Source organism: Manacus vitellinus, unplaced genomic scaffold, assembly GCF_001715985.3.
Source record: "Manacus vitellinus isolate BGI_N305 unplaced genomic scaffold, ASM171598v3 scaffold_38_pilon, whole genome shotgun sequence".
Lineage (NCBI taxonomy): Eukaryota > Metazoa > Chordata > Aves > Passeriformes > Pipridae > Manacus > Manacus vitellinus.
In genome coordinates, this window is record NW_021940526.1 from 270,988 (window position 1) to 343,076 (window position 72,089).

The following is a 72,089-nucleotide window of genomic DNA, read 5'->3' on the forward strand; positions in this document are numbered from 1 at the left end:
ATAGTCATGAATTAAAAGAAAACCCCAAAAGAGTTTAAAGCATCACACCAGAATATCAGTTTTAAGTTAATAGATATTTACTCCTGTTAAGGGTCATTTCCTTCAGGATCTCTGCATAGCTACCTTTTCAGTTTTGTCGTATTTGGCTGTCTCATTCCCAGGCCCTGCCTAAAAACCTTTTCCTTGCTAACAGTGATGTTCTCACACTCCTGGTAGGGAGACACTGGAGCTGGGATGCAGGCATAGGCTGAAAACTGGGGAACAAAGCTCAGAGGATGCTACAGTCAGTCTTCTGCAGATACTGGTTTGGGAAATGGGAGAGCCAGAGAGCCACCTCAACATGACAGGATTAAGATTAGGCTGCCACCACCCACTAGCTCAACCCTCTGTCACCAGCTGTGCCACAAAAAGATGTTTGGTGGAGGCCACACTTGGCACAGAAGAGACAGGTCAGCAATGGGAAAGGCATAGGGAGAAATGAAAACTTGAATTTTTCCCTTCATCTCACACATACCTCAGATAATGATTACTAAGACTGTTTGCACAAAGAAACCTCATTCTACTTTGAGGTTCAGAAGTGTTTGTGCTGTAAAGGGCAACAATAAACAACTTTTTGTAAAGAAAAATGGAGGATTATCTAAAAGGCAGGCCGTACAAAGCCTGCTGAAATTCAGTGGGAGATGGATGACAAAGCCTGTCTTGTCCTTTGTAATTCTCCCCTGGCAGAAATAATTTTGTCTGGATTTTTGGCATGAAAACAAACACATCTATTCCCTCCACCTTCTTTTCTCTAAGTGCTGTCCTTTTCCAAATTATTAAGAAGCGTGTATATATGCATATTGTCACACTAAGCAGTATCATGGGCTTCCTAAAAAAATCACCAAAAAGTAACTATACATTCATAATTGCAAAAGTCAATTCTGACAATATAAGAAAAAAGGAAAAAAATATGAGCAAATAAATAATTAGGAAAAACATATCACTTGTCCCCTAAACTCCTCTCATATTCTCTTCATAAAGAAATGCATTACCTGTTGCTACTTCTGCTGAGAGATAACTATAATGAACATCACAAAAACATGTGCAGGCTGTGCTCAAGAGCTCATTTCTCAACTACTGCAAAAACCTGATGTTTGACTACATCTTTATGTCACTTGTAGAAAACAAAGAAGCCGCTAGGAGCAGATGAGAATTCAGGTTTTCAATAAATATCTTGGTATGGCAAAACTGAAGTCTAGTTTATTTTGGGGGTTAGTTTGGGTCTCATTTTGGTTTTGTTTTGACTTTGGTACACAATTAGATTTTAAGGAGTAAAAACTTATTTTCCATCAGAATTACCATGCTGGCTTCAAGGTGGGGGGCCTTTCAAGAGACTTCCCCCTATATTTTTAGTTCTTTGCATCCCTTACATCCTGATAGAAGCAGAGTTGCATCAGTATCCAAAGGGAGGACTTGGGATTCAGCAAATTTTCCATTTAAATTTCAGTTCAGAGAAGAAAGTACAATAATACCACAAAAGGAGGAGAGGGTGACACTTCATTTGCAACAGTGTCAAATTTAAGACAAAGGAATTTAGATGGGAAAGGAAAAAATCTTTACATGTATCTTTTCTATTATATATGACACTGGTTTTGGCAGAGCCATGGGCCCCTATTTTAAAAAATCAAAGAGAAAAGGCAAATCAATCCCCAACTGTGCATTGCTGTTTTGCCCAAAGATTTGTTTTGGCAGGTTCTTTTAGTCACATCCTGTTGAGGTTATCTCAGGAGCCATCCCTTTGAAAGGTGTTGATACCTTGCATGAAGAAATTAAGCAGCAGCAGGATCACCAACATCATGAAGGGCATCACAAGACAAAAATAATCTCAGTGGGAAATACATCTATTCTGTCTTCTTATGGAAGTATGTAATATAGAACAGTCCAAATAATTTTAACTATTAAAGGGTCACAGTAATGCATTGTAGATACTGAGTAACTGTTTGTATGACCAGAAAATACAAAAATAAAAAGAAATATGAAAAAAAAAAAAAAACCACAAAAAAATGAACACTGGAAAAGGAAAAGAAAAGCCAGCAATGTTCTATTTGCTTTGCAACAATCATGGATCTTATCAAATCACATCATTGTATCTTCGTATAGACTCCTCTGTGTGATTACTGCTGAAATGTGGGACAAAGTACATTCCTATATTCATCTGATATAGACTGTACAACACTGAATAAATGATTTTTTTTTTAAATATGGAACAGATGGTCACCTTATTTAAGCAGCTGTTGGGGGGGGAAAATGATTCATGATCGAGCACAAAAGGATAAAAATGCACTCCTTCAGATGCACTCCCTCCTGCTAAGTAGTCGTATCAGAATTCAGCCACTAACTGATAGAAGACAGGAGAAGAGAAGTGAGGCGAGAGGGCTCCTCCTGATCAGCCCTTCCCACTACTCTCAGTGGGGTATGAGCCATACCTGTAAATCCAAGTTGGTGCTGAGCAAAATCTCTTAACTATGCCTCAAGGACATTTTTTATGTCTAAGTTTAATGCTAACAAGTGGAATTGCCAAAGAGTAAATAAATAAAGAACTTAAAGCCTATGAAACTAAAACTTATGTATTTCAGGAGATTATATTTTATCACTAGGTGGCATTGCTCTAAATCTTTCAGTGCCTCTCTTCTGAGCTCTTTACTGTATGGATAATGCTGTAACAGCTGGTGAAACACAGGTTTCACTGAGGTGCCACCAGCCACATTGCTCAAAATGTGCACAACATGTCAGCAAATCTATACAGTACAAGATTTTGTTCTACTTTTGCCTCAGATCTTCTGTTTACTACTATAGAAATAAATGCAGTCCATAACCAGATGCTCAGTTACTCCAACTGAAAGCCTTGGCCTACTCAGAAGCATTTATAAAACAACACCAGCCCCCTCTGACATCCCTCTCCCTTCCGCGAATCACTCCCACAAATGTTTCCATCAGGGGCAGCACAGTTGGTTATAGCTCATGTTCATGTGTCACATGACAGCTGTAAAGCCAGGGCTTTTTACCAATTCACTGCACCACTGGGCTGACTCACTGGCCTGTGGAATTTGAAAAACATGTTGAAAAGTTATTTTCAATTCTTTTTCTTTACTTGAACTGTCTGTGAAAGCTGATGATAAAAAGTCTAACAGCATGAGTAAAAGAGCATGAACATTTGTATTATCTCTAAACCTGAGTAAAGTTTTCAAAAGCACAGAAATGATACAAGTCCTCAAACCTCCATTTTGAAGCAACCTTAGCAAAATATGTCCCCAATTCAATTTGAAAACTTCCATAATCTCATTCTGACTCCAGTAACCAAATCTTAAGTACTGTGTTTGAGGCTTGTGACCTGATGTGCAGCAGTACCATATGCTAGAGAAGATTTAAACCTTCAAGGAGGTAAAGTTTGACCAAGTCCAGAAATGAAATCCTAAAATCCCCTCCCTGTAATCACCTAAAGCATAGACTGGGCAAAGAGACTGATTATGTACTTCACATTCAGGAGTCACTAGTTAAGAAATACAGCAAGGTCTTGGAAAAGAGACTAGAACCTAAAACTCCTCACTCTCAGCTGAGGACCTCAAGCACCAGATAAATCATGATCTTTACACATTTACAGTTTCAAGACAACTAGTGAGAACATTCAGTCCCTTGAATAAGAACGAGAAATCCCTCCACATTTGCTATCTTAACAGCTACATTCTCAGTTCCATTGCTAGACTTTGTCTGCCTTTCCAAGACAAACCCTTTAATAAAACGTACTCAGAGGCTTGGATGGTAGTGTCTGCTTTACTGATATGGCAAGTTGATTTGTATTTGTCTGTTTCCACAAATGAACATCGTTATGTCAGGAGCAAAGACCTTCACATTTTCCTGAGTTCAGATCAACATCAAGAGGTCAGAACAGCTCTATGACCAGCAATGCTTCCGTTCAACAGATTTTATCCTAGGAATGAGACGATTGTAGCACTCAGCAACACTGAGTTTGGGGAGAGATACATTCTAATTCCTTTTAAACAGTTTCAGGGCAAAGATAGAGTGCTGTTCAGTAGAGGAAAACAAGTCAGTCAACGGAAAGAGTAGTTATTCTCACTTTCAATACTCCCCAGAATTAATTTCTAAAAGTGCAAGAACTGATATTAAACTGCCTTTATTTCCTTTACACTCTCCCTTATATACTCTCTCAATCCAGTATACATGCACACAATCATCTTCCAGCTCTGAGGAGCAAGACAGGGCCTCACAGAAGTGGGTCAAGGAAACTTTCCCCACTCTCTGAGCTCATACAACCTGAGATTCATTCACCAGATTCTCCAACAGTTGCCTCAAGACTTTGTAACTGAGCACATGAAACTGTTCAATCAGATTAATAACACTCACCCTTGCAAAACACTTGAGCTCTAGGGAAGAAAGCAGCTTAGCACTAATGGTAGCTATTGTCTTTAATCTACAAAAGGCCTTGAATACATGCTGGGGAATAAAGAAATAAAAGTTTCAATGGTTTAACTGAATCAGTTTAGATAAAAATCAGTGAACCTCCCTTATGCTGGCTCTCATGAAAGTATCTATAAATCACCTTCTAAACCCCTTAGAGGGAGCAGAAAGAGCTGTATGCTGTTCTCTCAGCCCAAGGTACATGGCAGTGTGGGTGTGCTGCTCACCTAAGAAACACCGCTGATGTCCTGGTACAACAGTCCTACTTCTCTCCCTTCTTTACTGAAAAAGATTCCCTGATGGGTACAGCTAGAAAACAGCCCCTCCTTCATGATAGGTACAGGGATATTTTTATTTTGGTTTTTTAGGGGTTTTGTCTTCTCTTCCATCCAATCCAGAAAATGCCAGCCACTGCTTAACATCTCATTTCCACTCCTGCTGCCTTGCAAGTATCATTTCTTCCTGAAGTAGCCCACTGTAAATGGACCAGTATCACACATTGAATCACCTGTGGTTAACAGGAGACTATCACAGCTTGACACTGCTGTATGGACATGGGCTGAGTGTACCCATTATAGCCTGGAGGGATAATTAAGTAGTCTGTTAATAACCTTAAAACTGAACATTGGTTGCTATTAATATATTAGTCATCTTAAGAGAAGTACCCACATATCCATGATGAGGTTGACAATAAGATTTAAAAACGAAAACCCATGTGGTTTTGGGAACATTTGTATAAATTAGGGATATCTAATTTAATCAGGTACTCAGTATTGAAATGCTTGCATAAAAGATTATGAGGAAATACAAAGGCCCACATTTGCTCCCTCCAGAAGCAACTGACTGGAGTCTACAGGGATTCTGACTTTTTGGCAGAGAAATAAGCTTTTCCTTTTCAAGAGCAGAGCATTCTCATTTATCCCCTGGCCTCTCCAGCTGCCTGTTTAAGGTCTGGCATTTCTCTGCTCAGGAAGTAATTCCATTTGTTTCTGTAGCATCCCTCGTGAGAGTCTCAACGGGGCTGAGCACTGAAAAAAAAGGTCACCAGGAAATCAAAACAGGAGAGGGATGTGAGCTGGCACTCACAACAGCAGGAGAAGGATAGCTTTGCGGCTACAGACACATGGGCTTATTGCAGCTTTCTTGACCTCTGAGAATTTGGCATAGATGTTAGATCTGAATGTCTTTTATTGAGAGTACAAAGTAAAGTCAAGCAAATGCAAGGAGGGAGAATGACTTCTGGAAAGAAGGCATAAATATAACATCACAGGAATGACTCACACATATCTGAAGGAATAGTATCTTAAATTGCATCTTAAATTCAGTGTTTGTTGCAAGATTAAGGTGAAAGAGCATCTGAAATTGAAGTATTTATTAGTTATCTTTCTGCTGATAGTCCTTAGTAGTTACTAGTTACCTAACATTTCTGACAAAAAGAGTGTTTCTCTGTAGTCAAGAATTTGATGAGTTGCACTGGGAATATGTGGAATAACATAAGAAATGTTGTTCACTCAAATTCAAGAAAGATTGAGATTGCTGCAGATATAAAAGGAAAAAAAAACAACAATGAAGACAGTCATGGGAACCACGAGTCAGCCCAAAGTTTACAAAGTCCAGCTGTGTTTTTTCAACTAACCAATCAACCACAGAAGAAAAAGGATAGAGCTACTCTGGAAAAACACAATTACAGAATCACACGTCTAGGAGAAAGCACTGACAAAGAAGGGACATTTAAGACCAGTTGCATTATTGTTATAAGAACAAACAGATATTAATAATCCACATTCAGGCATGACTACACCGAAAGCTAAAAGATTAAGCATTAAAAGAAAAGCATTGAAGGAGTGACGTCTTACAGAAGGGAAATAGGTTTTAAGATGTAGGTTGCTAAAGCTTATGGGAAAAGCTGTGATATGGTGCATTCAGCAAGAAGGGGTTGGAATTGCTAACCTGGTAGAACACTCACAGTTCTTTGTACCCTGGCTTCTTTTAAAATAAAAGAAAATAAAAAGGCAGGGATCATAGACTTTTTTTTTCCACAAAGTAACATACACGTGAAATAATTTGCATAAGAGTTTTATTTTCCCTTGTGCATAGGTAAAAAATCTGGTAAACTTCGGGTTTCCCAATTACAATTGAAACATCTGCTGTGTGAAGAAAGGCAAAGACTGAGACGAAGCATTTTATCAAGGGGTGACAGATTTCTGAAAAGTCTATCAGCAGGGCTTGGCAGCTAATGGATAAATTACAAGCCCATGATAGATAATAACCAAGTTCTGTGGTTTGAGAAAATCCCAGACATGGCAGCTGATCTTTGTCAGACTACAGAAACTCCCCAAAGGCAGGAACAGTTTCCAACACAATGTACAAGCCCTTCATTCCTAAGGTATGTTCTGTAGTACATATGCCTCTGGCAGAATAACACCTGTACCTTTTGTACTAAGCTTTACCAGTTTTGACTACTTAGACCAAGGACGACTAAGGGCAAAAATCCCAAAATACTTGGTATGTCTTGACCTGACCTTCTCTACAAAACAGAACAGGAGACTTGAGTGCTCCTGGGTGAGGCCTTGATCCAAATTTGACAAGTCAGGTCCTAGTTATACCTTTAGGGCCCCATTGGGAAGGGATGGAGGTTTCAGTGCCTACCTGACAAAGAACTGAGCTGCAGCTCCTCTTCTGAACCAGCCTGCACAACACTGCCTGGATCAGTTACCGCAGGAGGAAACATGCTGGTTCTTCTCCTTTCTCAGAGCCAAGGGGCTGAAGGATAAAATTGTTTTAAGGTCTCAAGGAGCTTCAGCCCCTTTCACATTTAGGTGTGGCCAGAATGATTACACCCTACCAGTTGACCCTTGCATGCTGCCCAGGAAAATATAGACATAGAAGTAAAAAAAAGGGTGGCAAAAAAAGGGGCCTGAAGAAAGAGTGTATGAGACTGAGAGAAGGGAAAAGCAAGAAGGGAGGGCAATGGGAATGCAGAAGAAGGTGGAGGAGACAAAGAAGTGAAAGACTGATAAACCAAAGACAATTTAAAAAAGAAAAATGGTCTGAAAAAAGAAACACAGAGAACAGATTGGGCTAAAATATTTGCAGAGCCCACCACTGCAAGAAACTGCCATGGGAGATTAAAAAGCTGAGCAAATGTGTGAACGAGATGTATCCATCTGTCATTGCAAACACATGGCCTCCTTGTCTGCCTCCATCCAGGCAGCTTCCCTGTAACAGCTTCTCTCTCTGGTACAGCTACCCAGTAGCCTAAAAGCTCATCTCCAAATCTATTGATTCTAATATTTGACATAGCATCTTGCAAAGCACCAAACATCTGCTCTAAATAATATCTAGTGCAGTCTCTGTACATCTGGAGAGGCTGGAATGCAGCGCCATCACAGCATGCCCTTAAGCTTCTGCAAACAAAAATCCAACTCGTGAACAGTTGTTGATTTATCATGCAGTTCCATGGAGCCACAGTAAGGTTCAATCCACCTGCTGGATTCACCACACAAATTCCTGAGAAGTGACTTGAATTCCATTCAAACTTTGTTGCACTATGAAAATGTTGAGGTGGGGGATGCTCCCATCCCTTAAAATGAACTAAATCACCTAATTCCAGGAAAAGAAAAGGTGCTGCTTCAGCTTCATCAGACTTTACAAATTCTGCTGAGGTCAACAGAAATGTCACTGATGTAATGGAGGCAGAAGAGATTGCAATTCTGCACTGTTTTTATTTGGTAGTAAACACCTCTAAAGCAGACTATGCCCTGGAGTGTGCTTTCACACAGATCTGGTGTTCCCCAGCAGGACTGCTTATGTGAAAAGAATTTGGCACTAGCTGCCTTAGGTATAAAGCTGCAAATTTACTGCTCATAAGCCTGTGTTATTTCTTCAACCCTTATTTGCTCCTGGCTTCCAAAAGTTGCCGTAAAACAGAAAGAAACCACAGCTTTTTTTGTGAAGTGACAGAAAAATGGTAGTCCTCCCAGCTGCAGAGCTGTGAAAAGATGATGGCTGTTAGATACATCCTTTCTGACTGTATTTTTACAGGAGGAAATCAGTGCATGTACAATCCAAGTTTGCTTTCTCAAAGATGGTAGTTGAAAGCGGCTTTTTTTTTTTTTTTTTTTTGTGAAAAACACACAAAAGTCCTCAGGAGAACAGAGTTTCTTCTCGAAGAGAATCTCTGCCTATCTCACAAAAACTTTATAAGAGCCCATTCAGACCCAATTTTTCCTGGAGTATCTGCAAGTATCCATTTCGAAATACTTTGCCCCTCTTCTAACAGTCATCCCTCCCTCATGCTGTTCCATGGGAAAAGCCAAACACCAAAACTCAGGTGTTTCTTCCTAGGATACCTTTCATCCAGTGTAGCTGTAGACTGTAATCTGTTAATACTTTGTTAATTTGTTACTTAAGATTACAGGGATCCCCAAGCTCTACCTCTGCCCTGATACACTCCCTGCTTTTTGTAGTTGAAGAGCTTTTAGAACATGTTTCAGAAGCAGCTGTCTGAAACTAAGAAACAGGGCATTTAGGCATATCTGAAGATGCTAATGACACAGTATTCCTTGGCTCTTCCTGGGGCTGAGATAGCATCTGTGATGCTTTTATCCAAGGACATAATGAAAGGAGACTAAAGATGTTTGCAATTTGGCTTGGTATTTGCACAATGGAGCTAACACAGTTACAACTAAATTCTGCCATGTACCTTATAAAACCACAATAAAATTTCTAAAAGTTGTAAACATTAAATAAAGAGTTTCTGTCTCTCAGTTTGTTTTTCTCAATCATGAAAAAAGCTACAATTTCACATACTTTCTGGAATCAATGTCCCTAATGCATTGAGGTTCACAAGCAGCTTGTCTTTCCAGAGGACCAAAGATATCAGTGAAAGCAGAAATGCTGTCTACATTCTGAAATAGTTCGTGAGAATAATTTTAATTTAGAAACCAGAGCACATACTTCTGCAGAGATGGAACAGATGCAGTGGGCAGGTAAAGTCTTTTAACTTGAGACACACTATTTTCTCATTTCTAAGTGATCTTTCAGTCGTAGTTTCCTTATTTGTCTTTCCCACTCTGGTAGTTCAGAAAAAAAGAGTAGGCTTTAAAAACACCGTGTTGTGATGTTAATCAGCAAGAAAAGCATCTAGGGGAATGGGACAGGATGCTGACCCTCAGTGTTTAAACCTGGGTTTAGGATCTCAAAACAGACTAAATTTACCACTGATTTTGAAACCTTTCTCAGAAGAGGTCCCATGAATAAGGAAGGAAGCTGATTCCAGAGCTCAAGACACAGTCCAAGACGTTCCTGGGTGAGAGCTAGGACCACTGACGGCTCTGAGCAACGACCATGTCAGTCACCTCTTAGCCCCTACCACCATTAAGGCACCATGTGAGAATGGTTAATGACATGTGGAATGCTAGAAAAGAAAGTTCAAAGCATTGTGCGAAGGAAAAAAAGGTGAACAATTTCAGTAGCCTTTTAATGTTTGATGCCACACAATTTGAGTCCTTGCACACAGCAGATTTCTCCAGATCTCTTCAGAGATTTGCACTTGCAGGCATTGATTTAAACTAGAATTTATACCATGACTGCCATTTTTATGAAGGGCACAATAAGAGAGATTAGCAAGAAAGTGCCAGGCATGCCATCCTTAATCAGCTGCAAACTGTTTTCATCCTAAACCTGCAGGTATGTCAGTAAAGGTAAAATGCACATAACTAAGTAGGGTAGCAAGGAAAAGGGCATTCACCACAACAGAATAAAAGTAGCCACCAAGGAAGAGTACCATAAAAGAGCTTTTTTTTCTTTTATTTTTATTCTGGAACAGATTCACAATTCATGCTACCTCTTTTTAAATCTTATTATCTTATTTGGGTTAGAATTAAAGCTCCTTGTTAAGCATTAAGATCTCCCCACACCCCTTACACGACATGGGTTTCACTGAACATGTCAGAAGGCTGCTAGGCCAGCTTCTCATATCCAAGGCCCTTGCTGGATGCAGTCTTAATTAATGTGCATCCCTTTTTTAACACAGGAGTCTTCCTGTGGAAAAATAGATTTAAAACCACAATGTAGAAGGAAAAAACCCACCCAGATCTGTGAGAGACTTGAAGACTGAATATATTATTAAGAAGGATTTTCTTTTGCACAAATATAAGTAAAAGCCTTGCTCCTTTTGATTTTGAGTACAAGTTCAGCCCCTACTTTATTCTCAGTGCAATATGCCCATATACCTTTCAACATGACTTGTCCATCTAATCAATTCTGAAAATCCCATTTTTGCCTACTTGGCAGTTGTGAAAACATATGCTACGGTCAGCAGTATTTTAATTATAAAGGATAAAAAAATTGAAGGTAAAATATGGTACATTTTCTGCTTCTCTTATAGTTACCCAACCTCTAAATTAAAAGCAGGAAAATGAGTGCCTCTTTCACTGCTAAAGTCTGCTTGGAAATTGGCTTCCAGTGCAGCCTGCACCATGAGATTTAAATAATTTTATTCTAAAGGTTACGAAGCACCAGAGGTTCTTGCTTCTGAATGAAATGGATTAATATTTACAATAATTATATTTTTCTTGATAAGGTTTAGTCTGCATAGCCCTTTATCAATGGTGCTCTGATAGGATAGAGCTGTTTCTGTTAAAGTTAGTTTCCAGCGACAAGTAGAGCAGGTTTTGTTCACTTTTTGCCTGGATGAGCATAGGTAAAGCTCAGTGCTGGCACAATGAAGTACAATTGATCTCCTGGATGCTAGAAAATTTTGATATCTGTTCAACTGTACCTACAACTAATAAAAATTTCACAAGTGCCTAGTTAAGGAACAAATATTCTGAAGCAGCTCCCTATCATTCCTACTGTCTTTTGAGCTCACGTTATTGATTCAAAGATAAATGAAAGTACATCTGTTATGAAAGGAAAGCATATGGAGCCAATGGATCCAAGAAAGTGGGAGAGCTATCCGTGATGTGTAGGGATCATCACGGATTTAGATATATTGTCTCAACTGGGCCTGCTGTACTTTTTTAGTATTGGAATGGACCCCAAAGCCATTTCTGAGTTTATGTAAGCAGTCAGCTTTGGAACTAGATTTCCTCTCATCATGTGATGAAAGGTTGTAGAGGCCTGGCTGTGCTAGGATATTTCTGTCACAGGAATTGAAGAGCAAGAGAAAAGAGGAAGGGCTGGGAGAGAGACACAGAGCCTTAGAGGGCTGCTTCAGAGAGAATCAAGGAGATGAGGTACAGTCACATCTGTTTCCCACACCAAACAGCAATTTTCCATCTGGGAAGAGCAGCAACCAGCTTGACTTCTGTTATGGTTTAACCCCAGACAGCAACCAAGTACCACATAGCTGCTCACTCACTCCCACACCGGTGGGATGGGGGATTGAATCCAAAGGATAACAGCTAGAAAACTCATGGGTTGAGATAGAGTTTAATGGAGAAAACAAAAGCTGTTCATGCAAGCAAAGCAAAACAATGAATCAATTGACTGCTTCCAGGGTCAGGCAGGTGTTCAGCCATCTCCAGAAGAGCAGGGCCTCATCACACATAATGGTTACTTGGGAAGACAAACACCATCACTCCAAACCTCCCTTTCTCCTTCTTCCCCCAGCTTTATATGCTGAGCATGATGTCATATGGTATGCGATATCCCTTTGGTCAGTTGGATTCAGCTGTCCTGGCTATGTCTCCTCCCAGTTCCCCATGCACCTCCAATCCCCTCACCAGTGTCACAGTACAAGAAGCAGAAAAGGCCTTGGCAGTGTATAAGCTCTGTTCAGCAATAACAAAACCATCTCTATATTATCAACCCTGTGTTCAGCACAAATCCAAAACACAGCCTCACACCAGCCACTGCAAAGAAAAACCCCAGCCAAAATCAGGACAATTTCTCAGGCATCTGGCCTAAAAATAAGCAGGGGGAAGCCTTTGCTGTTTTTTCTCTTTTCTTCTTTGTTTGTTTGAGTTTTTTTTATCTGCAGCATACAGTTTCAGAAAATTGTTTTCCTCATCTACACCTGTCCAATGGGAAGCTCTCAAAGGAACAGTGTCAAAATACAGCACAACTCCAAGGCCCAGTGGGGCCAGTTTATGATGGCTGAGGATCTGACCTAGACTGCTTCTCTCATTTCTCTGCCACTTTATCTATATTCAAGATGTTTTGTTATCAGAGGTTTATCTCATGAAATAGTAATACTATCCTGGTTCAGCGCCAAGGCTGGGCTAAGGGATGGCAACGTATAAATGCTCCAGGGAATCAACTCAGCAACCAAACTGTCAGTCACAGCTCTCTGAAACTATCCTGGTAATAATAAATGTTCTCAGATGTGCTCGTTGCTGATGCTCATTGCTGGACTGCATTAAAAACAGCATCCAGCGAAAGTGAGACTGATCTCTCTGTGTACACAATGGGTCTAATAAAATTGCAGTGATCCAATCAGGCAGCCCAAAAATAATTTAAGTTCTTGTACAAACATCTATTTCTTATGCAGGGATACACATGCAGCTCAGGGAGAATTCAATAAATGTTTTTAACATTAAATAAAACATAACTCAACATAATTACCAAAGTAGACAATTAAGGCTGTTGTTGTGCCCAAAGAAAACAAAAAGCTTCTGGAAGGAGGGGGGGAACCATATTTTATATTTATTCTAGTAGGGCTGTACTTTTAATTAGACCACATTTTAAAATACTAGACTGGGCTTTGAAAATAGTATAATATAGCAAACCAGCCAGACCATATAACCCGTTATAGGTTTAATCTACAGAGAGCTCAAGGTTTCATTTTCTGCATGAAAAGATAGGTCAACTCCAATTCTTATATGAAAGTTGTATAAATCTAGCTTCGGAAGAAGATAATTCATGCATTAGCAAGCACTCCCTGCACCATATTTAATATTTCCTTGAGTTTTTCCTACAACCAAATAATTTCTACAGACTGAGACACAGTGAATTCCATAATGTTTGTTTATAGTAGAGATACAGTAGGCCTTGTGGTGGAGGGACGATATCTAAACAAAATATAAACCATATAAACAGAAGAAATTGTTCATAGATTTTTTTTTCCAGAAATCTAGATCGCATAAATAATATTTTGCAAATAATTAATAACACCTTGGTACACCTTCAACAACTGTCTTCCACTTGAAAGATAGTCTCCTTTTATAGGGTTACTTTCCTTCATTTTGCTTTACAAGTAAACAAACTCACCTGACACCTTATTCATCATCCACTAATGGGGGAGAATGTGCTTGCAATCCTTTTTGTCAGACAGTATTAAGAGTCTGAAGGCAGCAGTTTTTCAAGGGCCAAACAGTAGCAAAATTGTCAGCTTTCAGTTATTTACAGTAAGTTGGAAATCGTCCTTGTGTTACCCACTCACATAACAGCTGCCTGACACCTGTGATCAGCTACACCACATTTTAACTCTCTTGACAGCATCATCAAAACAAAACCCCCAAGTCAGGAAAGTAGAGAGTCTAATGGGGGAGGAAAGAAGTTGAACTCTAGTTTTGGTTACAGCTGGCCAGACGTAATTAAAAATTAAAAAAAAATTCATCACAAAATTGAAAGATCAAAGAAGTTTGGGGTTGGGGAGGGGGGAAATGTTTCACCTCTATATAACAACATGCATTATTTCTAAAGTAAATCATTCCCATTAAGCCCATGAAACAGAAAGGTAAACTGGACAGAATACTGAGGAACCACAGGAAACGCACAGAAGGATCCCAAAAAGAACTGCTCCTTGGGGCTCACGGACTCCCTGCTCTCTAATGGGCAGTTATCAGTACTGATACCAATGAACTCTCCACAACGAGAAAACAGTCAAACATTTTGATCCTTGAACTTGGCACAAATCTCTTCCAGAACTGGCAGTTCTTTCCCAAAAATCAGAGACGTTGAAAGAGCTACTTTATCTTGGAGCTGAACATCTAGAAGGCATCTTTTATCTCCATAGCACCACAGCTACTGAACCATCCCAAGAATGAGAATTCACAGATGTCAATACTGGGTTCAACCAAATCTTGTCAAACCCTAAATACAGGGTCATATCTCCCTTTACTTGGGAAAGAAATAACACCAATATTTTCCTTGGGCCCTGTTCCTGTCTTAGGGAGGATGCTGAGCAGTACCATTTCTACTGCTTCTTGCAGCATTCCCAATCTCATCTAAAGTGTCCTTAGGTTAGGGTAAGGCTACTTGACTTTCCCTTCTTATACACATTCCTCCCAGGAGTAGATGACTGCACTTGAGTGTTTATGTTTCAATTACCAGCCTCCAGTATCAACTCTGCAAGCTCTCTGCTGTTCAAAGAGAGTGTGCTTGTTTTCCTGTTGATGTGCACAACAACTTTTAGTTAATACGCCCCCAGACCAGGGAAGCCATCAATGAGATATTAATTTGTTGTGCTGCTTGAGTTACAGTTCCTGGCTGGGCAAACTGAAAGGTCCTCTGTCACAGGAACAAGTTTGTTACACTTTAATTGCGTGCCTTGCTCTGAGTCATCAAAACATTTGAGGTCTCTGAACAACTTCAAAATATCCAAATCTAGCAGGAAAGGCTAACAAGAAATAAAAAACTGAGTGCTGGCTCACACTGCCCCATATGATTAAAGAGAATTAGAGAATGAGCAGAAAAGCCACAGAGTCAGTGACACTGATATTGGACAGGAAGGAATATCTAGGGAGCTGCTGGAACTATTTGCGCTTGGGGAAGCTTGTGCATTTCTCTCTATGGGAGACAAAGCAAATAACCTATAGCCTGTGTGCCTTGGTCACCTCAAGAAAGGATGGAGGAGATATGCAGAAAGTTGGTTATACCTGAAATTTATGACATCTGGGGTATCTCAAGGGAACCAAATCCAGAAGAGCAGGTCTTAAGGCAAAACACAGGCTGGGAATCAGGACAACGGCATTTTACTTTCAGTCCATGGGGAGAAAAAGACATTTTAACTCCCTGTTTCCTTTCCCATACGTTTGTCTGCTGTATCAACTTAAACAAAAAAGCTTTGTATGCTTGCAAATTGGCACCCTGATCCCGAGCAAGACTAAAAAGTGCAGCATGCTATAAATAAGCCTTATGTTATCAAAATTATATTTGTGTGGGAGGCCACTTCACACATTGGGTCAGAGAAGACATTCCCACCATGCTTCACAATAAAAGCCATTCCACAGGAGCTCTCCCTTCTTACTGTGCTGGCCAGAGCAGACCTGACTAAGGGCAGGACAGGGGCAATAGGAGTCAAAGCCCACCGCACAATTTGGAGTCTTTTTTTATTTAAACAAAAGGCCCAATTGCCTATAAAATAGCTCTTTAAAGTACATTCAGTCTAAATGGAAGATCTATTCCAACACAAGCTATCCAATCCAAACATCAGATTTGGTCTATTCCAAACAAAAAGGGTCTCTTTTCAAACAATATTATGAGAAATTTCTCAAGAAGGGCTGGGTAGATCTTCAGGTAGGTTTTCCACTTACAAAGTTCTTCCCCAAATAAGGCCTACATAAGAACCAAAAAATCCTCCTGCAAACTAGGATTTTTCATTTCTTTTTCAATATAGGCAGAAATGGCTCAACAAGGTGAAGAAATGAAGAGAAGCAAAGGACTAGCTCCAAATGTTGTCTGTGGAAGCAGGTCCAATGCAGCCAGGCAGCAATTTGCAGTGATCACAAAACGGATTTAGAAACATTTCACCCCTCTACTGCAGTTCCCCAAGGGGAAATACAGCTCAGAAAGCCCTTTTATTTAATAAAACCCTTTATTCAGGAAATAGAAACAGTGACCAAGCCCACACATAATATTGTCTCCTACTACTGATAAACTAAGATGAAAACATGACTCAGTTTGACTTATGTAGCCATTGGGAATCTCTTAGAATTTGATAAATCATTAAGAAAGACCAGTAAAGATGTATATTAGGTTATTGCATGCATCTGTATTTATATCTACCTAAAAATATACGCCACTGTTACTTCTTAACAGTTTTTTGAGAATGTCAAGGCAAAGAGAAGGTGGAACATCTCTGTTTAATATGTTAATCATGGGAAGGTATCTGTGTTACACTTTTTAAACACACCTCTTTTAGATCTGGCTCATTTCTTGACATGCCACAAAAGAGTAAGTCAATACATTATAGATGAAATTTAGTACCCACACTATTGCAGTGAATTACTCTATTGAGAAAAATAAGACCTACTAAAAGACATGGGTTGAAAAATATACAAATGTATATTAAACAATTTACCCATTTGCAAGATTGTAAGTCAGTTTTCTATTAACAAATTCAAAATCCATTCTCTCTCTCAACTCTAAACCTGAGTATATCATGAGAGCAAGCTGTATTAAGTTTACAGTTAACCTGATCTAGGCTTTGCTGTCCCTCTCTAAGGACAAAGAATTCTATGACATTTGGAAATGGCAGCTAGTTACACAGCATGAATTTTTCAGCAAGCATCCATTTCAAAGTGGTATCATTACATGAATGAGCTGTACTCACTACTAGTGGAGAGCTTTGCCTGGTCTGTTTTGTTCTTACTTTTTCTTTACAAATGACTGTATAGCATAAAGCTCTGGCTAGCATACATTTATGAACCTGAGTGTCAGTGTGCTGCTTTTTTTCACAGGAAAACTGACAGTATAAAAAAATCCAGCACAGAGCCTCATGGCCCTTACCTTCAGAAGACAATTGGTTTCATGGAGCAAACACCAGCAGCTGCATTATCAAATAACCTGAGGACTGTGCTGGACATATAATAAAAAATGGATTTATGTGTGAGATGAAAGAGATGGAAATACATCAATCTTTGCAGCTCCTCTTCTGAACATCAAATAATATATCTGACCAATGAAAATCCTAACTGAAGATCTTATTATAGCTGCACACACAGACAGCATTTGTTTTGTGAGACCACCTAAATGCACTCAAAAGCATTAAAAGAAAAAGCTCAGTTTGTAGTTTCTGAAATCTGGTATTTACCCCAAAAGTCTTTTAAAAGAATACCTAAATTTCATACATTAGACATAAAGTTATCTGCAGAGAGAAAAGGAAAACAAATGACTATAAATATACTAAACCCCAATAAAAATGCAGCGTTACCAAATGTATATATATTTCATAAGCAACACAAACTTTTCAATACATGCTGTAGAAAAACAGGTTTCTGTTCCTTGCCTTTACCATGAGTGTTCAGCCTAAATTGCTGCCCTCTTTGAAAATTTTCAGCTCTGAAAAGCAGAAGAATATTTTAGAAGATGAATAACTGATTATCTTGAGATACCCTGAGATAATACTGTTAAGTGATCTTCCTTCTTTGTTCCACGTGAACTCATCTGTTCTGCCAATGATTCATTTTAGTTCATTGGCAACTTGTTATCCATCAATGCTGCTTAAGTATTTCTAGCTAAAAACAAACAAAATATTGTTTTGAAACTGAACAAATCCATCTAATAAAGTTTCCATGAAACCAAACTTATTTATCCCTTTGTTAACCAAGCCATCAGTGAAGCTTTCTCCATGTACCACATAAGACTTTAGTTATTATTCTAAGCAAATGAATTCAGGACAAAACCAGAAACAGTCATTAAAAGATAATGCTCCTGGATAATTCTTATTTCCAGTTCTGTCTACATATGTTAATGTAAATTCTTCATGATACTCCAAGGAGAATTAAAATACTTTTTCAGTATAATTTTGTGCTATATAAGTTTGTCCTGCTAAAAATTGAGAAGGGGGAAAAACAACCTTGTGACTCTGAACCAAAATAGAGATGATATTGCTTTTTGAGAGCCAGGTATACTGTTTGTACTCCCATATACCTAATTTTTCCAAATGAAAGAAAATGGTAATCAAAATTCAATACATATATCTAAAACCTGCAAAACATAACTTATAAAAATGATAAGGCATCAAGCTAGCCTTACAGAGGTCTCTACTACCCCAAACGCAGCAGCACTGCCCATAGTTCAAGGTGTTAAAGGGGCAGAAAGTGACCCTTCTGTACAATAGCTGCCTAATAGGACTGTTTTGACAAGAGCACCAAAGGAATTATTTATAATGATCACCTCCAGGAAGATGTTTCTTGTATATTTCTCACTTAACCTCAACCTGGTTACACAGGTTTGCAAAGCACTGCTCTGTACAAACAGCTTTTTCCTTTCTTAGTTAAGGGGGCCCAGTAGTTGCTCTGAGACTCTTTTTCATTCCTTTGTTGGCATAGTGAGGTTACTAAGACTTTGTGAAAGTATCCAGCATGTCAGTTTTCACATTTCTACAGCAAGTCCCAAGTTTATTCAAATAGAATAAGTTCATCAAAGCCACGTGTGGTCCATACCAGGAAGGGCTTTGTACATTCTCAGGCATTCCTGAGTGATCACACAGGCTGTAGAGGAAAAGGCATAACCTACTCTGACAGGCAGGATTGTACTGAGCTCCAAAGGCAGTCAAGAATATAATGGATTTGCACAGAACAACTTGCAGCCATGGTATGAGAGAGGGAATTACAAGAGGCTTTCTGTTTCCACGTACAGAACAATTGAGACCCAGCAGAGCTTTCCCTGATCCTCATGAGCACAGCAGAGTACACACTCTCTGTGGGAGAAATTTGCTCCTTCAGTCATGAATATATCAAGAAGGAAGGATGGCAAAGCGGCTGGTAGGGCAGTAAACCAGGTCTCTGAGCAAACAGGAACATTTGATCCTCTCTTCTTCTAATCAAGACAAGAGGAACACAACAACATGCTGACTTCTTTCAATTCTCTTGGTACTGTATCTTAAGTGTTTATACCATGTTGCCATTCTGTTCCAGAATTTTCCAGTTCTCTATTTTGAATGCCACAGTTGAGTCAAGAGCCAGTATCAGGAGAATGAATATGCAGTCGTACGCAGTCACCTGTAGAAGAGTTTGCACCAACAGTTCCTCTGTGCTGCTGTCTCATCAAAATCATTTCCCGTCTCACCATTTAGCCCTCAGGGATAACATAGCCTAGGAAACCGTCAGTTTCATAACAAAATATTTTTGAATAAAATTTTCTTCCCAGATTCAACAAACTCCATCAACCCATGATGTAATGGTGACAGATCTAGTAGGTGGTGAGAAACATCCTTTTTGTTGAGGACGTCGTTTAGCACAAATCGTTATTCATATCTTAACCTCCTCCTCTTGAGGTAGTTTAAAGTTGTCTCCTTCTTCAAAATCTGTGTTTATACAGAAAAATAAAGGGAAAGAAATGTCTCATCAGAAATGATGTCAGATGAACAGTTTCTGGTTAAACAGTAACCACACTCACTTTCATTTGTTAAGCAGAAAAACAGACACAGCCAGGAGCCAAGAGTCAAAGGGTCAAGGGCTATGTCGGTATCAAGCTGATGGCCAAATGAAATATGTGTACACTGATACACAGATGGCTCCAAGTCAGTCTGTCCTTTCCTCTGTTACTCCCAATTTCTCTTGTCTGGGCAAGGAGACACAAACTCTCTGGATTTTGGAGAACTATAATTGAAGAGCTCTAGTTCAGCTAGACAGGGAAGTCTGGGTCAGCAGATTGAAAAGAGACATGTGAGGCACTCTCCCACTTCTCCTCCAATGTTTACTAGTTTGTCTGTGCATAGACATCTTAGTTATGACCTTCAAATAACTTCTTACTAGATCTCCTCTGAGAACAACATGGGTTAGAGCAGAACTTAAGAAAAATGCCTAAAATTGAATGGCAGAGAGCTGGGCTTTTCATTCTTTGCACAGTGCTGCTGGGTGGCTCTCAGCCCCTGTGGATCAACCTCTAATAGTTGTCTTTGCCATTGCCACATTTGGTTGCTGCTTCTCTGCCTACAGGGACAGTTGCAACCAGGATTTCATGGTAGAACAAGAAGGAGATGCCCATTTGATCACGCCATCAGCACAGAGGTCTCCTTATTTGCTCTGTGAAGTAGCAGTGTGCCCAGTTTCTAAGCCCAGTGTGTAATCAAGCAGGATTTAAAAATCTCGCTTGCTATCAGATACACAAAATCACTAGAAGGCAGGAAAACACTTTATGGAGGTGAGGTTACACCTCTCCCTGCTGAACTGTGGGGTAGGTTTAGCACATTTTGTGGAGCAGCATTGTTTAAAACAGTCTGGTCCAATTTTTGTGACTGTTCCTTGGTCTCAGCATAATTCCCCAGAACGACACTGGGCTGGTGATGTCTGAGGCTGTGTGTCTTTTCCATGTGCTGTAAGGAACACCAGGGCATGTCCCCTTGGCCACACTTCTGATAATGTCACCTGTGATAACAATGTGGATTCAACAGGTGTAGCCAGGGTAGTTTCCTGGCAAACTGACTCCTCTTATGAAAGCAAAGCATTTGCTTCAGCAATTATCATCCACAAGGAAATTTGTTATTTGCTTCTCACAGGATTTTCAATTTTCTTGACATTTAAAAATAAAAATACCTTTGGCCTTACAAACTCTCCCCCCATTCTTAGTATCTGAGACAGAACTCTGCTGACTGGGCATACGACCTTTTGCTCCCCTGAAATTAAATGAAGGTTCAGAGGTTTTGTTACCAAGGCAACTGCTTATGGTATTTGTGCAAAGTTACAGGCTTTGGAGGGAACCTGCAAAGCTGCCAAATCCCGCAGGAAGGACACATGTGGTTCACTTTTAGGCTTGTGTAAAAAGACCAGATCCAACACAGGTTGGATCCTTAGGTTGAAGATCTAACAAAGTTCTGTAACAACTTAAGTGTATAAATCTCTCTAAACCAAGAGAAGCTCCATTGCACGTCAATAGCAGTAACTTACATATTGCTAGAGAGGATGAGAAATCTTTGCTAAATATTATGCTTTCAAAGATATTCAGTAAAAAAAAGACAACAAAAGCAATATTTCTGCAGCCCAAATGAGAGTACTACCTGCAGAAACAGAGTAGCTTTACGAGAGAGCAATAAAACTGAAGAAAACAAATATCTCCTGGGTGTGGCTGTACCAGAGGTCCCAGTGGGAGAGGAAGTTTATTGGACATAATTCCAGAAGGTAATGGGCATGTTCGTGAGAGCACCTTTTAACTTTCCATGGAGGGAAACCAAGTGAACAAGGGTTTTTATTCAAGTGAACACGAATAAATTACACCAGAACGACTGTGAGTGCCAAAGCACTCAGGATTTAACAAAGGGAAATTGACTGCCAAAAAAAAAAAATAATCATAACTAAAGCTCACACTGAACAATGCTGAACACTCCGGGGCACGGCAAAGGGAATGAGCCTCTTTGGCAGAGATCAGAAAGCAGTTGCATCAGACATTGCTGTAGGAAACAGAAGTCATGAAAATGAGAAAAGGATAAGATTACCATTTCTGGTGTTTTAATCCATGCATGGGTTCCATGGGCATAATTCATGAAGCCAGAAGGATTCTTTTATCACCATGAAAAGAGATCACTGTAGATATTTTCTTTAATTGCATTACTGTTATTCTGACAAGGGACTGTACACATATATGTAGTTACTGCAACTACAGTTCATCAACATTTCCCATTATAAGACACTGTTTTCGTTGTTTCCAACTTTTTCAAACTCAAAATTGCAAAAGCAGCTTTATCAAAATAAAGCTGCATTTCAGAACTCACCCTTTTTTTCCCCAGAACTTAGACTTTCAACTTACAGCCTTAATACCTGCATTTTTTTAAGATAGGGCTGAGACCTGTCTGTTTTCTCTAGAAACAAAATAAGTTATTTGAGGAAGACAATGCTCTGAATAAATTCCTGCTTAGCAAATACAACCTTGACTGAAAAATATCTACAAAGAAGGAGATAAACATTGTAAATATCTCTGTGAGCTAATTGTATCAAGACTTGAATTCAGGGAAATATATAAAAATATATATCTTCATAGAAAATAATATTTTGTTCTTACTAGAACATTCTGACCTCAAGGGTATCTAGAAAAACCAGAACTGAATCATCTCAAGTTGCTAGGGAGTTTTTCATTTGGTTTGGTTTTTTTGCTTTCTTTTTTTCAGTTAGTTGCATACTTGTTCTATTTCTATAGACTCATTTGGGGTTTAGGAAAAAATATCTGCAATTATCAAGTAAATTGTCAAACAAAATTAAACTGAATTGAGCCTATCCATCCTCTGCTGCTGCTAGCAACCTTCAGTCATACTTTTTTTGTTGTTTTAATATCATTTCCTCTCCTTCAAGGAACAAAGCCAGCATCTCTTGCCACCAAGGGAAAATATTCTGTAAATGCAGTAGCCTGTAGCCTAACTAAATCCTGATATAAGTTCACCCCAGCAATATACAAAGACCATCATCACCGCTCCTGGTGGACTGTTAATTGGGTTCTCTGTCTTATTATACTCTATTACAGGAACAACTGTAATCAAATGGCTGTGCACAAAGAATACATCAGTGACCCACTGCATGCAATTTTTCCTGAGACATGATGGTTTTCCACCGTCAGCCACCACTCCCTAGAGATAAACACACAGAACCATCTATCAGACAGCACTCAAAGGAGATACCTTCTGCCTCCCCAGTTTTTCTTTTTTTAAGCCAGAGCAGCTATTTCTGAGGAGAGAAGACAAAACTGGCAGAGGAAAAGACGATACAAAATTAAACATTGACGCTTATATAACGGATGATGTGACTTGTTAGAAATTCTCAATTGCTTTTTACTGTTTGGTGCAAGTATTCTCAGATACACACTTATCGTCCTAAAGATCTCCCTTGAGAACTCCACAACAAAGCACAGGAACCCTCTGTCACCAAAACAAAGTACTCTCCTTTACAAGAATAGGCACATTTACAATGTCAAATTATTAGTAAAAGTAAGTAAAATATTTAAAGCATGGGTGCAGGCCCTAGGTTTAAGTATCACTAGTTAGTGATACTACTGAACAACCACCAGTTCGGAGTCTTTTATAACTATATGAGTAACTTCAGCGTTAAAAAAGTGGCAGGTTCATACCAAATGTGAAATAATTTGAGAGACTTATATTTCTTGTGCTTGTACTCAAAATAACTTGGCAGCCTGCTGAAAACAAACAAGATCCTTTTCTCCCCTATCCAATGCTTAATTTAATTCCAGAGCTCTGCACAGCAGAATGTTGTGGAAGCCAAATTATAAATAGGTTGAAAAAGAAAGTAAACTCATTCATCACTGGTGGATATTAATCAGGATGACCCATCCATAGTCACACGTTATGGAAAACAATGCTCAGCAGATTATCAAGAGCTAAAAATAAATACACATGGAAAGATATTTTAGGCACACATTGTTTCACATACAGTTTTCCTGAGTTTTTTCCAAGTAGCTACTGGTTGAGATAATTTACCAGGGTGGATCAATTTCTGGCCTGGTCTGGAATAGCAAACATAACGCTTCTAACATAGAAAAAGAACCAAGAACTCTAAAATAATTCCAGTTCTATTTGTTTTCCAAAGTTTGAACAGAGAATGTGAACTGGAATTCAATGAAACTATACTTACTATTGTGATGTTTTTGCACTGAAAACATCTAGACATTTTAAGATGAAATCACAACAAAAATGGTCATCTAAGTTATCCCATCCTTCTTAAAAGTGTTTACTGATCTAATGCAAAACAAGATTAAACATGAAGAGAGATAGGGTGAGTAAAGAAAAATATCTATCACAAAGTCATATGCAGTGCAGAAACGCTGCAAGGTTTGCACTGAGGCAGCAAACTCCCAGCTTTCACTAGAAAATGGATTAGTTTCTTTCCATTTACCTCTCAGTACAGCTACACACTTGTTTAGTAGTCTTTTGACGTTTGCCTTTTGCCAGCTCTCTTGGACAGGGTTTTAGTTTTTGGATTGGCCTCTGAGAAACCTGGTCTAGTGGATGGCATCCCTGGTCATGGCAGAGGGATTGGAACTTGACAACCTTTAAGGTCCTTTCCAAACCTAAGCATTCTATGATTCTATGATCTTAACTGCAATTAAGGAACTACAGTTGTAAGAACAATCTTGCCTTATGACACTGAATTTCTGAAAGCATCATCAAACCCCAAAGAGAAAAAAACCCCTTGAACTGCTTTTGAATTAGGTGGTGTCCCGCAGCATCACCCACCTCCAGCATTTGACGTGAGAGACAGTGAGTTTAATATATCTTGTAACTCTACTTCAATGCCAAATGGTGACAAACCCCCTGAATCTAAATCCTTGTGTCAGGTGGAGGTGTTTTCCCCATTGATATGCAGCCATTTCCATCAGTCCAGGATCTGACCCACACTCTTGAAAGGAAGCTTGACTTGGATCCTTGTCCTTGGAAACAGAAACAGGCATCACTGGAAGCACATATCAACAGGTCTGCAGCTGTTAACAATCCATCCCACACTATAAAACACAATCCCATGCCCTTACTTCAGTAGACTACAAAAAATTTCAAACCTTTCTTGAAAGTATGAAGTACCCTGTCTGTTCACCTACAAACAGGGCTCCATGCAGTGAGAAAACACTCCCCACAACAATCTTACATGGTAAATACTTTCTTTATGTCCCAGAAGAGCAAAGCTTGTGACATAAAGACTGAAAACGACCCATTTTAAAATAACTGAGTTTGTCTTCTTTGACAGTTGACTTCACAAATTTGAATTTGTTTGAAAATCAAGATTTTTTTTTTTTTTCCCGAAGCATACTTTTGTTACTCTACACAGATCTGCAGCACAGATCTTCTTCTCTACAGTCAGACAGGGTTGTTCCAGTTCAGCAAACCAGCAAATAATATACAGACTTAGGGTAAGAACAGCAAGAGCACAGACTTATGAAAAACATTACTAAAAAAGCAGCTTAGCAAATATCAAGAACAGGGAAGGCAAATAACATAAAAATAGTAATGCAAGTAGTGACATTCAAGGCAAATATTGGATGTGTCTAATGGGAGCAGGGTGAATGAGATAAATATTTCAGAAGAGTATGTGGAGACTATCCCATGCCTGCGCATCAGGGAGGAGGAGGAGAATGACCACCCCTTGGAGATCAAGCTTCTCTGTAACATTTCTCAACATGGCAAGAGAAAAGATGAGAGAAACTTGGTGGCAATGATTCTGCCAGCCTCAGCTAGAGCAGGCTTTGACTCAGTGATGTGTTGAAAGAGGTACATTCTCTCCATCACACCTCCTAATCTCTCAACCATTTCACCAAAATTTTGGGCAATTACGATCAATGATGATGTGCACGAAATGCTCAACCTGCCCACAGATTCTTACCAGGGTGACAGGTTTCCAGCCAGCTCATATTGGACAGCTTTGATCTTGAATCAACAATACCCTCCACCACTGTATGCTACATATTAACAGAGTCTATCATATTCAAAATAATGAGTAAATTATTGCCTGAAGCTTACAGTTCATTTTGTAACAAAGTTTAACTATTAGTCATTGATTTAATACTGATCAGTGACTTAATGAAATCTGGAATTTTATAATTTTTCAATACCATTTTACAAAATGTTCTTAAAACATTTTCTGTACAAGATGCAAAAACATTCAAAGATGACTGGCAAGATCAAGCAGAAGTGCAAATCTCAAATGTCAAAAAACTGAACTAAGTGTCCATAGTTTGGGTCATTGGAAAAAGGATTGAAAGCTTCCCAAGCCTCGTCTTTTCAGCTTCCTGAACAATTTCTGTGGCACTTATGTCTTCTGGTATCTTTGTCCTGGTCCAGGTAAACTCCAGAAACTCTGGAAGAAAAAGAGGTAAGACTCTACCCAGTTTGATATTAATAGCAAAAGTCTTGGAAGAACTATAGACCAGAAGTAGTAAAAAAAAAATATGTGCAATGTGGTACTCCTGTTTGGGAATAAAAGCAAACTTTTACAAGTTTGCTCACAACTGGTTGTGTTGCAAGAGCAGAAAAACATAATTACTCCACTGCTCAGAGCATTTGTACCAGCGGAGTGCTTCACACACTCTATATTTGTGCTTAAAATAGTAGCTGAGTTTAAAGGAAACTGTCAACAGCACAAACCCCCTTATTGCTCCCCCATTCCCCTGTGATTAGGATCCTGCTGGCAGGTAGGTACTCCTTTGTCCTGAAGGGATGCCACAGCTACAGAAATAATTAGTCCAAAGACAGGGTTTGGATTTTTTTTTTGCATTTATTTTCTGAATTCATATACTCTTTTGAAGAAAAAAAGTCATTAACTCCTCCTAAAACAGCTGGAGACATTTCCAAAATAATAAGAGAACAGAAAAAACAAGGGCAGCCAAGATACTTGGATAAAACTGGCTTGATAGCAGTTAGAGAGGAAAATGTAAAGCCAACTATAAAAACTCGAGGGAATATATCTAAGTTAGTTGCCTGCCCCACCCTGAGTTCTAGGTTAACTTAGGTATCCCTTCTCAAAAAACATATACAACATTCAGAGACCATCATGAAAAATAATTAGAATCTCACAAAAAGTTTACAAAGACATATGACAGAAGGAAGTGACTTTACCTCTGGGCTGCGAAATGTACACAGAATACAACAAAAATGAAAAAATCAAGTCAACTGCTTCACAGAAAGAAGAAAAAAGTAAAAAAAAAACCCCTTAAGTAGAAACTCATTGTTGAAAAATTAAGACAACACATTTAGAGTTGCTACAAGTAAAGATATATCTATGTATGGCTTGATGATACTTCATTTTACAAGTCACTATAAAATTACTCAAAAAATAATTTATATCAGTTGAGGACTAAGAATTCCCATGAATGAGAAGATTTGCATTTAAAATTTCTGGAATAAAAAAGACCAAGTCAACTCTTGCCAGCCTGAGATTAAAAAGCTACTTATGAATATGCATATTTTACATCAAAACACATCTGAAACCTCTGGTAGAAGCCAGGGACAGGACAAGTGCAACTGAAAAAGTTAGTGTACATCCCTGCATTCATCATTGATTCTAGCATGGTGACAATAAATCACATTGAATTCAGATTAAAGGTGACTAAAGAATAATTTCTAAGCTCGCCTTTCTCTGTATGAAGGCTTTGCATAAGTGGGCTTGGTGAACATCTTCAGAATGTGTAAATCAGCGTGTAAACCCTCTCCAAAAAGAGAAGGATCTGCAAGTCAGGCTCTTAATGAGCAAGGATGAAGAAAGCAGCAAAGAGAACACTCTAACGATGTCTCAAGAAAGTGACAATAATAAGTTCCCTGAAAGTGATGGAATACGGGGGAAAAGACAATGAACACTAGATAGGCAAGTATGACCTGTGTTCTTGAATGAAGATCAAGAAGGAACAAAATTATCCACTGTGAGCTGGTTTCCCTTTCTGCAGGAAATACATCAGCATGTTCTTTGTAGCTGTCCAGCTCCTCAGCTATTTCCATCAAATGTAGCTTGTATCAAAAATCATCAGGGAAAAGGACAAACTACAACATATACACACACTTACAACCACTGTATTAGTGCAAATGCCAAATGCCTTGGGAAGAAAAACAAGACTTCAGAAAATTGCTAAAAAACAGTAACCCAAGGCTCTATCTGAACTAGCATATGACAAGAGCAGGGGGAGTCATGAAGGAGGGAGACTTTAATGTTCAAGGCTGATTATCAAGAAAACGAAAGTGCATTTGTATAAAACAAGAAAAGATGATGAAACTCATCCTAACTCAAAGGTAGGTGGGTCCTCAAGCAAGGACAAAACAACAAAAAATCCCCAAACAACTGTCCCCAGAGGGGAATCCAATAGGGGAAGAGAAAGATGGGAGGTAGAAGAGTACAGTGATCTAATATGAAGTCTCATTATCCCAAAAATCCTATACATTATGGACACATTCCATATGGAAATATTCCAGCTGAGAGGGACTGACCTGACGTACAGAACACTGGTCAGTTACAAAAACAGAAATCAGATTCAACTAAAGTAAGAATTAATTTTTTATCATAATGACTTGCATTCCCATCCCTGACACATATGAGGGTCAAGAACTCACCTGGGCAGCAATCTTAGTCCCAAAGATCCAACCTGAAGGGAAAGAAATGAATGAAGGAGGTAAAATCCAAAGCTAAGTTGCAGTAGCAGTTACTGCAAACTCTTTACAGTAAAGCAAGCCCTATATTTGGACTCAGAGTGTGGCAATACAATAGTAACAGGTATCAGACCAAAAAAATTCCATGGTAACTGTGAAATACAATTATGTAGGTGGAGTGGGAGGTCGTTCAAAAATCTAGCTCAGGAGAAATCTTGAATACCTATCCAAGACATCACAAATAATGCATATACAGCTTTCCATCCCTTAAAAAAGGATCAATGGAAAGAAACAAGTGTGAGAAACGGTTTTGAAACCACAGATATTTGAACAATCCTAACAACTGAGAAAACAGAGGTAAAGATAAGAATCAGATAAAACCACTGAAATTTAGTGATAGGTGAAGTAAGTGTTGGAAAAATAGGTGTGATTTTATGCAGATCAGAATTAGAAGCTAAGGAGGTCAATTAATAATGAAGGAGCTGATTCCAAAGACACAAAATGTAATACCAACCTACCTGCTTTGGTTTTGTTTTCTGAACTGTCCTTACCATGAAATAAAATATTTGCACAGGTTTGGTAGACTACACAGTACTTAGTAAACAACCTACTGATAGCTACAGTAGAAGACAATTCTAAGAAAATGTCAGGATAAGGAATGAGTTGTATCACTTGAAATGCCTTCTGGGGAAGCACAGACAGCTAAGTACTGAGGATGATTTTCTATTCCAGTTTCTGTTTCAGAGTATCAAAGACAAAATTCATACCATCCCCTGCTTAGATCACGTAGCTGGCTCAGAACAAGATGAATTTTCTACTGATACTATGCTTGAGGAAATTGCTCATTGCATGTTCTCTTGGGTTGGATGCTAAAAGGAAATTAAAGATACATTGGCCAACTCAGCGGCTATGCAGGAACAGCATCTGAAAAACAGCTCATATCTTTGCCATGTCAGGGTGACCTCTCTGCAAATGAAAGCTAATAAGATTTGAATTAAAAGGAGTGCTGATAGAGTTTCTAATGGGACAGGTTCTCAGCTGCTGGGGCAGCTTTGAGAGCCAGGATATGGTACTTGCTGAGGACTGGGACCCGCAAAACTGCCAGTTTCCTGACTGCTGATTTCAGTTGGGCAAGGGGAGAAAGGGAGTTGAAAAGGAAGCAGGATTTTTTGCCGTTGTTCCATAAATGCAATCCTTCTTAAACAAACAAAAACAACAACAAAAAACCCCACATGCCAAGATACATATGACCGGACAACCTGTACACAGCTCTAAACAAAAATGTCACCTTGAACCAGCACAGGGAGCAAACCACTAACAATTATGCAGCCACACAGAACAAGGACACCTGGCTCTAAGTGATTTCACCTCACTACATTGCTCTCAGAAGCAAAGCTTTCTCAGTCATACAGATATTCAGGGAGATACCTGTCCTTGGAGATACTGAACACTCTCCCAGTCCTGAAAAACACTCGGTTTTGATGAATGACAGTGACTCATTCTCATCTCTCATAGTCTCAGTGATGAAGACAGAGCACACCATAACACCCAGAACTTAGACCATTTTCTGTTGTCTATTACCTACCTCACTCCATCCTTCCCATCATTGCACTACTGGGAGCAACACACTTGTGTTGCTTCCCAATACTCCTGCAAAAAGGAGTAGAGCTCCTCTAGAGAAAGGGGAAGCAGTTCCACACAGATTTGGGCTCCCTTGGACTCAGTTAGACTTTCTTCCACCCCTCATTGCTGCAAAAAATCATATATCACAACAATTCCAATACTCTGCAATTAACATGTAACCTAAAATGAAATACAACTCCTTCTACTGTACATTAGCACATTATCACAAACTTAACTCTATATTAAGCACTTACATTACAGCTTAAGTTCTACCCTCTCAACAATAGTACAGTCTGTTATGTCTGAAAACTTCTCTTCGTTATCTCAACAAGTCTCATGATTCTACCTGCAGCCAATCCAAACATCCGAGTCATGGCACCAAAAATGTGGTGATTTGAGCCATCACAAAAATCCAAAATCCAGTTTTCAGGTTTCCCCCACCCCTTCCCACAATTTTATCTTAACACCAAAGAGAAACTTTCAGGTAAGAGGTTTCTATAGGGGAAAAGGGAAGTATATACTCTTATTTTACACTGTACAAGTTAAAAGCAACTATATATATAATATTACATGCTTCTATCAGTCCCTTTAAGCTTCTCCCTCAATTCAGTCCAGGAAAAGCCCTTCAGGCTGATAGGTAACCAGAAGGCCACAGCAGCAGCCAGACAGACCGATTACCAACAACTTCCAACGGTTGTGTATATATGATTTTTCACAGGAGCGAACAAAACGAGCAGTGATTGACCCTCCAGGGGAGACTGCCCTGGAATCCAATCACCTCACCTATAGGCCCCCCAGCTCCCGGGGGGGTAATTTTCAAACCATGACATCTTCCTCTGAATCTTGCAGTCATTTGAATTTCACCTTTAAATCTCTATTTGGCCTGTGTCCCATGAGCCAGTGTGACTTTTAGCATTAGCCCTCATTGCTTGTGGCATATCTAAAAGACATTTTCAAGGGTCTATTTGGAAGTCTACCAGGTATTTACTCAATAGAACTTTGGAAACTGAGGAGGAGTTGGACATTTAAGTATTGTTATACATATAATAATTCTCTCATCTGGGGATTCATGGTCTCTGCGTTCTTTCCCACAATTACATATATAAAATTGCAAAGAGGATGTGGGTTTTTATAGGTTACTCTCTCCTATTTTAGCCACAATATAAGATGCCATTTCAATGCCCTATCATATAGAGACACTTGTAGTTGGACATGCCATCTGTGGGGAACACACCACTTACTTGATAGCAGGGTGGGGAAGCACCAGCCCTTCTTTTTACATAAGAGAAGAGAATCCCTTCCAAACTTGCAGGGACAGTCTGGAATTTGTGGCTAAAAAAAAAAAGACTCTTTTGCCTAGTCCAAAAGGAAAGGTCATTTTCAGCATAAGTTAAGACTCCTAAAAGCTTTGTCAGGGCTCACTAACAACAATCTCAGTAAGAATGAGAATGGGTCTCAGATGCAAAGGGAGATGTATAGATATTCTCCATGGTTACAGATCTCAAACATAGTCATTTAAAGAGTGAGTGCCTTTGCCCCCATTTAGGTTAATAAGAATATAAGCATCTTCAAAAGTAAGTCACAAATCCAGTTTAAACCACAGGCAAAAATCCTGATTATGCCATCGATAACAGAACACATTTCACAGAAAACACAGCTTGGTAATGAGATCAATAAGATATAAATGGGACATAAAGAAGATACATAATTAGCACGGGTGAAAGTTGGGCTAATGTAATATGGTCAGTGGAATAAGTATGCTGTAAGAAAGGCATAGATCAACAGGAAAATGATCAAAAGTCTAGAAGACATGACCAGTGAGAGAATGAAATGAATTTACAGCCTAAGAAGAATCATCTGAAAGAGGACAAGATGGAAAAGCATTCAAAAATACCAAAAACTTTCACAGGGAGAGAAAGAATCAAATGGAGAACTTGGAAGAACAATTCACTGCAAGTTACTAAGTAGAGAAGGTAAAACAGGCTTAGAAAATCCTGTGTGCCAAAATGGATCTGACCGTGCTTCTGTTAGATGAGAGTATCACATGCACTTATCCTTTTACTCCTCAGGCCTCTGTGATTGCTGTTGGAGGCAGACTATGGTATTAGACCACAAGAACAGTTCTTCTAATCTAATGTTCTCCAAACCCATGGTAAGTAGAAGATGGGATGATGAGGCTTAAGACTAGATAAAGGAAAATTCAGGTTAATTATGAAGAAAAGGAGAACCAAAGGTCTCCCTTATCAAAAAGAACCATGGTTCTTCTAACTGAATGGTCAGAGAAAAGGCAGGATTCCCATCAAAGGAAGTTTTTTTCAAAAGAAACTCTTGTCAAGGGTGACACAAATGCTGCCTTTGGAGAGAAGAATGGACTGGATAGTCATCAGGCTTTCTCTTATGATATAAGGATTTAATAATGAAAGGTTGTTAGTCCACAACCCTTCCTGCATTAAAGGTCTCTGGACTGGTTTCAGAGATCTGGGATAGCTAGAAAACATATGGTTGTAGCACATCTATCCTGTTGCAACATTACTTTCTCAAGTGAATAACTAATTAAAAAGAGGCGAGGAAGAGCCTGTCTACTGAAGCCTGCAGGTGGGACAGTTATTGAGCACTAAGAAAAGTACGTCTGCCAACAGACTCTGTGAACCTTCATTGCATGCTGAAAATATCTTTGCAAACTGGTTGCTAGGTGCTCTGCTCCTTGACATTTACATGCTTGAGCAAAACCACATCTGCTGTTTAGCAAAACGTCATAATAAATGTCATTTTTAAGCATTGTCTGCTGCAGTTCTGATTAGCTTGTAAGGAAAGCACGAGCATCATTTTAGACCTTAGTCGGAAGTCCTGTTATGCAACAGCCAAATACAGGTTGCCCCTTGAAATGCTGGGGGCTGGTGCAGCCACTTGCTTTCAAGTTAAAAAATATGTATTTTGCTGACAGCCATATCTCGATTTAAAATCTCAACCATAATAAATGGTTTTGTAGGGATATTCCTATTAATTAATGACCTCTCAATAATGTAAGGTAGAAGGAATAAGAGCAGGTTGATGCAATCCATTACATAACCTAAAAAGAAAGGAAATAATATCTTTTAGTAGACATTAGCCTGACCTCAAAAAAGAAGAAATCTATGTTTGACTTCCAATTCTGGCAGATGCATAGCGTCTGGATTAGTAGCTTTTTCTCCCTGTGTGGATTTTTCAGGTGTTAGAGGAGAACTCTGCTATTTCTCTCTAGCTTAGTTGTTGCAGGGACTGTCTCCTGCGTTTGTAAGTGTTCTGGGAGATGGCTGTGTAAGCAAGAGGCAAGCAGGTGAACAAATACTGCTAGGTGGCTTGCAGAGATAGAGCCCTATGGTTTTGCTGGACCAACAAAAATCATGACAGAATGATTCAAAATGGTCTCCTCTTGACAGCTCTTTATATCAGCTTCAAATGATTAAAGACATCACTCGCTGAGCATGTCCATCCTCACTTGCTACTGTAGCCTTTGGGGGTTTCACTGTAGGTGATGCAATGCTTGATTTCATATCAAGCTTCCTGAGACTAGATAGACGGTAAGAATTTCAGAGTCCAAAACATGGACAAACCCTGAGTGGAACCTGAGGGCCCAAACAAAAAGAACCACCTCTAACCTGCAGGACATGCAAAAGAAACCATAAACAAAGGTATGGTGACAGACTGCCAGCGCTCTTAGTGGAGATGCTGCAAATTCCATGGCTCTTGGTACAACGTGTCTGGCTCAGACTTCTCTAGAAGCAAAGTCATTGTCACTACTATAACATAGGGAAGCCAGCTTTGCCTGGTCACCAAGGCCAAGCCCCAGGCAGGGAGATTCAAGCATCTTCCATACATCCTTTTGACACCATGCAAGTATCCTATCCACACACTCAAAGACATGCCAGGATGGTCTTTCTCTGAAGTCTTGTGAAATATGTACTTCTGCAAGAGGAAAAGGAATGACAAAGATACAATAAAGACCATTGCTCTATATTTTTGGTGGGTTGCATCTGTGAAAAAATAATGAATTTGCTGACAGATTCTGCATCATCTTGAGACTATAAGTTCCATTCTGGTGTTTGTAAGCTGACACACAATCAGTTATTGCTAAAAGTGATATATTTGTCCTGAAATCTAATGGCTCAGTTAATTGTTACAAATTAACAGTCATAATAGTGAAAACTTTCACATCTGTCATAGTATAACATTTCTGCCTTTTCATCTACTATGAGAAACAGGTTTATTGATATACGTCTGACAACGTGTATTTATAAACAATACAAATAATAGTAGCAGGCATTCAAATTCCCTAGCTGTGTACATTTATGTTAATTAGAGCTACAAACAGTTAGCAAGGGAGGTCTGTTTCACAGCGTCTGATGTTTATGCATGGTTTGGGGACTATTTAAAAAAAAGCTGAAGGCACAGTAAGGTTATTTCACAAACATTTCAGTGTGCTGTTTCTCACCAAGCCCGAGTGATTAGTGCTGAGGGTAATTTGTGTGGAGGTGTTTATCACCTTTTCGATAGTATTTTTTTTTCTACAGTTTTGCTATTAATTCAGCAGTTTGATACTCAGCAGCCGACACACTGGGGGTTCATATAATGAAAAAACAGAGAGAATACTATAAATAAAGACCAGCTCAGAATGGGGGCACATGACTGACACTGGATCTACTTTCACTCAGAAAGGATGGCTTTTCTGACTACTCTCTGGGAAAATAGCAACAGACGGATACATTTAAACAAGTTGAGGTAAACACACAAAATAAATTCCTACAAGTTATTCAAGACTGTGTATCTAATAACTGAGTCTGTGAGGAATGAAAAAAGAAGATTCAAGATCATTCCTTGTGCCATGTTTTCTTCCTATAGCTTTCAAATGTCACGAGTATAGTTTAGCCAATTATATAATAGAAGATTGATAGTTTTGTCTATACAGGTAATAGACTAAAAATCTAGTTCATGTTACATTTATATATGTTATATTAGGGAATGTGCATAATATTTGGAAGGAGAAGAATCCTGTGTAAATTGTTTGCTGGAGTGATCCCCAAAATTTCTTTATTTACAGGGAAAGGAGATAGGGAATGCTACTAAGTGGTGTGAGATACACAATAGCCTAAAAATTAGCACTCAAACTTGAGGGAATTATGTTGAGCTCTAAATTGTGCAATAGCCTTCCATGAATCAAGCCATGAATCAAGATCCATTTTAAGCACTGCTCAGAGTTAATGGTAACCCTATTAATCAACATGTTTTAATTCACTGTAAAGATGATTACAATAAACCTTTCAGAGTCATGTCAAAACACCCCAATCAGATGAAGCCCTTAAGGAGTTGAACTACATAAGAGAAGTTAACATTTGGATTACACAAAAGAAAAAGCCACACATGCATCACCCCAGTGCAGTTCCCAGAGGCCCTCTGGAAATTAACTCCATCATTTGCAATAAGAGATCCATATATTTTAGAAAGCTGAGCCCCATGAGGTGCTGGTCCAGCTGCCATAACATCAAAACATGACGTTTATAACGTTCCTTCACAACCACTCAGTACAAAATCCCATGTAAAGTGGACACAGACTTTATTCCACCCACTGTAGTATAAACTGAATTGTTTAACTAATGTTGACATTCTGGCCACATTTCTGGATTATACTGCAAACTACAAAGTTTTTAAAAACTGGGAATATGTTGCTTGAGTTTTGGTATGTATGTAAAGCAAAAGCCCTTCATTCATTCTGAAGGTAATTTATTATATTCTATATATATTCTATATAGAATATACATATATTTTATATATATAAAATGCTGGCAAATTCCACTTTTGCATTTGCTGATACAAGAGATCTGGCATCTCTGATTCTGTGTGCAAACAGATCTCTATAAGCATAGAGTTCCTCAGAAATAATTCCAGAGCAGATTAGTAGATTGCATTGCAACTCCCTGACATACGCAGAAGGAATATTATCAAGAAATTTATCACATCAAAATATTTTTTGTTATGTACTTTGTAAAAAATACCCACACCGTGATTGGGAGAGATATTTTTATGACTAAAGAATCAAAAGTAAATAAAAATAAAGACTCCTGAAGCTTTTAATGTAAAAAACATTACATTTAAAAATATTTTAGATGAGCTTGCCTATCTTGAGTAAACAGACATAAGGGTAATTTTTGTTGTTCTAAATAAACATTCCACAAAATATAAGAAAAATATTTTTCTAACATTAAGTGTTCTGCTCTAGTAATTTATTTTTCTACTTCACTAAATTAAAATAAAGAATAGGTCAAATTACCAAAACCTAATTTGTAGTGCCGAGATCACAATGAGTAATCTCACTTAATGAAGCTGTAATCAATGGAGTCTGAGCAACTCCATTATTAGTATCATTACATTATGTATTTATGTTCTGTATTGATGAACTCTTCACCATAAACAGTCTTCAAAGGTTATATTTGCCTACACTGCTACATGTATCACTCCAGAGTTTTCCAGACATTGATTTAAGTCAATTTTCAACTTTTAACAATAAAAGCAGCTAAAATATGTAGAAGATAATCTAGCAGTTGTTAGACTTGAGATAGGAGATCATGCTTGCTAATGGCAATTACGGCAGCTTTCTTCAGGAGCACCTCTGCCTGTACCATTTCATATTGATCATGAGCCCATATGACCCAGCCAGGCTATTCTTCTTTTACAAAGGAATCAACTTGTGAGCAGCAGGATCTCTATGGCTGAAACAGTCTCTCTAAAATCTCGATGTGCAAGCAATAGAGGACATTTCAATGCAAGCAGTTAAAACAGTCAATAATAAAATAAACCCACTAAACAACTGTCGTCTCCACTGCCACCCATCGAAGCAAGCTCTTTCATGTTCACATACCTCCTACAGCACATCAGCAATAACTTCGTAAGCCACTGGAGGAATTTCTCAGGTGTTAAGTAAGTGGTGTCAGCTCAGTGCATCAAGAAAACCTGTGACTGACATTACTTTCACCCAGTGGCTCCTGTAAGGACTTGAGACAAGGATACCCAGAATGCCTGAAGATCCAAGACTTCCTCAGCCCTAGCAAGAAAATACAAGGATGAAGAATGCAGAAGTTTCTTTGTGCTGAAGCCTTTAGAACACTTCTTCTGAAGTTTGCAATGCACTAAGAGATCCCCTTTGCCACTTCAGAATAAATATAATAATTTGGTTTATATATTAAAACAGATAATTTTATTGAAATTAAAAAAAGGAGTAGGTCTCATACGTTTTGTTACCAAGTATGTACAAACCTGGTCAAGGTCTAAAAAAAGACACAGCAGTCCTACAGGACTATGGTAAAGTAATTAAATGTCTTCTTCAATTAACCTCAGGGAGTGCTTATTTCATGAGATTCGGTTTTACCTTGTGATAAAGATGCAAAGCACTGTTTCATAATCTCAAAAAAAATCTAATTATTCCAGCATCAGAACCTATATCCTGTCTAGTGATACAAAAATTAAATCATATCCTAGAGATATGCACTTCTTAATATCACTGGTCTCTGTGTAGATGAATATTAAACAAAGGCTAACAAGATATGGAAAGCCATTAAAAAACCCAATTCCCCTTATACACTACTGGAATAAATTAGATGTGGCAAAGAAATAAATATACAGACTGAATTTCAATTATGAAGGAGTATCAATAAAAAATATCAACTTTCATTGCTGGCTAGAAGTAACAAAGTAAGTGCCTTTACTCTTACAACTCTATGACCACAAAATGCTAACCAGTGATGCCTTTATAAATTCACAATATGAAGTCTGCATATCTTCCACCTAAGATTCCATGTTGCTACAGAGTTCAGTCTGCAAGGTGATTATCTGGTTATTCAATCTGTGGCCTATACACAATCAATGTTTATGCACAGGCCACTGAGATGTTCTGACTCCTTCAGACTCAGATGAAAGGAATTAATCATAGATGGAAAATGAAGGCTTTAAAAATAAAGCAGGTCATTTCTGGAACTGGCACTGAAGACCTCAGCTCTGGTGACACAGTTTAGCTGTTTCCAGTGAAGCAACCTTCCAAGTCCACATAAAAATGCCAGATCTAAAAGGACAGTAGGACAAGGGGGAGTGGAAATCAGCTCTCCTTTAGTTCCAAACAGACTAAAATAAACAAATAAACTTCTTGATCATTTGTGTTAGAAAATTTACATGTGTATTTACTTTGAAATCACTGCTAGTGGCATGTGACATAATCCAATTACAGTGGTGCCAAGTTTATACCTACCACTCTCATTCTCCAGTGTTCTGTGTGGAAAGAAAAACTGAGATGCCAAGGTCTAAGTCTGGACTACGGGAGATCTGCTGGCAAATCCTATTTTCTTTCAGAACAAGCATTAATTGGCATGTCCATCCAGCTGCCATGATGATTGCAAGGGAGTGCTTCATGGCAGAACTTCTTATCAGAAAGAACCATTCCAAGAAAACAGAAAATAATTTCTGAACACTTGTCTTAGAAAAAAAATAAAATAGACATTCGATAGACCAATTTGGTTACCAGAGCTGTTATTTATCTTTCAGAGTCTTCTACTTTATGCAATAGTTAACTCAAAGGAAAACAACTGCAGAGGAAGAAGCATCGAAGTTTATTACAGCTGATGACTGCCACAGAAAAGCAAAAGGCAGAGCCAAAAAAAAAAACCCAAAAAACAAATCAAACCAGAATCCAGCTGTGTAAGGAAAAGCTATTTCTTTTAAGAGGTGTGGAACTGCTTTGCACCTGCTGCTCCGTAGAAATGGCACTCTCATAAATTGACAGGACTATTATAAAAACTAAGCCTTCTTAATGCAATATTGCTGTATACTTTGTATCTATTGATGTCAGTAACCATAACTAGCCCAAATACATTGCAGTCAGGTGTTAACCTAGTGCAGGGGAAGATTATTTTAAAATCACATTATCATAACAGATGATGTTCAAAACAAATGCAGTGGTGAATAAGCACCCTCTTAAGGGCACTGGGTATGAATAATGTTCCTTCAATGCACTTACATAATTTTAAAGTTCAATGGTGAACATTTCCCCACATTAAAATGACAGCTTCTAAAATTTCTCCCTTTCACAATATTCCAAAAGTGCTGTGAAATGTTTGGAAAAGTTACAGCCCCAGTCATTTCTATTTCTAAACAAATGTATCAGTCACTGAATGTACTGAGTTGGCAAAAAGTTGTATAGAAATATTCATTCCAGTGTATATTTCCTGTTAGAGGAATGGAACAGGTGAATAATATCAGGATGTTTTCACTTACCTGGGGTAGGAGGGAAATAAGTAGAAGAAGAATAAATACATGGGTTTAGTCTTTGGCTGCAGTAAGCCAAAATAAAAACAAGAAATCTTCCTGATTATTCATATTTCAGACATCTTCCTGATCACATGAATACACCCCAGCCTAAGAGGAAGAGAAAAATTCAAAGTGCCATTTTACGTTACTAATAAATACAGAAGAAACACGTCAGGCTTGAAATTGCCTTCAGAAACCATAGTAAGAGACCTACAGATAAAGACTTACATATCGCTCCAAAAAAGGTTTAGCCATGCCACGTGGGATGCTTTGGAAGAATTTCCGCAAGTTTAGCATGTTGTGGCAGTGCCCTCACTTTTTTCCCCTGACACACAGTTATTGTGGAACTGGCTGCAGAAAGCAGGTTTACCAGAAGCTGAAGCTTGCTCAGAACAGTCTCTAACACAGTCTTTGCCACTTCAGAGCTCTCACATTATCACAGAGTGGCAATTTCAGGCTCCAATCACAATGTGGAGAAGTTGAAGAATCTTTACAGGATATCCTAATGGTCATTTTCACATCTTAGAGAAAAGAGTGCATCACAATACCCGTCCTTGCTTACAACAATGCTGCTGGGAATATGTATCCAGGAAACTACCAGATTTCATTGTCATATATGTTCGGCTCTAAAACTAACTTAAAAAAAAAGTAACTAACTTCTTTCAGAGAGTTTTCCTTCTATCAGGCCCCAAAATCCAGGTCAGCTTGATTCTTCAAATCTTTCATCAAGTCAGCTAATGTTACACGGACATCAAGGATTTGCTTAGGCAATGTACTCACACAGCTCAAACAGGGTCAAAAAGAATAGATAAAACCTGCCTGCCTGTTAGGAGACACCTACAAACTGCTGAAATATTTACTTTGGACTTTTATAGACAAAAGCTTGGTTTTAGAGGGTTCTTTCCGACAGCATACAGCAGCAGCCAACGGAGAGAGCAGTCCTAGGGAAAATACATAACCAGCTATGGTCAGAAGAGAAATGCCTCTGTGAACCTTTCTTAACCTGCTTTACAAAAGAATTATTTATAAGTTTTCTTCACTTTTGCACAACGCACAAGAGCAATGGGAGGCATAAGAAGCAACTGAAAGGAGCCTGTCTTAAGGATGACAGTAATGTTCCACCAAGGAATCTTTTGCCTCTAAAACTTTAAACACTGGTTCCATAAGGGAAGTACACATCAGTTGCTGTGCCTGCAGAGCACTATACTTCCAAATCAACACTCCTGGCTCTCCAGAATTCCAGAGGGCCAAGCAGGAGAGTAACTAAAATATTGCTCTCATTTTTCACTGCAGATATCTTTTCAGGAGAGACCTGGCAGTGAGTGAAGGCTGGGGGAAGAGCACAGAATTCCCAAATTACAAACTCAGCCGCACACCATGGCACCTACCCACATCACCTTCCATTGTCAGCTGCCTGCAGCTCTTCAGGCTCTGCAAAATGGACAAGAAATTGCCAAGTGTGTTACACAAACTGCTTTAACTTCTTTGATTAATTATTTTTCTTGGGAGCATACCTCTTTTAGGAGTCCATAGCGATCAGATGAGTAATCACCAACAATGACAGAAATTGATGTTTTACAAATTTAAAACTACTAAGCCATACAGACACCGTGGAAATACCAAAAGTTATCCTCAAATAGCTCTTGTCATTTTTAACAAGTGTTACTGAAAATAATCTTTGAACAAATGTCCTAATTTAACATAGTCAGTCACCACAGGACATATTCACAATTCAGTATGTAACCAACTAGCCCTGTAATATGATCCTGACATTGCTAGTAACAGCCCATAAGTGCTGTACTGAGTTTTTGGGGCCTCAGGACCAAGACTTACCAACCTTGCTCTGCCTGAACTTAGCTTGACCTGCCTGCAACTTGGTTTTAGGTTCATTTACCTCCCTGGAACAGGATTTTTTTTTCCCTAGTTGACTAGATGTCTATGGCTAATTAATTTTATTTCTGTATGGTTTTGTATGGTACCACCACAATTCTATGTCTAACACAATGTGGTACAGAAAAATTCAGCCCAATATGGAGGCCTGGGGAGGTGCAGTCACAGGATGCAGCACAGGAGTGCAGGCATGGGTTAAGAGATGGGCACAGTTTTGGCGCTTGGAACTCCACAGCTATGAACAACACACCAGTGGTCAGTTAAAAAAATGCAGAATGAACATGGAAATATCTTAGTTTAGAAGTAACAAAGGTGTAGCGTGGGTCTTTATATGATAAAGAAATGCAGTCTGCTCCCCGATCAGATGGTAATCAAAGAGACCTTATTCAAACTCGGCGCTCCTTCTTATCCCTTAAACCTGTGTGACCTTGTGACCAACGGGGGTGTCTATTTCAGCGCATGTCCCTTGGGCTTCCCTGGGGATGTCTATTTCAGCGCATGTCCCTTGGGCTTCCCTGCCCTCGGTGCATCCCCTGCACCCTGGACACGCCTCCTACACAAAGGGAACAAAGAAATTGTATCCAAAGTAAGGAAAATGGCTATATATAGCAGATTTGAATGTAACATGGAGTGGCAGAACAGTGAAAAAATGGCAAAGGTGGACAACTGTGTTGCAGACAGATAAAAAGTAATGCGAGTATATCCTAAGGTAATAAGTATAACCTAGTGTAAGGAAGAAATCTATGGTAAGACATCAAAAGGAAAACCCTATTCTTTCTGGTGAAGGACTCCAGATGCCAATTCACCTCAGTAGCCCTCACCAATATCAGAGTGAAACCACAGGATATGGGACTTCAGGGAATGGTACAGCTGTGTTAGTGTAGTTGGCAGTTTGGTAGTATGCTGGTTTATGTACTTGAGATATTATTACTCTGACATGTAAATATATCAAGACTAAAGCCAGGCTAAAGGGATTTCTAAAGAAACACTGAATTGCATTGAGAAGCACATATTCAAGCTAATAGAGAACTTCAGCTGAGTACTTCATTTTGTCCCACCTTGCATTGTAGCCCTGAGATTTTAAATAATAAAGCAAGAAACTCCTTTAATGGACCATAACTGGTCCATCTTATGTTATTGTGCCAGATACACATCTTGATTCATACCTAAAAGGCAAGTTGCTTTCCAACATTATCCCATTCATGCATGAGTTTTACTAATAGTTTTCTCCTTAGACTTGTTTGCAGCTGTTCGTCGTCACATGCAAGGTTTTTTTTCTGGTCAGATTAGGCACTCACATACATGTGGGGCTTGTCTTACTCAGGCTTCCCAAAGACTTGGTATATTTGAGGAAGTAATACAGAGAGCTGAGTGGGGGTTGTGTGGCAGAAAGGGAGTTCTCTCCATCCCATGGCTGCAATCATAGACACTGGGGCTAGTTAGAACAAGAAAGGACACTGAAAGCTTTGCACCCTTTCTCCCAGCAGTCTGTCACAGGTCTTAAATTACATTGCCACAGAAATGTTAGTTTTCATTTGCCATTAGTACCCCCACTCTCTTAGACCAGAAAGTTCAAGTTCTTTACATGTCTGCTCCAGTTAGACTAACATAAAACATATTACATAACGTAAAATCAATATTAATTGGTGCATCTAGGACTGTACACCCAATTTCTTTTCTTTCCCCAAGAAGAGTTTGAATTGGAAAGGTCTTCAGGAAGATAAAAATCCTCTTTTATAGAGAAGCAGGTAGAGCAATTTTTGAGAACTAAAGTGTGCCTTCACAAGGTAAACCATGAGGTTAGTTAAGCATCTCTTAATAATGATGGATTCATTACTGCAGTTATGTCCATTTCTCAGATAAGAAGATACACATTTATTGTTTCTTCTTTTGGACTCAGGGGTTAATTCTATTTAAGTGTTGTACTTCTGAACAAGACATTACCAGTAGCCTTTTTACAATTACACACATAAGGAAAAAATGTTTAGGAGATACAAGTGAAGAGATGAAAGGGAGGTGGAAAAGAAATAGGAGTAAGTGACTAATGGACAAGTTTGCTCTGAATATATTTTCTGCGGAAATCTTCTATTCCTGCTGAAATTTGCTCTATGAGATGACGTTCTCCCTCACGCCCCCACACGCCCATTTGCATTTCACGCACAAGTCTGACCAACAGTAACTGAGGAAGAGAAATACTATTATAGACAGTAAATGTGCAAACCTGACCTTTTCTCCAATTGGATAATGTCATTCAGAGTCTGATTTTGTTCCCGGTTGCATGGATGTAAATAGGGATGAAGTTCTTCTGAGATCAAAAGATTTGTATTCTCAGGGTTTATGCCTTCTGGTGGTCTATTACCCAAAAGCACATATGTTGTTTTGCTGCAGAGAAATGAGGCCCTTGTCCATCTCTGGCACATTGCCATCAGGATCCAAGATGAACCAGCCTCCTTGATTAAGATACTGGGGAAGATCCAACAGACATTGACAGTAACAATCCATTTGTCCAGTCCCTGAATCACCAGCACCATGACAAGCACCTGAACTGTGGCTTGCTCTTAGGTGACATGACATACCACAATACTCTGTGTAAGGAAAGTTGTTCATGAGGATTTACATTCCTCAGGCCAGCTCTTAAAGGCTGGGTCTTGTAGGCAGTAGAAAAATTAAAGACTTCTGTAAACTGGTGGCAATTAGCCTCCAAGTCGTCTGTATTGCTTAACATGACAGTTTATCTTTCTAATCACCAGCTATAGAAATAAAATCAGCATGATAGAAATCCCACAGTTTTCTTTTGGGAGAAGGCTACGTTCTGGCTAGAAAATTGATGGCCCAGTAATGAGCACCTTGGGAATAGCACGTAAAAACGTGAAAAAGCTCTTACCAGAATTCAGAAGTTAACATCATCTTTATCTCAGTTTTAACCTAGGAAAAAAGTGTCTTTGAAAGTGTTTCAATTGATTGTAAGAAATCCACCAAAACAAGATTTTCCATCAAACATACTATGAACTCTGATACACAGGGAACCAATGTTCCCTGTTAGCCATAGGAAATGTTGCAGTAGTCACTTTTAATGAGGAAAAATAAAAGACTCAAGTGGGAACAGCATAAACCACTGAAAAATGCAACATGGCTAAAATCCTTGTCCACAAGCTTGTAGAAGAATAAACATCAAAGCACTTCAGGGCATTAGCAAGTGAAGATGGATTTAATCAAAAGAATATTTCCATATGAATAACATAGCTTGCACACACTTATAGCCATCCATGTGAAATTAAATTAATTTGCAATGCAAACCAACTGGGGCACTAATGAATGCCAATGTATGATGAACACCACTAATGATAGAACTAAATTTAATTGGTTTAAAACAAGATTTTTTTTTTTAAGTGCTTATTGTACATTATAAAGATTTTCTAAAGTCACTGTGCTACCGGTAAAGCACCCAGTACAAGAAGCCATCAGAGCAGGTATTTCCTCTTTGTATTTCCTCATATCCAAAAAAGGGATTAGCTTAAGCAACAAAGGAAAAAAAAAAGCTTGGGAAACATGATTAAAAAGATATAGAAGCTGAGCAAAATGCACTACAGTCTGTTGCAGCTTGTTCATATCTACAGAGCATGAAGGCAATAATAGCACCACCTCTAGTAGTGCTCAGTGACTGTGTTCTGAATTCTCACTGGCACAGAAGAGTCTGAATCAATGACTGACCCTTCAACCAGCTTTGAAGCCCATTTGATTGCAGGACTCAGTCCAGAAGACTAGGCTAAATCTAGTCCCAGACAAACCTGACAGGCAGCACATAACGTAGATGTAAAGGCCTCAGCACCAACTGTTCTCATCTACTGTTTGGTTCACTGTTAGTGTGCTGAATTACTAGGATACATAGATGCAGCCTAAAAGCAAGAGGAAAAGAAAATAAGTTCTCAAAGGGCTTCTTGCACGTTGAAATTATCTGCAAAAGTCATAGAAGCTGGTTATTGAGACCAGTGCTAGTAACAGCTCATTAGCTGCAAAACCAATGCAGAGACTTAAAATTATATGGCTCACGAAATAAAGAGTAGATAAATATCTTCAGATGCATTTGCTCACAGTAGTAGCAATTTTTTTTGACTAAACCAACATGGCTTCAACTTCTTCCCCAAACACACACGTGAATATTTCAGCACACCTGGAACCCTACAACTGCAAATTGCGTTTCAAGGAACGTTCAGTGAGAGTAGCCCAAGATCACCCTTTCACTAAGATTTAAGTTAGGAATACTACTATAAAAATGAATATGTTTATCCAACATGAGGATGCACTTTATATTTTTCATATTATAGAAGCAGGAACTGCCCAAGACTCATTGTAGTCAACAATTAATTAATAGACTAGAATTTTCAGTTACAGCCCTCAGATTTAAACAACATTTCAGATGTGACAAAGAAATCCATCTTGAGGAATGTTTCCCAAACAAACATCAGAAAGTTAAAGCCACGAATCAGTATGAAGTGTTACTATGATGTGTTATGAAATAAACCATGGTCAAAACCTATTTGTTCATGCGATGCTTTCCATCCATTTTTACAGAAAGGAACTAAGTTACTGGTGTTCAAAGCAATAAAAACTAAGGTTTGAGGCCCAACTAAGGAAAATAACTGAACGCACCCAGCATTTGAACAACATAAATGTGCATAAGCTTCTACTCTGTCTGCCCAGAAAATATTTCTTGAGGCAACTTAATATGTCCAACTAATGAAATATCACTCAAAGAAATTAAAAGCACCCTCTCCCCCTCTAAATAAGTATACCTTTCATTCATCAGTGACATACAGTGGTTAGGATTCATAAGAGCAGATCATGAAGGTGTCTTTTCCACAATCTGCCATCTGGAAACTTGTAGTATCACACACCTCTATTCCTTTTGGTTAGGAGACCCAGTAACACTTCGCTGCTGTCTGGGACTCCTCATGACTATTTCATGATCCTGTCAGGGTGCCACTTTCTGTTATTGTTTATTATGGGGGATGAACAGCAAGCTCTGACATTGCTCTGTGTGCAGCTGCATGTCCTGTGATATCCAAGACATTTTCTTCTTGCAGAGGCTCTTGTCAGAGGAATGCAGGAGCTTATAAATAGGGTGTGCAACAGTAAAATGAAGTACAATCCTTTGCAGTAAATTATGTGTGAACTTGATTATACCACTTCCACTCATCCATAATTATTTAAAGTTGCAAGGAGGTAGCTATGAAGGTCTCTTTGTCCAACTCCAGGACATTTAAAGAGGAAATACTGTTGTTGTGGTACAGTAATAACTGCTGTTATTTAATATAGGTCGTGTTAAAAAAGCCCAATACTTAAAAGCAGAGGTGATGATTTTGTCAAAGCCCTCTTTGATCAAGTGAAGTGCTGCTCAAAATTATGATTAAATTTGTTCTGGTTAAAAAACCAACCAACCAACCAACCAACCAACCAAATCTCTCAAACATATGTATTAAAGTATCTTGACTACACCAAAACAGGTAAAAGTGCAAGGAGGGTTTAGTAGTTCATATGAATCTCTCGACAGAAACACTGTTGCCATAACAACAGCATATTAGAAGGATGGGGGGAAGTGCCAGAAACCATAACTTTAATAACTAAAAAGATATAGTTTCAGATCTCTATTAGATGCTACAGCTCATTTACCACAGCTAAATAAGCACAGACTGTAGGCAATATGTTTCAAACCAGGAAGAATCTATTTTTCTTTGCTACTCCTCACCATTGATATCTAAATACTTCAGAAAACATTAGTTATTATAGTACCCTTGTGAGGAAAGTGGCTTTATCACTGCTGTTTGGCATTAGGGTAAGTCAGAGACTTAATTAACCTGCCTCAAGTCATATTAGAAGCCTTCCACAGAAGCAGGACCCTATTCCAGAGTAATGCACCCTTACCTTCTGGATCTTTCTTTTTGCATCAGTGCTGAGTACATGCTCAACCCCTTCCCCACGATTCAGAAAAAGGTCATGGATATTTTGGTAACAGAGAAAGCTCTGTACAGAATAACTGGTGTAGTGAGCATTAGGGATTCCCTCCTGTGTTTGTTCCAATTACAAAACAGGTTCCCCAGGTTCCAGTAAAAAAGCAAATATTTCCTCATTTGCACAAGCTGTACTTATTCAGAAGAAAATGGCTGGAATGGGATCTCTCTTTAAAGGGACAATTGTCTCCAGAACAATTTGCAAAGCATAAATTTATCATCTGCATGACACTGTCTGGAAGAATTACTTCTCAGGAAAAAGGTTGTTAAGCTACTAGGTTCTTTTTTCTTCCTTCTCCTCCCTTTTTGGTTTTCCTCTGGGGGTTGAGTTACTGTAGTTCTTTATTTCCCCAGAGTTCCTAAATGCTATTATTATTCCTTGGATACATCTGACTCAGAGCCCTATAACTTGCTTCCTAGCAGGTTTTAGCCTAGTCTATCTGACAGGACAAATTCTTATAGTCTAACTGACTTTAAGAGTTTTACATGTTGCATGGAAGGCTGATTTTTAGCTACGACCAGTTTTCCTTTATCAGTCTTCTTCCCTCAGATATATTTAGGATGTTACAAGGATTTTAGCAAGCTATTCATCAGGCTTCTGTTGAATATTCTTTATGGCCATATGTAGGGGCACGGGTCCTTACATAATAAGGAATAAACACGCTCCTTGTGAGGTGGTGAACAAAGAGAATTTATTTCAAATTTGGCACTGGTTTTATCCCTTAAAGCCATGTGACTTCTTTGACCAATAAGGTTGTCTATGTCGGCGCATGCTCCCTTGGGTACTCTTGCCCTGGTACATCCCCTATACCTTAAACACACACCCTACAGCCATAGAAGATTTATCTTCTGCCTATCTGTCTTGTGGTCATGAAACTAGCTCCCAGATAGTGTTTAAGTCAACTCCATCATGCATTTCTGCTGGTAACACAGCTGGATAATAGGACATTGGCATGTAGCAAAATCCAAGGTTAATGGTGCTTTTAACCCATAACACTACTACGCTGCTGCTTTATAGATGCCATTAGAGAGAAGTGTTAGTCAGTGACATGGCACATCTGCTCACATTCCCTGTTCCCATCAGAGCTGTGGGCAGCAGAGTTCAAATTCCTGCTCCTCCTCCGGAGGTTTGACCCCATGTCTCCCATGTCTTTGCAAATGTGCCACTCTGCAAGGCTTTACAGGCGGAGAAGGAAACCACAGGATATTCTCTAGGAGGACTTAGGCTGCAGTCCCTCACTTCCAAAAAAATATCCTGTGTGACCACCTTTCCTCCTCTGGAATACCAATTCAGATCTCTTAGGAACAAATGTCCAGTCCTACCTCTTCACTAACAGAGAATCAGTGCAGCAGTGCCAAAATTGTGGCACACAGGTTCATTTACAAGATCAGACCATTCCATGAGTCCTCCTCTCTGCACAACAGGCAAGGGGAGTGACACAAAACACCATGGCCCTTCACTGTGTTCAGCTCATCCTACTCACATATTCCATTACTGCAATGAAAAATCCATACTCCAGTGTGAAGATAATTGGCAAATACTGTGTTCTGGACTAATATAAGGCTTTAGATCACAGCTTTGAGTTCAGATGATAGGAGTGATTACTTCATCTCTGGGGAAAAAAAAAAAACAGGATAAAAAAAATCAAAAACCTGACTTGAAAGAAATTCTACCAAAGAGAAAACAATGGCTGAATGCTTTCTTCTGTAAATGGCAGCAAGTCATAGGCTTCTTCATTTCCCATATCATTTACTTGGTCAATCTAGTGACTCTCTATTATGCTCAAGCATTATTTTACTTGTTACATCTCCTCAAAATAGAAGAGTGCTAAATCCTCTTTTTCCTTTGGTGAGAGAACAGTGAGAATCTCTGAGGATAGGTATAACCATGCAATCTCTTTGAAAATCTGAGTGATCCAAATGTCTTTACAATTTTTTTGTGTTCACTGAGATTCACTCCATGTCACAGAACAAAGTATTGCCATGGCTTTCTTTTTCTAGACCCCTACTCTAAAGACTTTAAAGTACCAGCTTCAATATTTCTCTTTGTTACATCTAATAGCACAGTATTTTTTTGGCCTGTTGGTTTTCCTCCATGGAAAATTTATCCTGGTGTGGTTTTCTTAGCTATTGCAACTCCCCTTGAACTTACATCATTTGCATTCTTTTTTTTTTTTTCTAAATGATGACAAAACCCACCAAAGGTCTGTGGCAGGGCAGGTGTAATGCCAGACCCCAAGTTTTTTTGTTTGTCTAGATTTTCAATTCATGAAGTTTACTGAGAACTAAGGCGCTTCCTCAAATTTATGCACTCTCTGGGATTCTATGGAAAAGGGAATAACCTGCATATTGCTTCAGAATCTTTTTTTTATATGTATTTGCCAATACGCTAAAGTAAACAAGTTGCAATGGAAAGACAGATGTTCGTGCAATGAAAAGGTCTCTCTCAAATCTCTTTCATCAGGAACCCAAGCCCCAAGGACAGCAAATTGTTTATCCCTTCTCCCTGTTTCTTATGCAGCATTATCCTGGAAGAACACTCATATATTGGCCAGTAACGTCGCCCCTGGAGCTCAGGCACAGCATGTTCCCACTGCAGAGAACACCCTTCTCCTGACCCTGATGAATGATTACAGAGCAGCTCTGATTCAGCACTGACTTTCCTGCACTGCATCATTAAGCTGGAACACAATAAAACATTGTCCACAGTTCTCAGCATCCTCCACCCCAATAAAAACTAGTTTTCTGCTTCCTTGTTAAAAACCATCTCTGCAGTTCATAACAGCAGCACATTGGGTGCTTTATTCTCCTCAGCAGATTCACTTTTACATAGTTACTTTATCTATGCCCAGACAAGGAAAGCCTTGGAGTTAAATATCCAATCTTGCAAGCTGTGTGCTTTTCCAGAACAGTTGCTAACTTTGTTTCAAGGAGCAATGACTGAAGTTCCAATCTGAATCCCATCACACTCCAGAACAATGAAGTCACAGATGCTAAATACAGTTTTGTACCCTCACTACCATGAACCATCTAAAACAGAAGCTTTCTGAAAAAAATACTACAATGACATAATATACAATGTATAAGGGAGGTTAAACATCCTTTACTACACAGAAACAGTGAGCAATCACTACTCTCTTCCAGAATCTTCCCAAGGGCAGCCCATAAACAGTAGGATGCCTATTAAAGGAATACATAGGTCCTAAACTTCTGCACACGGACTCTCCGAATTTACCCCCAGAGCCCCACTTTTTAATATAAATTCAACTAGAAGATTTCATAACAGTTTTCACGTAGATCACAGAAAGGTGCCAACAGACTAAATTATCTCACAGTCGTCACACCTCCCTCATTTACACCTACTCCGAGCTGGGAGAACTTCAAGACTTGTGTATTGGGGCTTATTGTAAATGTCAGTCACCAAACTGCTCATCTCTGTTCCCAGTGCAATTCAAGTCCTGCAGAATTTATGGATTCTGGTCTCTTGTTTTCCCCATATCCTCCAATGCAACACACTAACTGCAACAGGTAATAAGGAGGCACACAAGGTCACAGAAAACCTACAGGATGGTTCAAAACTATTGCTGCATCATTAGCAATATTTGAAAGCAGCATTAGCATGAAGCGAACAATAATTAGAAACATCTTTTCCTTATTCTGCCAAGAGGCTGACTGCCTCTAGTGGGATGAAAGAAAGCATGATATCTCCATTTAATAAATACAGGTAGCAGAGACAAAGAAATACATGCCATAAGGAGCGTAGAAGTTTTAAAGATCTGTAGATCCAGTATCAAGAATCAAAGTTTCTCCTGGAATTCCAGCTCATGGAGTCCAGTTCTTCCCTCAGACTCCCAGTTTTAATTTTCTCTATAGAATAAAAGTTTTTAAATGGGGAAGTCGAAGTTCAGTAAACATAGAAAGTAAAGTACAGTCACAACATTTAATCATGTTTTCAGTCCAATTTTTTGGTTGACCTGCGTCAGGTTAAAACAAAGGAGGTGTGTAACAATAGTAGAAAAGTGCAAGTATTATTCCAGCTTTGTATACAGAAACACTGATCTGGTCACTCTGATGTTTTCTTTAACAGGAGGAGAAGAAGTAAGAACTGACTTAAATCTCAACAAGAAAAAAAATGATCAATCATTTATAAAAGATCCAAAGATTCAGGAAAGCAAAATAAAAAGATATAACATAATACTGTGTAGGTAAAACTAACAAACCCCACAATAACAGAGACTTTTCCGGTACATTTATGAACAGACATCAGTTCATAAATGTACATCATCACCTTCCAGCACCTAGAAAACTAATAAAACACGAGGTGAAAATCCGACCAAAGAGCATAATATTAATCACTTGCACTTGAGTGTATGTGCCCTGTGTGACACCCAGTGTGAATTCAAGTCATCTCTCTTCCTTGTCACTCTGAGGTGGGGCACAGGTCCTCTCTACCCAACTCTATGCCACACTGATTTGCTCTGTTGCAAGGCCTGGATATCTCCAAAAGGAATGTTTATGGCTTGCAACCCACCCAGACGTGTCCAGTGTCTTCTTACACAAGCATACCATGTGTTCTGTGTCCCAGAGCTGCAAGGAAAAAAAATAATCATTAAAACCTTTGCATAGATTTCTTTGACAAAGAAGTTAGCAACTGGATTACAAGTAGAAGTTGTGCCATGCAAACCATCATTGACCGCTCTTCCACAGCATATGTAGCAACTTCGGATGTTGTGCCCATTCTTTCATTAACTTAGAGAGGGTTTTATGGAGGATCTCATCATAAGTGTTGCTGACATGATCTTTTTGTACTTGTAAAAAAAAAACCAATCAAAATATCCATGCCATTTTACAGCTGGATAAATGAAGGCTCAACAAGGAACTCAGGTCCAGAGTTGAGAAAAAGATACAGATTCCTTTTCCCACATGGTTTGGTCATGCTTTCTTCCTCAGCAGGGATCAGAGTAGGTCTGACAAGGCACCACACTTGGTCCCTCTCACAGCAAACCATGAGAGCTTAGGTAGACTTTGATTAGACCACCCAGTTGTGGAGAGGGAAGCAGCCCTATTCAGGCAGTGCTGACTTCCTGCAGGCACAGCCCCAGGGACCTCTGAGGCACTTCTGCATCACAGATTTGAGATATGAGCTTGACTTCACAAGAGGTGAGCGTCCAACATAGCTCTGCACACACACAGAGGGAAGGCGGTGGTTTCCATGGCAATGTTCATCTTAAAAGAGCTTTCAATTCACCCACCCTGCTCCTCTCTGCCCTGTATCCCAGGCACACATCTCTCCCTGAGCATGCTCACTAAAGGAGTACTTCAACAGGCAGGGCTTTCTGCTTTCCTTCTGCTTGCAGGATTCCCATGGGTACCTGGGAGGGTAGAGAAGCCCTTGGGGATGTGCCTGAATTTTTCAGACACAATGAACAATTAGATGATGAAAGCCCCAGTGGGTTTGAGAGGATGGAGATGTTTTAACAGCGAGCAGCTCTAACTTCATGTTCTATATTGCAATGAAAAAACACAATGGACTTAATATGCAGACTAAAGTCCCACTCATATAGCAAAACTCAAAGATACAATCAGTGGTTTGACAATCTAAAAGCATATCTCCACATGCCATTTGTTCACTCATGTTAGTGTCCATATTCTCATTCCTCTTTTCCTGTACTAGCAGGAAGTTCTAGCCATTCAAAAGTTATATAGAAAAACCCTCCACTGTCTGTTTTTATGCAAAGTATCTGAAGTTGTTCCACATAGTACATGCTTCTACATGTAGAACTGTGTGGAGAGGCAGAAGAGGATAGAGCTCTTCTGAGGTCCAACACATCATGACACCTTTTGTAAGTTACTGATATGCTGCCATTACTGTTTCCAAAAACCACATATGTAGGGGTGAAAAGAGTTGGTCTACCTCTCCTCTGCAAAGTACATGGAGACCTACAGAAGAAAATCATGCTAAATGTTATAAAGTTGATGCCTTTCATCTTTCATACTTAGTAATTGTGCAAAGCAATGTACACTTTCACATATGCAGCATGCATACCCCAAATAAGAATTGATGTCTTATTCATGGTACCCAAAGCTATCACATTTTACTGGAGCTGCAGTATATTTCTTAACTTGCCTTCATTTTGCTGCTGCTGAGTTGCAGGCAAGTGATGTTTATGTCAGAGCCACCTTTCCTCTGGTGGCTCTACTTCCTTTAGTCCCTCACTTATCTTTTGTCAGAAATACCTTGTGGTTTGTTGCCTCCCCTGTTTTCAACTCTCTAGCCATTTATTTCTAGTTATGTGAAGAATAAATGGGACCCTTCTTCAATACCTGTATTTTTATAGGAAGCAAAGTGCTTGGATGTGCAGGTGGCAGAGTGTAGACTGTGGAAATGCAGTGATACTCCATCTCAGTCTGGTTCAGCGACTGATTACACAGCACAAGACAGTATCACATTGCATCCAGATAAGAGTTTGATCAGCAGCACCATAGAGAGGCATCTGCCACTGCCACCACTTGCTGCACTTCTGGAGGTGCCAGCACTCAACAGCAAAATAGTAAAGCCCAGCAAAGCTTATGCATCATGCAGGAATACCCCTGGAGAGGGCACAGCCATGTTCATAGTGAATTCACTTTCAATTCTGAATTTCCAGACTGGCAGAGTTGAGGTCTGAATACTGATGCTGCAGTGAGAGAGAAAGAAGGGGAAGGGAGTGTACTGTGCACATAAACACATGGCAATAAACATTTTCTTGAGAAGAAAACCCATAGTCTAACAATATGACCAACAGCAAATCACAGCTGAAAGTAAATGTTAATATACTAATTATTTCCATAGCAAATCTGTTGGCTTTGCATGCTCAGCTCAGAAGCAATGACTAGCAATAAAATCTCACCCCACCTTCCCGTAATACAGGACATTACAGAAGTTGCCTCAATCAGTACAGTCAAAGGCCACTGAAGACTTGCTTTGTCTCAAGAACTTGCCTTCTAAAATTAAAGCAATGTGTCTTCCAAGCACAAGCTGTACCCTAGGTGGCATAAACCTAGGGTGTCAGATTTTGATGTATAATAATCTATACTGATAGATAAAGTTGAATCATTTCACAATTAGCTACCAACTTGGTGTTTGGAATGGGAAAAATGGGTATCAACTCCCAAATCAGCATATAAAACGTCAGTTTCTATAAATCATTAAAACCCCACAACATAAAATCTCTCCAATTTTACTTCTTCCTACTCATCTTATGGCACTACAGCTCCCATCTAGATTTGATCTTTCAGATAGCATAGCAGCAGCTATTCTGGAAAATGTCAAAAACATTTCATGTCTCCTCAACTTTAGTGAGGATAATACAGCATTTGCATTCTGTGTCATAATGACCTGAGCTTAAAATCTTGCAAAAGAACAACCATAAACGGTGATTTGAATGCTATAAAGTTGAACCTTGTCTATAACTTGCTTTCAAGTAAAAGGAATATTTATTCCATTAATAAGTTTAAAAGGTCTTAGTTAAGCACTAGAGGAACAAAGTGCCTGATCTATATTCACACAAATAAAAAAGGGAAAAGGAGCAGAAGCAGACTTTTACTGAAGAGTATTTTTTTTTGATACCTCAGATCTACCTTTTACTTTCCAAAAATTTTACTGTCCCCTTGAAAACTGAAGAGAAAAATGGACCAAAAATAGTTTCCATAAATAATGTTATCTATCCTTAATTCTGCATTTTGAGTTTTAAGATTCCTCTGGAGATAATTACCCAGAGAAATTAAATGTTTTTATTCAACAGGAAGAAGTTTTTCTAGACAACAAAAAAATCTATCCCTCAACTCCTTCCCTCTCACAAACAGGTTTCCCAGCCAAAAAAAGCCTGGATGAATATCACAGGCTCTCATACACAGGCAAGCTTCAAGTAGGTTGCAGAAGAAAGCTGTATCTTGGCACTGAAGAATGAACTCCATCATGGAGCATTCGCTTTATAGGACAGGAACAGACAGAGATGATGCTCCTCATTACAAAACTTGTCACGGCACGACACAAAGTCTACAGAGAACAGAGCAGTATCTGTAAATGTTGTGTTCAGGAGAGAATCAAACACTTATCTACTCTCAATTTCTGCTCTGTAGCATAAAAAAGAGCCACTTACACGCAGTTTCACCACAAACAACTGTTTGCAAGATAAGAGCCCCACATAAGATGGGATATGAATTACAGGGGAGAAGGAGCAGCAAGAGCAGTACTCATAATCTGTGTAGGTTTGGTAACAGCACATTGTGTTATCCTGTTAATTTTATACTTGAGAACTGCTCTACCAATGCCCAGCATAGACCTTCCCAGAGCTGTAGATACTCTCCTAAGTCAACTTCCAGTCTGAGAACTCACTGTTTTTGGCAGTAGCTTGAATAACAAATTTGCAGTGTCCTCAATCACCTCCATGTTACAAATTCGCATTGCATTTTGCTAAACTAAGTTACATTGAGCTTGATGACTCTGGCACAAGAGTTCCTAATATCATACTAACAGAAGCTTTTTATATTAAGTCAGATTCTCCTGTGGTAAAAATTTGACACAGTTCACAGAGAAGGTCAGGGCAGGAGGTAAATCAATTTTCTTAGCAATGGACCAAGGTCAAACGCTAGAACTGAAAGTAACTTTGGGCGCAAAATCTGTGGCCTCTAGTTTTCTCTTCTTCTTCTTTACTAGCTTAGGTCTGAGGGGGGGGGGGGCAGAATTGCACTTCTTTTAGTTAAATTTGACTTTCCCCTTTCAGAAATTGCCATAATTGCTAATTATGACTGTGCACATATCAGCATGTTTTCCTAAGAATGTTTTTTGTGTAAAGAGATAAGCTAGCTCCCTATCTCATGCACTCATCTACACTCCAGCTCCATTATGAAAGCAAACACACATTTTTCAAAGCAGCTGACAAAAAAAAGTCTTGGGCCCCATTCCCTGGCTGCCACACTTGATAGATTACCAAATCATCTAAGCTTTGTCCAATCTGTTTGCTTTACTGAAAATAGTTTAGTTTTACATTAGAGAAGAAAAAAATAAAATTAAAAAGTCTTATTAAATAAATGCAATCTAGAACTAGATTATTGACCCTAGGCAAAGAAAAAAAGAATACAGTATTTCAGTATTTAGGTTAGACGCATAACTCTTCATATAATTTTGACTGCTAACATTAAATTTTATGTCAGGATATGGGGGGAAAAGAACTTCAGTACAGAAAACAAATATCCTCTTAAAACAGCTATTCTCTGCATCTATTCCCCATCTATTCCCTCTTGGAATTGCAAATTCCATTTATAGCAATGTCTTCCACATCTAAGCAAGGACAAAAGGGTACTTAATGTAAGGCTAAAAAAATCTGATAAAAATAACTGACTATGGTGGGGGAAGGGGGCAGGAGAAAGCACCACAAATATTCAGTAAGGAGAGAAAATATCCAGAGGACAAATGCTGAGGGGAAAATATTCAGAAAGCTCCAGTGTGAATACTATAGATATGTGCAACCACTTTTAACCTAAACTTTTCTTCTCACACTGATTCTACACTTGTACAGAAGGATATAAAAATATAAGCTAATCACTGGAAAGGGCACTTATAAATACAGGTCTGTGAGCAGAATATAGCTAGTAATTTAAAGTACAAGACTTCCTGAGTCAAATCAGAGGCAGAAAGGTGTATTTCCTTTTGCCTCAATGAGGGAAAGCTCACTGAAGTCCCAGGGAGCCCACCAATCTCATCGGGCACCAGGTTGACCATGATAACCATGGTAGTACAATATCTGCCATCACTGACAGGCGTCATTTACTTCTAAAATTCAAATGCATCTTCCACTTGGGAAGTGATGGCTATGTGACCTGCTGAAGCCAGCAGAAAAAAAACAAACCAAAATTAACTCAACTGAAAATCAGAGTCAAGTTTTGACCTCTACTGGAAAGTGTTTGCTTCTCTGCATGTACCTGAGCTCTCACTGACTTACTGGCAAACACAGACTTTTCAAGACATTGCCTTTATTTGCAGCCTTCAAAACAGCACCTAAGGGACTGACTCACAAGTTGTCTGGGCCATTTACACCTTCCCCCAACCCTGCATATAGGACTGTGTTCTTTGTGAGGCCTCTGCTTCATATCTTTCCTCTGGAGCAACCAGAATGGATTGGCTGTGACATTCAGCTTTGAAATACTGTCACTCACTAGGTCTCTGTCAACACAAGGTCATACCTTAGCAGCTCTCATTTTCTCTTCTATGTTTTCTTTTAATAGCAAAACCAGACACCAGCTAATACTTGCCACAACACCCACTTACCTGGAATTACCCCTTCCCCCGAACTACTGCCAAAGGGACCCATTTGACTAGATGCTTAGGAAAGGTACTAAAAAGCAGGGGCTTACATCTTGGAAAATGTGAACAGCAGGTCACATTTCTCACGAGAAGAGCTAAGGATGTGTTCTCTCTTGGAGGCTTGCATGAAGCATAGCAGTGATAAAGACATACTTTTGTACTTGACCTTAAATAACTTTCAAATAAAATTGTGAAACAAAATTTAAAACATCGCAGTCTACAAACAAGAATTAGCTCAGCTGCCCATGAAGCACTTGGATGACGCATGAACCTAAACCATGTATTTCATTCCGACTTCTAACAGCAGTACTCAAGTTTCCAACAATTTTAAGACATGATACTTGGTGGACAATGCTGTTTATCAAGTCCTCAAAATGCTGGCTGAATAGAGAAATCCACTTATTTCGCTCCTCAAAAGGAGATTGGATTGCAGTATTTTTTACTAGATAAACACCCATTGCTGCAAAAGTCTGCACCTCTGTTCCACATAAGCTTGGTAAAGATGGGAAATAAATAGATAGATCAAAAAGTGCCTTGACTTCCAAGCTTCCCTAGGGAACTCTGTTTCACTGAGTGTTTTTAGGGAGGAGAAAGAGCCTGTAGTTTTTTCCACTGGCTCATCTCAGTGCAATGAAGTAAGGTGGTATGCAAAGAGTGCATAGCCCAGCTAATTAACTTTCTCCAATTTCCAATGATGCGTCAAATCCCTGAGCAAGAAAACAGCGTTGAGTCCCCATTCTCATTCCCATCTCTTCTCAGTATTATAAATCATGTCACTTGATTGGAGTAGGTTGAGAATAAGAAAGTGATTATGAGGGATGGGAGAAGAGCAGCTGAGGGCAGAAAGTGGAGAAGATGGAGCAGAAGGAGACTGACAGCAGTAAACCCATGGACAAGAGCAGAGTAAGGTGCACTGAGCTCTGGATTGATTTCAAACACTGCCTAGGGCAGCTGCAGCTGACACTGCAGGCTGTGCAGCATGGAGAAATCCTCCCACAGCCCAAGGTACTGCAACAGTTAGGAAATCTGCACCAGGTCATGCATCAAAGAGCGATCCTCCTTCCCACACATCTGGGTACAGAACCCCAGTTGGCACCAACCAGCTTCTCAGACTCTGAAGGCAGCAGCCCAGGATGTGTAAATTCAGGTGTCCTAGTTAGGACAGCTGAGACCAGTTCATCATGGTATGGGTGTAACCCAAAACTGTGTATTCTATAGCCTTCCATGGCATTTCCCAGAAATTGTTAGCAGTAGAGGCCTGTAGATATTCCTGAGCATCCTCATACCATTTTATGGAATTCCCCGCTCTGAGGGGAGGACTGAGCATTCCTGCCTGAACTGGAGAATATATAAACTTGGAGTTTTGGAACCTTTTTACCACTCCTGGGATCCAGAGGAAGACTGCAGCTCACCGCTCTCAACCAGACTGAGACCACCACCCTCAACTGGACTGCAATCACCACTTTTCACCAGACTGCAACAGCTCTCCCACCAGCAGGTTTTTCCCCTCTCCCTTTACTTTGGACTCAGGGGGGGCCCAAGGAACACCACTTTGTTCATGCCCCAGGGTGCTGGGTTATACATTTGGGTTTTGTGGGTTAAGACCAATTGTTTGTTTGTATAATTGTACTTATTGTATTATTTTATTAAATTGTTATTCTGATTTATAATCTCTCTTTTGAGTTGAGTTCATTTCCCCTGCTGGTTAACTTTTAAACCAGCACACCAGGGAATTAAGCTGGCAGCCCGGGAGGGAAGGCAGGAGGTAGAGAAGGAAAGGGAGAAAAATTCAATTCATGATATTTCAATAGCTAGAGGCTGGCATAGTATTCTGTACTTCACTGCTTTCTTTCTAGAAGAAAAGCCATCTGTCTTTTGCTTGATAGCCTAATTCTCCCCTATTTCAATCCTGTTAAATCCTATGTTAAAATTCTACGTTAAAATTCTACTGAAGATATTTTTAGTATGGCAGTTGTGAGGAGAGGGGATGGTTTTGTTTTGACATGGAAAGAATAGACATACAACTTTTTTTTAAGCTACCATCACAGCAACTTGAGTAGATAAGTAGATTCTGTGCCTTAGTCTGCATTATTCTACAGTTCTCTTTTTAAGCTACTCAGATTTCTTAGTTCCTTTCTCCGGAGATATTAAAAATGCAACTCTCTGGTCCATTATACCCCATTAAAAAATCCTTTACCTTGTCATCAAAGAAACTGTTAAACTATGACCTCCCTCAATGGTACTGTCTGATCTTCACTATCCCGATTGTGGTAGTAACTATCACAGGAATTCCCCAAGGGTTATAGGGTCTCTCCTGCATAGCATGAGTCAGAGGAGGCTCCAGGCACCCACTGGGAACATTTGGGGTCAGGTCTGGGAAGGTCAAGCACTAGAAGATTAGCTAGCTCATCCCAGCAGCTGCTCTGCAGAGGCCACACATCACCCTTCAGCTGAAGGCACATTAAACAGCTCAGAACAGGCTACTCTTTAAAAACCCAAACAAAACCAATCAAAAATGCCCAACCCACACCATCTCACATAAAAGCAAACAAAAGCACCCACACAGACATCCCCTGGCACAGGACATACAGGCACCAGGTGATATGGCTGACGCTGGAGATTCCAAGGCTGTGAACTACTCACCAACGGGCAGATAAAAATAAATATAAAGCCAAGAACTCTGTAAAAATGGGCATTATCCATTTTGGGGGTAATAAACAAAGAACAGTTATCCAACAAATTAAATACACACCATATACACAGTTAACTTAGACATAATGTGGACATGCAAGACAGTCAAGAAAAAGAAAGGTATGAATATTTGTTGAAAATGTTTTTAAAAATACACCATGGTCCTCCCAGGGATGATGATTTGACACCATCATAACCCACTGTGAACTCTTCACCTCAGCCTGAGACAACCTTAGGACCCAGAGAGTCTGCAGAAGGCCAAACATCACAGCAGAGAAGGGGTAGGCACTAGGAAGCCTCAGTGAGTTGTTCCTAGCAGTCATTAAATCACACTACCACCAGTGTTCATGTGCTTCAATCTTGTTTTGAGAAAAAGCAACATAGCAGCCATCTATATATCATAGATTTTAAAGCTTCATTCCTCAACTAACATGCAGCAGAGATGAAAAAAATTCAATTGGGGAAAAAACTTGAGAAACTAGAAGGGAAAAAAAAGCTGAAAGGAAGCTTTGAAAATAACTTTTTCTGGATGAAAATGACACCAACAATAAGATGTGATGAATGAAAGGACATAAGGTCAAGTGTTAAAGGAAACCTGCAGCCATTTCTCTCAGTCTAAGAGTTCACAAGACAGGAAATCTGCTCAGACTGTAAACAAGTTGTCAAGTGCAAGGTTTTTTCATCCTTCTTAAAAGAAAATTAAAAAAGGACATCATGCTTTGAGTTAATGGGTAACTATCTTCAGAAAAAAGGGGCTAACAGTTAAATGACTATCATAATAAATATCTTTTAAATTCTATATTGCCCTTTCACCATTTTATCCATGCCAATAAGCTGCTTTTACAGACTTAAGAAAGTTTTATACGCATTTTCTGCCAAACACCTTTGACAACTAGTAGTTTTACCACTTTGCAGCTCACACACCCATTTTATGGCTGTTATTACTTTATAAATTGACCATTGCTAGAGTATGAATATCTTAACATCCCCTTTACAGAAAATGGCTTAATATCTGCAAGCAAAAACTTCAAGTGAAATTCGAATATAAAAAACTCATGTGTCATGTTGCCCTCTCAAATTTATTAATTCCTCAGTGCATTTCTAAGCAATTTTATGCTAGACTTCGTTATTTGATAACAATATGTCTCATATGTTCATTCCTCAGAACTAAAAGTAATAATTGCTTTCATTTAGTACAGTATCTCTCTCACTATTTACTCACAACTGTATTGAAATAGACGAATTGGCTAAAAATTGTCACACAACTTTAGGTTTGACGAAGTAAGCAGTGAGAAGACTGCCTATCTAGAATGGTATACATTTTAAAAAAAATGTTACTATGTGAACAAGCAGGTACTGAAAGGTCCCACAATAAAAAAAAGGCTCATCTTAGCATGCTTGAAAAACAGATACAGGTCCCATATGCCTCTTCTTTATATCCTAATATCTAATAAACCTTAGTGTGAATCCACTAGACTTCACTGAACCTCTACAAATCCTGTAAAGTGATGGACAGTCTACCTCATACTTCTCAAAGGACGAGCAATTTAGGAAAGTTGAACAAAAATGAGGACCAACACATCTCCCTGGACGCACTTGATTTTTCACCAAACACAGTATTCTTGCACTCACAGAAGCATCTGTGATTTAGCTTAATCTTAGGGAATTTATAAATTGCCCGAATGAAATGAAATGACAATGCTTCTCTGTCAATTAGATCCCATTTTTCTGAGCACACTGATCAGAACAAATGGCCAGATGTTTACATGAGCCCCATCTGGTTTGGATTCAGCAGCCAGAGAGAACTAATGCAGGTAGAACAATATTTCCTTTCATTAACTATGAAGAGCATTATTCATCCAAAATACCTGCCTAACATTTCTCTCAATGTATTTTCTTCATTTTGCTAAAATCATCTTATATTAGCTTGACATCAAATGGCCTGTCGTCACCACAGTTTTTACCATGGCAACCCATTATCCTACATAGTCACATGAACCAAAGCTGAATGTGGCACTGTCCCTATGCATATGAAGTTTTAATTTAGGTCAGTATTCAGTGCTGCCTGCTAACAAAGTGCAGTCTCAGGCTGCCTCTTTTATCTAGAGCACAAGGAGATGTGCACAGTATATACCAAGGCAACTTATGTAAGGAGGTGTTTTTGCAGTGCTCAGGGGTGGAAAAACATCAGTTATACATTTCAATTTAAACTTTTGATTACATTTTTTCTCAACTATTTTATTCACATGGAAGCACTTCTGCACGAGCCTCATAGGGATGCCAAAGACTTCCATGTACGTACAACTGGAAGAGCACAGATCCTTCTCTAGTGATCTGAACAAAAGACCAAATGCAAATCCTTAAATTACACTCCTGAAAACCCAGATGTCTTATTCTTCTACTCAAGGGAAGCAGACAATTTTTAGCCTAGAGGTCCAAACAAAGTTGTATCTTGCACTGTAAAAATTAATCTCAGTTGTATAAATCCATTCCAAATTCTCAGAAAATCCAAATCCTGCAAATATTAGGAAACCTTTTGTTTTGCCTGGCACTTCTGTAAGATGTCATGAGCTGTCATATCTTTTCAAGACTGGCATGACAGGAACTGTGGGACAAAATAAGCTCAGTACCTGCAAGCTGCAGAAGTGAGAAGGCATTCACTTAAGCTCGGTACTGAGTGTTTCCAGTTGCCCCACAGTAGCTCATTATTTGTTCCTAGGTGGTTCACTGCACCATTAAAGGAAAACTGAGGAAGCATATTACTCAAAGGACAGTCACAAAACAGTGAACCTTTAGCCATGGAAGAGGATAAAGTAAAACATACTAAAAAAGACTGAATGACCAGTAAGTATTTGGAAATTGAAGTTATCACACAGAAACAAAGTTATACATCTTAAGGATTTTGATTTTCAGCCCAGAAAACAAAATGAATTCTCAGAATTTCCAGAGGGTCATTTGAAGAATAAATATCAGAAGTCTAAAGTACATGATCCCTAGAGAGCAACTCACTTGACCTTCTATTTCTCCTCATGTCCAGGGTTAGCAAAATCTTTTACTTGTCTTTCCTATGTCCTCAAGAGGAAAGCAAAGCATTGATTCTGTTTTTTGGGTGAATTTTCAAAAAGCAGTCTTGCACTAGAAAACTCTATAAATCCCCGTTGCTAGGGAACCCTGTGGGCTTTTTGTTGTTGTTTTGTTTTTAAGCTTCATTTCCTTTCCAATTTCTCCTCTTGATCCTTTTAATCACAGTACAATCTACAATTATCAGAGTAGTGCAGCTGAGTGCTCTCCATTTACAGAAGAAAACCCAACTCAAAACCTTCACTGAGGTTTCCAATCCTCTGTCACACTGCCCTCTTACTCAGAGCACTCAGGGTGTGAAGTGAGCTTTAGTTGAACTCCAGATAAACTAGTAATATCCAGCTTAGAGCATAAGCACTGGGTAAAAGGGAAGATGTAAAACTTGAGACACTAGAAAAAGATTTTATCAGTATAACAATATCTAAGTGCAGCGTTAAGTTACACTATATGGGAGCAAAGTTAGGAACATGTCCATCTACTAAAAATTAATCTAAGTGAAGAAAAGCTGCCACAAAACATGCTATTTCTTCATTGCTGCATTGACCCACACACCTCCAGTAGTCTCCAGGAAACTACAACTGATGCAGTTTGACTCATATTTTCTACTAAACTTTCTCCATGTACAGGTGGTCATATGTAGAAACACATATGGGGCTAATTTCTTTGTTTTATTCTCAGCTATTTTTGATACTGACCCTAATCAGATTTTCATCCAGCATTTCTTCTAAGTTACGTAGTCCTCATCTAAGATCTCAACTTCAATAGTGTCCATTTCTAGTTTTGCTTAAAATCTTTATCCAACAAATCTCAAACTAGTTGCCAAGAAAACAAAAAACACACTCCTTAGAGGATGTTTGTACCCTCCTCAGACCTGCTGCTCATAGCACCGGGCCAGAAACTGCTAGTACTGAAACTCAAGATCAGACTTTCCAGTCCAAAGTGTTGAATGTCATCATAATTTTCTAAATGTGTCCCTGTAATGATGAAGAAATTATATTATTCTTTCTGTAGTTTACTACAGTGTAAGCAATATACTGCATCTGGGATGCCATTTTTACATTAAAAAATATTTTTATATTAAAAAATGGCTGGTTAGCCATTTTTACAGAAATTACTATGTCAGGGTAATTCTTTCTCAGAATGAGTGCTGAAAGTTCAACTTGAAAGCAGCTTTGACTAACGGGGACATCTCCCAGAGTAGCAAAGACAAGCCCTTTGAGCTCTTTTTAAGAGCTCACACATTGCCACAAATTTAATAAGAACGGATCAAAGTAGTCTTAATAAGCCATTGAATTTCAGCCCTCCTTGAAGCTCCTGAGAGCAACGATACATCTACAGAATTGCAGTGTTAAGGATTTAGACTCATCTCCACCAAACAGTAATTTGATCCCACCCAAAAGATAGTTTTGCATTGTATCCATTTGTCTCAATGAAGTCACAAGGAAAAAGGAAAGCACAGGATAAAATAACTTCAAGGAGGAGACACCTTTTGGTAAATAGAGAATATAATCAGTGAAAGAAACCTAAAAGTAGCAACACTGAATTGGTTTTTCCCTTGGCCATAGCTATGCAGTATTAATAGCTTCAAAAATCCAAAATAAGACTAAGCCTGTAATTATGGTACATTATCTTCCTGTTCTTGAGAAACACTACCAGTTTACTTTGGCACTCCTAAGGAGCATGAATCCAACCCTTTGTCTAACCAGAGTGCATTCAGAGTGCTAAACAAGGCATCAGGTGGTACTTTGGCTAAAATAAATGGATGGGTTTCACTTGGAGTTCCTAACTTAAGCAGACAGATACTCTCTATTACTCCCTACACTTTCTTATCCTCATGCAGACCATGCTGGAACAGCCAAGCCAGGAAGCTTTAGCACTGATGCTTTAGTGAAATGTTCATCAATAAGGAGGCAAACCAGAGGGACTTGATAGTGCATTATTCTAGTGATAATCGACATTCCATTTATTTTAACTCATCTGAGGAAGAGCTCTGTAGGACCGCATTTACAATCATGACTCCACTACAGCCACTTAGAAAGGTTACTAGAGATATTAAGCCCAGGATTTAATCTCCTTAATCAACTACTTCCTGACCACCAGTGTTAGACTTCATAGGATCATAGAACGGTCTGGGTTGGGAAGGAACCTTAAAGATCACCTGGTTTCAACCTGACTGCCATGGGCAGGGACACCTTCCACAGGATCGAGTTGATCAGATTCAACCTGGCCTAAAACACTTCCAAGGATGAGGTACCCACAGCTTCTCTGGGAAACCTGTTCAGTGCCTCATCATCCTCATAATAAAGAGGTTTTTTTCTACTATCTAATCTTTAATTTGAAGCCATTCCCCCTTGTCCTGTCACTACAAGATCCTGTATGAAGGCAAAAATAAAATAAAATGAAGTTCACCAAAAATATTTACTCTCCAGTTTTCTGACCCCTCTGTTTGGTTCACAAGAGGGCACCTTTGCTTCACAGTGCATCCAAATACTCATCTCTAAAATGATCTCGCAGCTTTCACCAATAGTTTCCTTCATTTCTCTGAATTCGGTTTCTGAGTTTCTTTCTGTGTTTGGTACCTTTCTTAACTACAGAATGAAAGGCAACATTTAATCACAGAACAGAGCTACAGATTAAATACTAGTACCAGATTTTTGTTCTTATACAGGAAAGAAGAAACAAATCACAGTTTATTTTATCTACAGTATGTAATTTAAAACTTAGTAAGGGCCAGAAAATTGCCTACTAGAAGCACAAACTCTATTTCCTTTAGACTTGAATTTTTCTCCAATTTCCAAAATTACAATCAAATACAGAGAAATGTAGAGGACACATAATCAAGTTCCAATTTTTCTAGAAGTGACAGGCAACCTGACACTTGTGTATTGTGAGCTGAAATAAAACTTAACAAAAATCAGAAGGGGTGATCTCTAGTGGCTACCTCCAATGTTTGGTTTGGGGTTTGTTCCTCTCTCCTGCAAAATGGCAAGAGCTTCGGATTTGCAGTAGTATTTGATAAAGGATGAACTTGTAGCAAGATTAGCTGTGCAGACATATGTTTTCATTGTTTCCTCATATATTTCTAAATTAGTCTGTACTCCCAAAAGTCAAAGCTACTATATTTGTATGAAACAAAATCCAAATCCTAACAACATATCCTGTATTAGAAATTTTTGTCCCCAGAACTCAATCCTTCAGCCTAGACTCCTTAGTGTGAGATCAAAATAGGAGGAGACAAAAGGTAAGAACTTCCATAGTTTGCTGACACTCAGAACTGTTAAGAGCCACTTTAGACCCAGCACAAGGCTAAAGACCCCATCTGTTTTAAGATATCATCTGTTTTTCTACATTTAATCAACCCCAGATGACCCTTAGTCCTTTCTTTCCTGCAAGGGAAGACTTTACTCCTCGGAAGATCCTGAAGATACTGAGCACTCAACAGATCTCCCTACCTGAAATTTTTGGCTGGTCAACAGTGTGGGTTGTTTGCTGGGTTTTGAGTTGAGTTTTCTTTGGGGAGGAGGGAACCTTGGGGTGGTGATATATTTATTTATTAAATGCAGACTTATTTGTACCAAGGGCACAGGTTACACAAACTGTTTTGTCAGCAGTGAAACCACTGTAAATTATCACCAACATCAGCTGATAGTTCTTTTTGCAAAATTGTCCTTATATCTTTCCAAGGGTTACCACACTGGCAGACCTGCCATCAGAAGTATATAGTAATTTTTAAACGATATAAACAAGAACATGGGTTTTTCTATGAACATATATGGCATATGCATGTGAAAAACAAAACCTAGTTGTCTGGGTAGCTTTTCTTTGGAGTAGGGGGAAGAACCTTTGTTTGGCTTGATTTTGATAATTTTAAAGCCTGATCACAGATTGTGTTTCAGGAAGGGGTCATATTTGAATCACTGTAAGCAAGAAAATGGCAACCTTTGTGAGGACAGAGTGACTGACTAGCGTTACTCAGATCTGTTGTAATCTGAGCAATCCCACCTAAACAAAGATTTTTCCCCCCAGTTTCACAGTTCACACACACATATGTTGTTGAGCAAAGATAAGCTATTACTGCAGCAAGACACTGATGACAACACCATCATACATTTTCCATGTTTATAAAAGTCACCAATAGACACCAGATAATATGAAAACATATTGTATTTTGGATATTTGGCTTTCCCCAGAGGTATATCTGAACAGCTGGTGACTTGAATTACACATAGATATATGAAATGCATGTTCACCAATCTTGTAATAACATGGTTAAGATCACAGATAGAGATATAAAAACTGGATTTTCTCTGGATTTTTATTCAATGGTTTGTGAGTCCTTTAAAAATATTCTGTCAAAGTCCAGAAGTCAACAAGAAGAAGATATGGCAGTTTTATACAAGACAAATCTGCATTATCAGGAATGCCTGGTATATTACTACTTGAAATCAATGAGTAAATCATTCTTTCCACAGCTTGTGGGAACCAGCTCGCACAGAGGCCAGACACAAGTCTTAGCTGAGCACAGTGCAGAGCTCTGAAAATATTATGTACAAGTTTTTACATAAATCAAGTTACATACTGAAACTACCCATATGCCAATTTACAATCTTCCACTTGGATTAACAGACAATTTCTACTTGGATTAACAGAAAATGGTTTCGTATTCCATCAGAAATACAATGTATTTGACAATTTCTCCCTTTAGGAGTTGGATGTTTGACCAGAACTTTATTAAAAATAATCATCTTTTAGGAGCACTGGGAAAAGAGAGTGCAGGAGAGTCTGAACAGGATTAGCCCCTTCCATGTGCCATTTGCTTTGCCACTTGTACTAGCAACGAGTTCCCTATGCTGTTGCAGAGCTAAGTGCATAAAACGGCTATCATCTCCCAAACAGCAAAGATGTTACCTTATTTTACAAAATACCACTTCAATGCAGACTGCAATGCTTGTTACAGAACGCAGTAGTTCTGGAAGAAAACAATTTTGTGTTTGAATTGTAAATGCCACAGGAAAGCTCCACTCAGAAAAGATGCTGTGTTACCTATTACAGGAGGGATGTTTTCTGTCCTAGAGTGGTGGTAGGGAAATAGAGCAGAGGTCTGTTCCTAAACAAAGGAAAGTCCTCTGTAGGAAACATGAGCCTGTCAACAGTGACTCAAAAAGGAAGCGGTAGCACCTTCCACCCCCACACTCCTTCTTACCTTCACACTCCTTGACAGGTGATAATAGAAGGGTGTATGGCAGAAATAATCTCTACATTTTTAAAAGCTTGTAAAGACCTGATCTCCCAGCAATCGGTCAGGCCAAGAAGCATAAATCCTAGAAGAGATCTGATTATATTTAATTTTGCTCTGGAAACTACTCTCTGCTTTTAACAGAGTATGGGCAATCTCATGAAAATCCTCTGGACTTCACAGATCATATTGGATCAAGCTGCTGTTACAGACAGCATTAAATAACACAGGATCAGAAATTTATACCATTAACTACAATAATGTGACAGGAAAAACCCTGCTAAATATCTTATCATCAGCCAAAATTACACATCAAAGTAGGGCAGCTGAGCTAGACTCAGTATAGATTTAATGCCAAACCACTTATATATTCTCCCATAGAGATTTGCACAGGATTTTTTTTTTCCCAGTGGTAAGGACCAGTAGTGTCACTTCAATTACTCAGAAGACTACAATGTCTTTTTGGCTGTAAATGAAACAGCAGTGCTGAAGCCAGGCTTATCTTAGATCCTGCTGCAGGACTAACTCCCCCACCTTCTCATTAATTAAAGTATAACACAATCAGTGTACTCTCTAGACTTACCAGTTCTATTTTAAAAATAAAATAAGGCTCCCAGGAGATAGTTCCACCCTATATTTCTACTGACTGGGTTTTAACTAATGGCAAGCATAATATTGATCCTCAGTCTCTCTTTCCCTCTCTATCTACAATAACTAACCTCCAGTCAAATACCATGCTACCATTCAGAAGAGTGCTCACTCACATCCTCAGTGCCAGGTCATGTTCTCCAGGACATGGATATACCGGAGTGAGGCCAGTGGATTGCTACAAATAGGAGGCGCTTGGAGCATCAGATACATACAGAGAGGCTGGGAAAAGCTGGGCTTGTTCAGCTTGGAGAAAAGAAGGCCCAGGGGGATCAGTGTATGTGTAAAAACAGAGCAGGAGGACAGCATTGTGAGTAAGGAGGGAGCCAGACACTTCTCAGTGGTGCCCAGTGACTGGACAAGATGGCCATAAACTGAAATACAAGAAGTTCTGTATTAAACGAGAAACAGTAAAAAGGCTCTAAGGGTGACAGCAGAGTGTAACAGGTTGCCCAGTGGGGCTGTGGAATGTTCATCCTTGAAAACTGACAATACTCGACTGGACACAGACCTGAAAAACCTCTAACTGATCTTGCTTGGAAGGAGAGGGTTGGACTAAGTGGTTTTTGGAAATGCCTTCCAACCTCAGCTATTTTGTGATTCCTCTTGTAATTGGTGGGGAGTTACAATTCCCATGCTCTAAGCCACCTTCTCCTTCAGCATCAGGAGCCTTAGCTTCCAGGTTGGATGACTATGCCTTTTTCCATCCTTTCCTTTAATAGCACAGAGACAAACTACCTTCTTTAAAGTCCATTCTGCACTCCCACTTTACACAGTCAGATTTTCCTAATTAATGTTGCAGGTCTATGATTTTGGGATTTTTTTTTTTTTCCAGAAGAATAACTGATTCTCCATAATATCTTGTTTCCAAGAAACAGAGCAGCACAGCATGGTCTCACAAGCAGATTGAGAATAGATTTTTGTAAATTACTGAGTTTCTTAATGCTCCATGTGTAATACCTTATATAAAATAGCAAACAAGGTAATCTGCATCATTGGAAGCACCTTGCCCACAACAGTAATTTTTCAGCTTTTAATCCAGTAGCAATCCAGAGATTGCTTAAAACTTCTGTGAAACTGCTGGTTGGGAACAACTAGCTCTTCCAGAGCTGCAGAGGAAAAAACTGGACTAATAATATTTTTCTTGCCACTGTCTTTTCCGCATGGCCCTAATTTCTGTTTATCTTCTCTCATTCAACTCCACTTCTGCAAAAGCTACCCTGTTTTTAGCTGTTAGAAAGCTTCTGGAGATAAGAATAATTATTGACCATTCTTATGCCCTACATATATATCCAAGATAGGAGTATCACCTGGGCTGCAAAAAACCCAAGATGATTAGACTCTTTAAAAAAACCAAAAGACAAAAAATTATAAACCAAAAAAACAAAGGGAGAAGTAATAGGAGAGATTTCCGGAATTTATTAGGACCTTGTATACCTAAGGTAAAAAAGAGTTATTACAGAATTTTTGCCATCTCTTCAGGGAAAACCTCTTCAGTTCCTTCCCTGTCTCCTAAATTCAGGGAGAACTGGCTCCCCCCAGACAGGCCCTGATTCCTGCTCACTTACATCTAACATCTGCTAGTTATTTGCAACTGCATCTGTTCATTCTAGTTCATTGGAAAAAGTCTACTTTTCCAGCATGAAGTGCAAGGCAGAGTTATTATTAAGTCTGAATTAAGGGTCTGATGCACTTAGCTAAGATATGTACGTAAACCACAAAGAGAACAGAAATAATATTTTCTATGACATCTGCTAGCTGCCCTCAGCAGGCAGCTCATGATAAGCACTCATCACAAACAAGTTTGCCTTCCTCCTGCAAATGTTCTGTATTTTTGCTCTATTGCTTTCTGATGGAAAACCAGCACCTCTAAGCAAGTTGTTGCTCACCAGCTTGCAAGGATATACCTGGAAATCTTCAACTTATTTACATCCTGATGTTGCATGATCTCCACAACTCTATTCGAATTTTAGACAGAGTACCTTTACAAAGGAGCAGATTTTTGAAGAGCTGTTTATTGTTGCATACTAAGCCATGAGACATTTTGTGCCATTTTAAATACTTGATCAAAAGATGACTTTAAGGAAATACTTAGGAAGACCATTCACATAGTTACGCTTTCTCTGGCCATGCTGAAAAGAAAGGTGAGACGACCCTTTCAAAAAAATTCTGACTTGAAACATCCAGACACAGTCCACCACACCTGCAAGCCTCCTAATATATCCAGGAACTCAGAGCAATATATTTCAGTGGAAATGTTCTTAGGAGAAAAGGAACAAGAGTTTAAATCATCTCATCCTCATTCTATCCATGCACTTTGCTTCAAACACCCCTTCAAAGGTTTGTGCCAGTATGCAGTTGCCATTTTCTCCTCCAACCTGTGAAATCTTTATGTATTTGCTATCTCAGGATTTAACCAATTTGGCTATATATTAGGTCAGAGCTTTTTAAAAGTGAGCTGTTTGTAGTCCTCACAGAACTTACTCATACTCTCCAATTCAGTGACACTTCTCCCTGATGTTCTGAGATTTATATTCCAGTCTGCCAGGTTCAATAAGCAGTTCATGTAAAGATTTTGTTTCAAAGAGGGCACCACATCACAAAAAGCAATAGAATAAAATCATGCCATTGAAAACATCTTGGGGGTCTCTGGGCTCCAACACTTCTTATTATACTTATGGAAGAGTTATCCTTTTCATGAGAGAAGCAGTTGAGCCATGTCTTCTCACCTCCCCAGTCACTCAAATTCATCTGCCAGCTTCCACATGCTCTTACCAAGCCGAGAATAGACAACCTCCTCCATTCCCAGGAGTTTCCTCTGAACTGGTT